Below are 71,787 nucleotides of genomic sequence, written 5' to 3' on the forward strand. Positions count from 1 at the left end.
AGCTTTAAGAAGCAGCATTTAAGCTTGAAACTCTGAAACAGCTGAGAAATGAGAGCCCCACAGCAATCAAAGTGAAACTGGGTTTGCACCGTGATTCATCTGCTGAGGACTGGAGTAATAAACATGCATAAAACAATGGCAATTTACTCTCATATTAACAACTGTGCTGTCAAGGCAGCAAACCTTTTAAACCCATAAAAACCACCTTGCTGTGAGAAAAACAGGGCTACCCAAGGGCATTCCTTTTTCCCGAGGATGTGTGGAGAAATTCCAATTTTGAACTTGCAGATGAGTAAGAGCTTTTGGGATAACTCAGCCTACGTATAGTTTGACTTTTTGTTTTGGTTGGTATGTGCTGGGTTTAGGGCTTTGGGGGGTCTTTTCTTGTGTTCCTGTCAGTTTTCTGAATTTCAGACACCTCTTGCAAAGTTTGGGAATGGGAAGTCTCCACTGACAAGGAGAAAGAACATTCTATTCCTCTCCTAATGATTCCAGCTGAAGCCTCCTGGCCATAGATGGAGCTAAGCTTTGGGACCTTCTCTTTCCAAAAGCACTCTCCTGCTACATCTGAACTCAAATTTCTGATCCATTAGTTGTTCTGTCAGGTTTTAAAGCAACCGTGGATCTGCCAAGGGAGAGGAGAGGGGTTTGAACAGGCAGTGCTCTGTCTCTCAGCAGTGCTGCTGCTGCTTAATTATGGTCACATTTCAGTGAGATTTATGAATCATCTATAGCCCTCAGGGAATTTTTTTTTTTTTCCATCCAGAAAGCAGCAGCTGTGGAGGAAAGAAGAGTAAATATTCAGCACAGGAGCTGGATCGGGCCTTGATCTTTTGTGAAAATCCCAAATGATTTCTTTTAGTGAGATTTTTAGCCATGGTCAGCTGGACTTGCATGGGCTGAGTCCCTCCTTGCCTCAGACTTCTTGAAGGCAAAGGAGAGAGGTGAAGAAAGTCCAGCAATCTCCAAACTCTGTGAAATGTCCTACTTGAGGCTGTATTATAAAAAATCAAATCGGAGATCTGGGCATAATAAATGCCAGGTAATGTTCTCAGAAAATGCATAAAACCTATTTTTGATGCCTCCACCCTTCCCTCAAACCTCAAGACATCTGTTATCCACCAGCATTACACATAGGAAATCTTTGCATTTGGGCAAGTTTGGTTTATTGAACTGAATAGAACTGAACACTTTTGCTATAAACCCTTTTTTAATGGCCTCGTGGGACCTCAGTGTAATTTACAATCTCTGATTTGTCCCTCCTGGCGTCTTGGCAGGACTCTGTGTCCCAGGATGTCACAGTGACTGGGTGGTGTGGTCCATCCTGATCTGACTTTTGGTGATGAGCTCAACCAGAGCAAATATCCTGTGTCCTCTTTTCCCAAGAGAAAAGGAGGGATCAGACTTTCAGTTTATGTCTGTTCTTTGCCCAACATTTACTTCTGCTGCCAGCTCCCAGCCCAGGTCCTTCTGATCCTCAGCCAGTTTTGCACATCAGGTTTTCTGTCCTGTTTCCTGACCTGTGCAGATGTCTTGGACAGCCTGGAATGGCTCAGATGGCATGAAATGCCCATATTCAATCCAGAATTAATTATTTTTTTTCTCTAATGGAATTTAAACATGGCTCTTACACGGACACCTCACTGGAGTGGAAATGTTTTAATCCATGAGCTGAATCCCACAGAAGGTACCAAAAAAACCCAAACCTACTTGTCAGTGACCTTAGTGTCACTCTGTGTGATGTGAGTCTCCAGGGAGGGACCCTTAGGGGTCTGAAAGTGGAAACAAAAATTGAAACTTTTTCACAGGATTGCTGAAGTTTCTTGGGAAACCTCCAGGCAGCTCCCAGTCCCAGCTACAATCCCTGTCCTGTGAAAAGATTGGAAAAGTCAGTTTATTGAGGGGATGGTTTTCAATTTCTGGGTGGTGAAAGAAATTTCCCAGCAGGAACTGGCACACAGGGATGGCAAAATCCTGTGACCTTGATGACTGAATGTGCATTTGGGACTAAACTTAAGTTTTCCATTTTTTTTTTTTTATTTTTCCCTGTGGGCAGGGAAATGCAGGATACAACTGTGGCATGCAGGAAGGGGACACAGAGAAGGCTGGACCTTCCCAGAGCCTGAGTCATTCTAGCTGAGTCCCCTCTCTGACCAGGGAAACTTCAGAGGAATAGAGGGAAAGAAAAAGCCAACAGTGAAATATCCCTTGAAATATCCTCCCAGCTGACAGTAATTGCTGCTTCAGGGGTTTCTCAGCTCAGAGATTATATAAACATTTCCAACAGCCCTTGATGGGTTTATCTGTCACCAAGGCACCTAATTGCTCTCCTAACCCCTACAGACAGACTCAGTATCTCATGGTGATGAGTTCCACTGTTCAAAAATGAGCCGTGTGAAGAATTACCTCGCTCTGTTCATTTTGATAATTGGGTATGATATCACTTAGGTCTTGTACAATGAGAGGCAGTGAACACTCATTCACTACTTGTCTTCTCCCCACCACTCCTGGTTTTACAGACCTGAATTCTCAGTCATCAGAGTGCCCTTTGATTTAAATGTTCTTTGGATGGAAACTATCCTGTAACTTTGGTCCATTCTAAGTCCAGTCTATCCTTCTTGAGCTGATGAATCAGAAAAGCAAACAGCAGTCAAATTCCATGGATGTCACAGATGTATTCAGAGATGCAAAGGTATTTTCAAGGTCATTCTCCATCTCTTCCATTCTCCATTTCTTCCCCCAAATTCCCCAAAGTAATTTTCACCTCTGACTGCTATCAAATATTGATCCAGTGTTTTCATGTTGTATCTCCTTTTGATTTTCTCTTTCGCCTTTCCCTTTCCTGTCTCAGATATGCATCATATATATAAGAATCCCAGAATGGTTTGGGTGGGAAGGAATCTTAAAGATCATTTCATTCCCACCTGTGCCATGGGCAGGGACATCTTCCACTGTCCCAGGCTGCTCCAAGCCCCGTCCAACCTGGCCTTGGACACTTCCAGTGATCCAGGGGCAGCCACAGCTTCTCTGGGCACCCTGTGCCAGGGCCCCACCACCCTCACAGGGAAGGATTTCTACCCAATATCCAATTTAAACCTTCATTCTAGATGTGGCTGGTGCAACACCTTCATCCCTATGTGTCAAGAAACTGAGAGTGTCCTCTCCTGACTTGCATTTATCATCAATTCTTCCATGTGAGAAAGATTATCCTTGTGAAACTGCAAAAAAAAAAAAAAAAAATTGAGAAATAAGCAAGAGTGGATAATTTTCAGGTTTTTCTTCCTTCCTCCTTCATCCCCTAAAACCCTTGTTTAAAAAATCAGACACAGCAACAATTCACAGCAACGTTTTAGACAGGTTTGTGCATGTATTTGGTACAAACAAACAAAAATATGTGCATTCTGTTTCATAGAGCTTACATCAATCTGGCAGAATCCAAAACACAAAACAGAAATACTCTGGCTAATAAATACATCTGGGGCTGAAAAATAAAAATCTATACATAAAAAATTCCAATGTTCTGCTAAAGAAAATGTACACTTATATACACACTGTAAACAATAGTAATGCAACCCAACTGCAGCCCAGCTCAGGCTGATGGGGACTTTCCTTCCCTCGTGGACTTGGGAGAGCCCAGTGACAGAAAAACTCATTTTCCACCCTCAGCTCTTGGTTCCTTGGAGCAGCAAGGTCTGACAATGCAATTGTGACACGGAGCCAGTGCAATGAGGTGGGATCTGACAAATAACCGAGGTGCAGGTGCTTTGGGAAATGGCCTGCCTGGCAAATTTGCAGGAACAGGGCCACTCCCTCCGCTGGTCACACCCTTGTGGATTCAGGGAAGTCTGTGGGATCGGACTGAATTTACGTCCTGAAAGTCTGAGCCTGTTTTTCCAAACTTGGGACAGCTTGGAAATTAAGGCATTCAAGGAGAAATGCTCAATTTCAGATACTCAGGTGATATTTCATACAAGATTTTCCTTCCTCCCTGCCAGCAAAGACAGCCCTGTCTCCTCTAGATGAAGCTCTGCCTGAGCAGCCTCAGAGTCCAGTCCTGGCACTGCTTCTGATGCAAGATGCCAAATGAAATTTTGGGGTGAAAACCAAGTATTTTGCCTGAATGCAGCACAGCAGAGCTCAAGGCTTTCCTACAGCACCTTCCAGGGCATCTTTTGGGGCCAGATCAAATACAGTGAGTAACTGAGCCAGAATTTGGGCATTTTTGTGTGTGTCTTCTGTCTGTGCTTAAACATACTTTGTTTTCTCCCTTTTAGGTCTGTAAAGACTTGGGATGGAGAGGCAGCAAACCTCCAGACTAATCTTTTTTTTCCCCTTCTGGCAATGCTTTCAAGGGGCTGGAGGCTGTAAATGTAAATATTTCAGTATTGGAAAAAAAAAAGGAAAAAAGAAAAAAGTGTATTGAAAAGATCAGGGAGAAGTATAAGCAACAATGCCAACTCGTTTATGGGAATGCACTGCTTGCCAACATTTGCTAAATCTTCATTTATAGAGGGATGTTTGCCCATTTGTAGGAGAATGCCTGGTATTTTGGGAATGGCACATATATATAAACACAGTGACGTGTGCATGTCTGTCTGTCTGTCTGGTCATGGATGCATTCATGGACTGTACTCTCCCTTGTCCCTTCTCTGCCGCATCCCCAGTGCCTCCCACCAGGATCCCAAAAACACCCAGGAAACAGTGGCAGCTGCAGTCCTTACACTACAAAATGACTTTTCATGTTGCCCCACCATCACTGTAAGGTCTCACTTCCCTTCAAAGCCAAAGAAACAGGGGAGAAAAATATATTTCCCCACAGAAGTTCCCACGGGGTGTTGGGAAGTTCCCTGCTTTGGTAGGGCAGAGCTGGCAGCCTCAGGCTGGTTTTGCAGATGCAGGAGAACATGCAGGTAGTTGTGAGTCTGAGTTCAGTGTAAGTGCTGGGATTTGCTGCTGGCAGGAAAATATCTGGACAAAATCTGCTGGTATTTGTGCAATAATTGGTCCAGTTTGGAGTCCTGCATCAAGTAAAGGGTGTTGAGACAGGGCCAACTCCAGTATCCTGTCTCAATATGCACTGCACAAAAGAGTAAAAAATAAAAAAGTCCAACTTCCCTCCTGTTTTGTTTCCCTTTAAAGCAAACCAGAATATCAGAAAGAAAGGTGACATTTTCCCTGCTGTGCCTGGTCGCCTTTCATCTTCCTTTGGCAGCCACCCTTAGTGGGATGAGCTGGATGTGCTGCAGGCACTTTCACGAAAGATTCCTCATGGGTTCGAGGGGCAGTGCTGATGTGGAGCAGGTTCCACCCAGGACACGTTCCGTGCCGTGTTTCCACCCCTCAGGTGTTCACATTCCTGTTCTTTAGTTCCCTGGCTTGAGGCACCTCACTTCAGATCCGTCCTTTGCCTCCATCACCTACGTGTCTCCTGCTAATGGCTGAACCTGATGGTCGCTCCTTGGGGCTCATTATCTGAAATTTGATCAAACCACTCTGAATTTTGAACCAGTGCCTGCAGTCCATGGCCAAGTAGAGTTTGGGTGACCATTTTGTGAGCTGACTGGCCAAGGTGGGCTTGTCATGGCTTCAGCTCCTTGAGTTTCCCAGAGGAAGCCGCAGTGCCCTCCTGAGAGGTGCTCACACTCTGTGAGCAGGGAAAAACCACACCTTTATTGTCATTACTTTTGACCATGTTAGTGGACAAAACCAAGGCAATTGTTGGCAGCCACCAAAGGTTTGATGTATCAGGGATGTGGGAAGCCCCTTGGGAGAAGGGTCATGAGTGTGACCCTTCCTGGGGAGAAGATCCCTCTACTCAAGGGAGCTCCAACTGCACCTCAGCTCCACTTTAGCTTGGACTCTATGGGCAGTAGAAATGCAAATTTCCGAACTCAGCCACCCCACCTTTCCTGAGCCACAGCACAGGCTGGCTGAGGACCTGCATCACAGAATCATTAAGGTTGGAAAAGACCTCTTGGATCATCGAATCCAACCACTAACCCAGCACCACCACATTCACCACTAAACCATGTCCCCAAGTGCCACATCCTCATGTCTTTTGAACATTTTCAGGGATGGTGACTCCACCACTGCCCTGGGAAGCCTGGTCCAGTCCCTGACTGCCCTTTGAGTGAAGAAATTCTTCCTAGTATCCAGCCTAAATGTTCCCTGGCACAACTTGAGGCCATTTCCTCTTGTCCTGAGTGAAGCCCCTGGGATGCATTTTTCTCCTGCGTTTTTTGAGAGAAACAACGAGAGCAAAAAGGGGACAGGAAAGATTGGGGATGATTGACACCTAAAGGAGCTGGTTTCTCTGTGTGTCACAGATGGATGTTCACTAAAGCAAGGTGGATTGCAAGTGTTTCACTGGAAAGTGAACGGGGAAACGGTTCACAGGATGGAATGAGAGGAGAGAGACCTGTACACCCCTTGGCAGCAGTGTACACACCTGGAATACTCCTCTGGCCTAAAACCAGGTGATGTGGAAGGGGCAAAGCTGTGGCCACTGCAGAGATGATGACTGAGAGTTGGGATCCCTCCACCCTGCTTGGGAACACCCGAGTCTGCTCTCCCTCCAAAGCCAAGGACTCGTCTGGAGCTCCTGTTCAGGACCTACAAGCTCCCAACCCACCACATAAAGGATCAGCTGCCAGCTACTGCTGGGCAGTGTCCTTCCTGGATGCTGCCTCTGGATGGAAACATGACCACATGTACTAAGGCAGGGTTGGCAACTTTTGGGATTCAATCTTTCCGTTAGATTTCACGGTGGTGTTTTTAAGGCAAAGGAGACATCCTGGTTTCCCTTAATTGCACAGCTTCTTCCAAAGCCAAAGACCACCATCTATGGGAGGAGATAGCTCTTGCCTTGATGGGTCTTGACAGACCTTCCCCTCCTGCTGTGGCTCGTTAGAATGGGATATGCCATTGGCTCTAATTTGAGGAACCCATAATCCCACAGAAGGGGCTGAGCTCCACGTGGGGGATGCTTGGATAACCTTTGGGCAACTGCATTTAATACCTGATTGCTGCTTCCAGCCTGCCTGACAGACCCACAGGTGGTATCCCTCCATGTTTCTGCTGGATACCTCTAAAGAAACCATCGACAGCTGCCCCAGAGGCTTCAAATATCTGTTTCTCTCAGCCCACAGCAGTCTGTTAAGTCATGGGTTTGGTAGTCGATGGTTTCCGTGAAATCATGAGGGATCCCAATCGAGACAGACTCCACCTCTGTCTTGTAGGTGGCTGTCACCCCCCCTTTGCTGGAGCCACCCCGGATTTTGTTAGAAAGGCTGTTCATCTTCTCCTTCAGCTGGGTGGATGCTGGTTTCTGGAAAGGGGTGAGCATTTTCCAGCCCTTGAAGCTGAGCGTTCGCCTCTTACTGGCTCTCTCCTGGAAGGAGGAGTTAAATATGAAGGAGCTGTTCAGGGTGTTAATCCTGGGCCTTAGGTCTGTCTCTGAGTCCTGCACTGAGCTGTTGATGGAGGCCCCTCTCCAGTGGTGGTCGTAGACCCTCCAGATGGGTCTCCGCCGGTGGCACTGGCACTTGAGCAGCCGGATGAACGCGCGCTTGAACTCCTTGCTCGAGCACGGGTAGATGATGGGGTTCACGCAGCTGTTGAAGTATCCCAGCCAGAAGATGATCTTGAAGACGATTTCGGAGGGCTTCAGGGATGGGAAGAAAGAACCTTGGAAGAGATTAAAAGAAACTCGATTAGAGGAAGGGGAAGGGTGTGGCAGAGTAAGGTGATAAGGGTGGTGGTCAATCCAATCTAGGGGAGGTGAGGTGTGTAGAAAAGTGATTCTGAAGGTGTGGTGGTGGTGAGACCCTGGAACATTTCTCTGGTTTCCCAGAGAAACTGTATCTCCTCACCCCTGGAAGTGTCCAAGGCCAGGCTGGATGGGGCTTGGAGCAACCTGGCCTAGTGGAATGTGACTTTCAGGTAATTTGTCGCCTCCAGACTTACAGACTTCAGCATAAAAGTATGGATACAGCCCTGCCACCTGCACTGAGAAGAACAACACCCCTTCACCTCCTCCTCACACGTATTTTGGGTCATCAGTGTCACACACCCTCCGTTCAGATTTTGTGGTGATGCTAAGGAGAGCTGTTAAAGTGGGCTCACATAATATCCACTGCCCCAAAGCTTGTCCTTGATTCTTTAAAACGCTTTTGTGCACCTGGCCCCTCCTTAGGTTTTTGCAGAGTTTCCCTGGGGTTTTCTTGGTGAAAAGGCTGGAGGTTTGTTTTCGAGCCAGAAGATGTCAGTGTTGCTCCCACATGGCCTCGACACAGCATTCCCCACTTGGATCTGAAATAACTTTCTGACTCAGCCTTAATTTCTTTTAATTTTAGCTCTGGATGACAAATCGTGCCACCATGTGACTGAGCATTAATTTGTATTTTAGTAAATAACATTAACTTCAGATATCATTATTATTTTCCCCTGCACTCCTAAGCCTGATGTCAAAACAGTAAAACAGGTGCCAGGAGCCAGGAATTTGTGACTGACACTGCATAAAAGCTCCCCAGGCTGTTTGCTGGAGGAAAACCATCCTCCAGGAAACTCAGAGAACTGGTTCCAGCAAAGCTTTCATACACCCATCCCTAAAAAGTGGAGAAATTTCAGCCAGACTCAACATTAGGTACGTGGGCAGCTCCATCACGGGGATGTGGGAGAAGGCAGACAGATCCTAGCATTTTATGGTGGTTGGGCAGGGAAAACAGCCTAAATATCTGCTGAAGGCCCACCCAAGGTGAGCTGGAGCTGAGGCTGGCTGTCAGTGTGTGCCGAAGGGGGCATGGAATAAGGAGAGTGAGCAGGACTGACATCTCTGTGCTGGGAAGACTCAGGGCCTTCCTGGAAATGAAAGCATTTGCAGCTTAATGAGCAGCTGCTGGTGGTGCAGTCAGTGGCTTTGGATGGAGCAATGATCATGGAATCATGGAATGGTTTGGGTTGGAAGGGACCTGAAAGACCATCCAGGCCCATCCCCCTGGGCAGGGACATCTTCCACTATCCCAGGTTACTCCAAGCCTTCTTCAACCTGGCCTTGGACACTTCCAGGGAACCAGGGGCAGCCACAGCTTCTCTGGGCACCCTATGCCAGGGCCTCCCCACCCTCACAGGGAAGAATTTCTTCCCAATATCCCATCTAACCCTGCTCTCTGGCAGTTTGAAGCCATTCCCCATTGTCACATCACTCCAGGCCCTCATAAACAGTCTCTCTCCATCTTCCCTGTTGGCTCCCTTAACACAGGGCTCAGTTGCATAGAGGGAATGACCCCACCTTGGCTGTTTTAGATTAAAGGAGTTTCTTCTCTTGGGGACAGTGCTGAGGTTTTACAGGTTGGTTCTGGGCTGCTGGAATCACCAGATTTGATTTCAACCCCATCAGAAACACCTCCCTGAGCGACAGCCAGGAGCTTTGAACACCCCAGTGGTGCTGGGGCCATCCCCCTTTGCCTTCCATGTAGCATCTCCTCCATTCTTCATCCCACCATGGCTTTGACCATGCCCTTTTTCACAGTGCCCTCAACCCACCCCCCTGGACCTACAGGTACCATGGATGCATCCAGGAATGGGACCAAGGCAGGTGAAGGACTTCACAGAACATATAATCCTGTTCATTCCCTTGTCAGGGAGTGGTTTCCTGCCTCAGTTTCCCCACTGGAGAAAGGGTTAATTACCATGAACTCTTCACAGTGCTGCTGTGAACCCTGTTTGCAGTGTGCTCTGGGTTCTCAGAGGAGCTGCAGCTCTATGGAGCATTTTTTAGCTTCAAGAGAGAGGAAACGAAAACAAAAAACTATGGTAACAAAGCAAATAAAAAGAAGGGTCTCTTTTTAAATTCAACTGGTAATTACTGCTTGAGCCAGGCTACTTAAGAGATTGGTGCTTGCCTAAACAGCCTGATGGTTGCTAAAATAATAATTTCTATCTGGTGTTTAGCAGTTCAGTGCACAATGCAGTTTCTGTACTACGTGCTTTGTCTTTTGCATCCAGATAGAAAACACAAATTGAAAAGGAAAAGAAGCTATGAATCCTCTGAATTTCAGCTTTGGCTGGTTTTCACCCAGTGAGAACCTTGTGTACATATGAAGACAAGGGGCCCATTACCATCCTCATTACCATGCAAATAAGCATGGCCCTTGGAAGGGACGTGTCCTGAGTGCATCCACAGTTTCCTCATTTCCTTGCCCTGGGATGAACAGAACTAGGCAGGGAGTCCCCAGAACAGCTGCTCTGCACATGTTGGAGCATCAGAATCTTCTGATGGGCACTGAGAGGCTGCACATAAGAGGATTTGAGGGGTCTTTTTTAGGGAATGTGTAAAAAACTGAAGAAATCAGCTTTTGCTTTCATATACATGAATACACAACAACACTTTGAGGGTTTTGGGCTGGGCTTTGTAACATTTCCTATATAAATAAGTCAAAGTCAGTACTGAGTGATGGACATTTGAAGAGCTCAGGAAACACAGAAGGATGTGTCCAAGGTCCAGAAATAGAGGATGTGAGTAAAAGAACAGGAACAGCAACACAGAGTGATGCACCAGCACTTCAGTCTGTTATGTCGGTGTAAGAGCAATTTTTGGTGATCTGGCCCCAAAAGCATCAAAGCGAGGACAGGCAGCATCAAAGAACAGGAAGAACAATTTCTGTCGGATCTGTGTCACAATCCAGCAGGGAACCGTGGTCTTGTTTAAAGAGGAGTTTTTGCTACGCACTCAAAATCAGCCCTCTGGACACCTCTCCTGGGCATCCAGCTCAACACCTCATGGGATGAGGGAGGAGGAGATGGTGACACCCAATTCGGGGACATCCATCAAAATTTATAATAATAATAATAATAATAATAATAATAATAAGCTCTTAACAGGCCATTTGGGGACTTTATTCCTTCCATCATTTTATAAAAGATCATCCCACGTCTTGCAAAATCTGAATCTGATAGAGCTGGATCAGGGCAAGGGCTGTACGTCCTATTGTAATTCTAAATAATTATCCTCAGGACCATTCAGAAATTAAGAATGCTGCAGGTGAGCTCAGGAAAAGCCTGTTTGAACCTTGCAAAGTGACTGAAGCTACAGACTAAATACGATCTGAAAATTGAACTTCACTTTTTTGGTGGTGCAAAAACTGAGCCAATAAAGTACGTGCTCATACTTGTATTTTTTTATTCCTAGTTAATGTCACCCTGGTCATATTTGGGGAAAACCAGGCAGGTAAAAATCTCTGGAGCCGTGGGGATGCTTCCCAAAACTGTAATGCTCTGTGATGGGTGGCAGTGGATGCAATCTCCTCTTCACATATCCAAACACATATCCCGTTTTTTTTAGCTTGTTCGAGCTAACACAATCTCATGATTTTTCCTTGCCTGCCCTTCCCCACCCTGCCCTCCCCATGACTCACTGGAAGGTGATATCACTTGGATTGTTCGGAGAGTTGCTGGTCCCAGTGTTCACCGCTCAAAAAAATAAAGCAAAACAAGAAAAAAGAAAAATGCACCAATGCAAATGGAGCCAGTCCAATCTAAATTCTGGCCCTGGCTCCCAGTGTACAGGCAGAATCCATGAGCAGGCTTAGCTGGCAAAAGCATCTTTGTTCTAAAAGGTCCCGGCTTTGCAGCATGTCCTGAATAGTCCGTGGCACAGAAACGCTGCAGACACAAGAGCAGGTCGGAAAAACAAAGGGACAAAGTCATGTCCCAGTGCTGTCCCGCCATGAAATTTGAAAGGCAAGGACCAGCAGGACTGTTCAACACCGATAAAGGTTGCTGTTGCTTGGTGTGAGCTTTGTATCAGGAATGGGCTTGCAAAAAAATAGGTTTTGGAGAGCTGGACCTTATAGGTGTCATCACAGGAGAGGGAAGGTGACACCTTCCACAGGAGGTGGCAGGTGAGCAGCTAAGAGGAGGACGTGGTCATCTCACAGCAGGTTGCTCAGCTGTGGATGTCCCTGCAAGCAGCAGGCTATGAATGGTAAAAACTGATTGGCCAAACTCATGGAAAATTAAAAAAACCATTACCAATGTGCAAACTGCTCTGTTTTTGAGTTGGGAAGCTCCAGAAATCCATAGATAGGATTAGGATTGTGGTGGGGACAGGTGTCCCATTGCTTGAGCATCTCCTGAATGTGGCATCAAAAGTTTGGGAGAGGATTGAGGACTCCCTGGGGATGTATCAGAGCAGCAAGTCCAGAGAATTGCAGCTGGTAGAGAAAAAGCCCTGGCACAGGAGGTACCACAGCTGCTCACTGTGGGTCCTCCTGGCCAAAGGAAGTCAGAGAATCATGGAATGGTTTGGGTTGGGAGTGATCATAAAGCTCATTTCATTCCACACCTCCCACTATCCCAGGTTCCTCCAAGTCCCGTCCAACCTGGCCTTGAACACTTCCAGGAATCCAGGGGCAGCCACAGCTTCTCTGGGCACCCTGTGCCAGGGCCTCCCCACCCTCATATTAAAAGCCCTTTTCCTTGTATCCAACCTAAACTGACTCTCACTCTCTTCCTTCTTTTTTTCTGACTCTCACGAAGTAAATGAATTAAATCTGGTCCAAAGTAATCATGAAACGCCCCTTTCTGCTCAATACCCAGCTTGCATGTCTCTTTGCCAGCTCCTTCCCAGGCCCTCATGATGGACAATCTCCGTGATGCAGCTGCCAAGCTATGGGAGAATGGGCTGGATTTCAGCAAGGATTTCTCCCAGTGTGTGGGACTCAGATTCTGACTGTCTTTCCTGACCTTCTCCTCCTCCTCTATTAACCACCTCCACTGGGTATTCGTAGGCATATCAGGGTCCCTAGAGGGTTAACACCTCCTTGGTGTTTTTTGGAGTGATGAGGGAGTTCACTGCCCTCCTAGGATGGATCCAAGAGCTGCTTGGCCTGGGGAGGAGGACAGCATGTTCACAGCCACTCAAGTGTTTTCCCTGGAGGATGATGGCACTGGGATATCGGGTGGAATTCCTCAGGCCTGTCAGCCCTCCAGCTGATCCCATAAACAATGTCACAGATAAGCAGCAGCTTCCCAATGAAAGCCCCAATGAGCTGCCTGCATGTCTCTCTGCTGCCTGTGTGTCCAACTTCTGCATCCTGGTGTGGCCCAAAGAGAAGCAGGGAGAAGCCACCACTCTCCTGACCATTGCAGACCTTCTAGGCAGTGTTGTGTTCCAGGTCATGGTTGGAGAGATGCTCCTGGAGAGCCCCTGACCATGCCAAAGCCCGTGGTGGGGTGTGCAAACCTGGTGTGTGGGGTCCCTGTGGGGAAGGAGGGAAGCTTTGGGTGTGATGGAGATCAGGGAAACTTATGTCTGGCAGTGGTGGGGAGATTGCAAAGGGAGGAGAAACCAGTCAAGAGCTCTGAAAAACACCATCACTTTCAAGAAGGCTCCCAAATTTGAGATTTGAGTGTGGTTTGTGTGTCAGCAAGAGGAGGATAATGCAGCAGAGCCTTGTACTGCTCATTCACTGTCAAATTCATGGCCCCCAAACCTGTCTCTGAACATTTAGGAGTATGGTTCTAGTGATGTCCCCAAAACTTTTCTCTAAGGTGCTGCACATCAGTAGGATTTTGACCAAAATTGCCCTTTATTCCCCTCAAATATTGGAGATTTTCTCAGAGTTGTCCTAGGAATTTGGACCACTGGTGGGAGTAATTGCTGTGAGGATGTTTCTGAGGCATCACACTTCCTGAAAAGCATGGCTCTTGTGTGAAACACCTGAGTTCAGGCATCTGAGCAGGTCCTGGGGCTCCTCTTACGGTCAGTAGCTGAGAGGGCAGATTTTGTGGTGAGAGTGGAGTGATCCATCTCATCCTGAGTGTAAGTGTACCAGGTAGATGGATCACACCAGGTTTCAGATGGCTGGACTCAGACTCCTGGCTCAAGGACAACCACATCACGGGCATCCAAGGTTATGCCTGATTGATTTCACACTGAATATCATGATCACCTGGTGGTCTGATCCTCTCTGAGAAGCTGCCAAAGCTTTCCATACACCAGTTTCTCCCCTGTGGAGGACAGGGCTTTGATCACTGGAAGAATTTCACCAGTGGAAGGTGAAGTGAGGAGCCACACAGGTTCATCTACACTGTTCCCTGACTGAAACCTCACAAGTCATTTCAAAGATTGTGAATAGTGCTAATTTGCTTAGCGTGGCCCAGCCAGACCCCTCCAGATGAATTTGGTCCAGGGAAAAATTCACTCCAGAGCCCATCCTCAAAAGAACATAAAGAGTTGACTTTGCAGCCCCCCAATACTGCCCCAGCAGACTCTGCTCCCTTAACTACCTCCATATGCCCTGGTGCCACATCACAGGGCCTGGAATGCAAAGCTTCTGCTCCACACTGCAGATCCACCCTGGTGGGCTGCCACACAGCACCTCCTGCTCTGCCAGAGGTCCCAATCTTCATAAGACAGGAATTATGTGGTAGGACCACGAGAGCACTGCATGGGGCACAAGACAGGCTTTGGGCAAGATCCTATAAAGTACTTAGTCTACTCTGCTCTGCTCTACAGCTCTTGCTCTGGGGGCTTGAGATCATAAACTGGCTTTCTTTTCCCTCTTTTTTTTTTTCCCCCACATTTTTTTTTTCTTTTTGACAGTATAGCTGCTCTTAGTTAGTTTGATTGTAGTTAAACCTGTAATTTGCTGGATATCATTGGAAATGTGCTTTTGTGATATGATTATAGACAGGTGAGGGGGCCCAAAGAAGGTTTAATCATACAATCAGGGAACGGTTTGTGTTGAAAGAGACATAAGGATCATTTAAATTCCGCACCCTGCCATGGGCAGGGACACCTCCCACTATCCCAGGCTGCTCCAAGCCCCATCCAACCTGGCCTTGGACACTTCCAGGGATGCAGAGGCAGCCACAGCTTCTCTGGGCACCCTTTGCCAGGGCCTCACCACCCTCAAAGGGAAGAATTTTTAAAAATATCTAATCTAAACCTGCTCTTTTTCAATGTTAATCCATCCCCCTTTTCCTGTCATTCCACGATCTTGTAAATAGTCCCTCTCCATCTTTCTCATACACTCCCTTCAGGTACTAGAAGGCCAGAGTTAGGTCATCTCAAAGCACTGACCCTTCATTTGGGGACTCATAGCTGAAAACAGCAGCAGCAAATCTCCAAAAGGTCGTTTCATCCATTGCATCCTCCTTACAAGGACCTGGATGTCCCATGCACAAAACCTTCTTGCTCTGAAAGGAATACACCACACTCCATCTTTCATGAGGGATATCTGAAGAAGAAAGTCATGCTTTAAACAAAGGAATAACTCAGGAATTGTGGCCTGCTGCTGCAAAGGGGTTGATACCAAGGTCTGTGAGGAGAAACTGTACCAGCAGCACACAGTGGGTACCATCAAAAGAATCTCTGAGTGGTGCATCTTGTCTGACTGGATTTCTCCAAGGTTTTCCATATGGTTTTCCACAGTTTCCTGGAGGAACTGGTGCACTCTGGTCTGGACAAGTGGGTGGGGAACTGGCTGACAGGGCACACCCTGGGAGAGGTGGCAAAAAGCTTCTTCCCGAACAGGCAACTTGTCACTAGTGGGATCGATATTGCTCCCAATGCTGTTTAATATCTCTATCAGCAACCTGGATGATGGGATCAGGTGTATCCTGTTGAATTTTCCCGGTGATACCAAACAGAATGAGGAAGTGGACACTTCAGAAGCGAGGGCCACCCTGCAGGAACACCTGCATCAACACAGGCATCACAAGCAGAGATGAAGAAGGAATTGTGCTACTCCACTCACTGTGTTCAGTTTTGATCCCCACCAGGTAAAAGAGATGTGAGCAAGCTGGAGAGTGGTCAGGAAGATGATCCAAGCACTGGGAAGCTGCCATGTGAGGAAAGGCTCAGAGAACCGAGCTTGCTAAGTTCTTGAGAAAAGAAGTCTGGGGGGGAGGTTTTATCACTGTGTAGTTACAAACAATTTGTAACTCTTTTCTTACAAGGAGTCACCTGGAAAAGATGAGTGGTCATGAGTACAAGTCACTCCTGGGGATATTCCCATTGCACATAATTTTTAACCATGACAACTATCAGCCATTGGAACAATTTCCCCAGGGAAGTGGTGGATTCCACTTTTAAGATTCCGCTGGACATGGTGTTGGACCATCTTGTCTAGACTGTGCTTTTCACAAGAAAAGTTGGACCAGATGGTCCTTCAGGTCCCTTCTAACCTGGTATTCTGTGATTCCATGAGTTTTTCCTGCTTCTTGATTTTTAACAGAAGCTCTGTGGACTCTGCTCAGGCAGGATGAGGCAGAGAAAAGGGAGAGAGATTCTGAAACCAGATCTGGGCTTGGATACTGCAAACCAAACTCTGTAATAAATCTTTTAAATGGTTAAAGCAGTGCTTTTGTGAGAGAATCACAGAATGGTTTGGTTTGAAAAGGACCTTGAAGACCATCTAATTCCAAGCCACGCCCTCAAACCAAGCTGCCCATTAACTCACTTCAACACTGCCCTGCCCTGGAATAGTCTTTTTAGCTGTTGGTTCATCCTCCAAGAAGAACGTCTGGGCAGCAGATTCAGGACACAGAGAACGCTCAGTAAAGCATGGTCAACAGGAAGATGGACTTTGAAATTAATCACAGAATTAAAAGGAAGACAAAGATGTAGGCGTTTGACATCTGACTTTTAGTACAGACTCTCTTAAAGGTAATATTTTTGCAGTGTTCCTTATGCTTGGGAAAGATATATATGTGTCCAACTGCCTGTTCTTTGATTCACAAATAATATCCTGACTCCAGCCCCAAAGGGGACTTTAAAACAAATCTTAGAACCATGAGACTCAGCAAAAGGACATAAATAAAATTAGGGGGAAAAAAAGGCCAAGATTGACCAGTCTGGCAAATCCAAAGGGAGATATCAGGAAGGTTCTTATTTACCGGATGCAAATGAATAAAAAAAAAAAAAAGAGTCTCCTGAGAGAAGGAAACCGAGCTTGGGCAACCGAGCTGCATGTCAAGAGCTCTTGTCCTGCTGTCTGAGCAGGAAGGAGACTGGAATCCATGGGCTGATGTTGGAGTGAGCACGGCAGAGATTCGTGTCTGGATGGTTCACCAGAAGAAACATGCTCAGGGCAGCCTTTAAAAGAAAATTTTCATTTGGCTTGGGATCTGAATGAACACAATGGCCTTGTGGGGCTGCTAAGCTCCCTGCAGGGCAGTGCAGAGCTCGCTCAGAGAGGAGCATTCCCGGGGCTCTCCATTCTCCAAACTGGAGCATCCTGAGCTCGTGCTGTGTCTGAGCCCGGGAATCTCTTCAATGCCTGATGGCATCAGAGCACACCTCCAGGAAGCACAGCCAGGATGACCAGCTTGGGGAGGGGAAACATTTACAGACAAGCTGACTTGCTGCCATGTCAACAGGAAAAAGTCATGGGTAGAAGGTCTCATGGGCAAAAAATCCAACTATAGGCATTGATTTTACATGGGCAGTGGTAAGACGAGGGGAAATGTTCTTGAACTGAAAGAAGAGGGATTTAGATGAGTTACCAGGAAGAAATTCTTTGCTCAGAGGGTGAGGAGGCTCTGGAACCACTTGCTCAGAGAAGCTGTGGCTTCTCTCCATCCCCGTCCCTGGAAGTGTCCAAGGCCAGGTTGGACAGGGCTTGGAGCAACCTGGGATAGTGGAATGTGTCCCTGCCCATGGCCAGGACTAGAATGAGACCTTTAAGGTCCCTTCCAACCCAACCCATCCCATGATTCTATGAAAAACTGTTAAACCTCAAATTTTTTGCTGGCTGGCTCCCTTATGGAGCTAGCTTTCCTTGAAACTCGAGTTTTCCATGAACCATTTACCAAGCCTTTGTGGACTGCCAAGATCTGGGGAGCATGGTTGGGGAATTACTGTTCCAGACTACTCCTTGCACTTATTGACAGTGGTGCTTCGTGGTGAGCCCTCCAGCTTCCTTCTGCTGTGCAACTCCTTTTAAAACCTTCCTTAAACTTCCCTTTGCAAGGAACTGTTGTTCCTTGGTGGCTTCTGCAAACACAAGTCTGCCTTCCACTCACCTCCAAGATAAAATGTCCCTTTTCTATCAAGCTGCCTCCTCCACTCTGCTCAGAAACATTGGGAATATGCATTTTTTCCCAAATGAAAAGGTAAGCTTGGGAAATCCAGTAGAAAAGGAATGGAGAGGAATGATTCTCAAGCAAGCCATCCAAGTCTTGGAAAAACCACTGTGTTTGCTGGGTCGGGCCCAAGACTACTCTTTGTTTTTCCAACTCAGAAGTTCTTTTCTCTGCACTTGGTTTTCTAAGAATGTGAACTCACCCGCCCCGTCCTGTTTACGAGCTCGTAAATATGTAGATCAGATTTGGCTGCAGGGCAGGCCTTGGAAGGGCTGAATCCTGCTGGGAATACATGGCATTTTATGTACAGCGAGCCCAGATCCAAGCTGCACAGAGGAAAAAGGCAATTTTTCATTGGGACCAACCCAACTCAGGAAAAAAATTTGTACCCAGAGCAAAACACAAAAGTCCTCACTTCAATTTGAGGGTCAGGGTGAGCAGAACTCACCTGGGGCGGGTGAGTGTTTCCAGGACCTCAACACAGGTGACACCACTGGTCTGGAAATCGGATCCTACAGTGAGAGGGTCGCTGTGGTGGCTGATGGCTGGGAAAGCTGGGCAAAACTCACCAGCACTGGCATGTCAATGTTGGGAAAACACGGAATTGAGGGGAAGTGTGGGAGCTTCCTCAGCGCGGTTCCCCTGTGCCAGCCCCGAGGGCTTTTCTGTTTGTATCAGAACTGGGCAGACAGGATGTCACCGGCCTGAAGCCTGGCACTGCAGCCTGTGTCCCCTCCCAGAACTGCCAGCTCTGATGGATGCTGGACAGCATCCTCCAGAGAGCCACACCGCCAGGCCCGGTGCCATGGCGTCACAGAGGAAAGGGTGGGGGGAAAAAAAGGATGGGGGAGGTGGATATTTTCAGCTCTGATGAAAAATTGTGACTGGTTTCGCAGGCTCAGGAGGGGTTATTCAAGACCAGCCAGCCAGCTTCTTATTTCTTTTCAGGCTTGGAGGGGAAAATCCTCCAACGCCTGCCCTGTTTCCGCACTCGGCTCCAAGGCACAGCCCTTTTGGCTTTAGCTTGCATGGAAAAACCCAGTTTCTCATCGCTCACTTTCTCTTTCTTTATGTTTTTTCCTGCGATAAGAAGGGAAACTTAAAACCCCAAACCATATTTCCGTCTTTTCCTCCAACCTGGAAATATTCAGGGGAGATAGCAAAGAGTTGGTCTGTCTCTCCCCAGCCCTGAAAGACATTTTACAGCTGATATGAAGCTCTAAAAACACTGCACATCAAAAAGAGACGTTTTCCTCTCTCTCTTCGAAAACAATGGCTAAGTGGAACTGAGCTCCAAAGATATATCAGGAGTGGTGAGATAACAACATCCTCATGACTCCCAACAGTTCCTGAAGCCTTTAGCTTGAAGGGATGAATTATCCTTTAAAATGCTACATTGATTGCCTGTGAAGGACCCCTCTTACTCAGTCCTTTCCCTCATCTCCACAGGGAAGGTCATGTTATCTGTCTGATGTGACCACAGAATCGTGGAATGGTTTGGGTTGGAAGGCACCTTAAAGATCATCTCACTCCAACCCCGTGCCATGGGCAGGGATGCCACCACTAGAGCAGGTTGCTCTTATCTGGTTATTCAGCTGTGACACACTTAAGCCATATATTTTGACACAAGAGGCAAAAATTGGGTGCCTGGTTGTCTTATCCATAGAGCTGAGCCTGGGACAAGCACAGAGACCATGATGAGAAGGACCAAGAAATGTGGGAGCAGACCAACCATCCCATCATGGTGGTTTTGTTAAAGCTTTACAGCCACAGGGAGTTTTAAGGAGGTATTTCAGGTGAGGGAATGCAAAAAACATGCTGTGTTTGCCTGGTTTAAATGCCTGAAGAGGGCAGTGGGATCTCTGCTGAGGAGAGATGAGTGTCTCAAAGTGTCTCATTATGGTAATGAGGCTCTCTCTCCACTGACATGCTTCCTGCTCCATCTCAGCCCTATCCCTATTTATTTTTTCATTTCTGAACCTGAAGGGAAGGGATGAAGATTTGCATTCCATTTTCGTGGCACTTTGAGTACCTCCCATGAGATTCTGTCTGCCTCTCTTCCACCTTTTTGTTGGATAAAGAGGTCTCTTTGCTTCCCTTGCTCTTCACTCACTGCTCAGAAATATCAGACATGGCTCATAGGGTACTCCCCCTGCCTTGATATGGCCTTTGGCTCCTGGATATGCTAATTTTGCATATTTACTTCTCATTCCAGGCAAGTGACTCTAGGTAGGCTTTCAACCCCTCCTTGAGAAAGTGCTGCTTTTGTGGACAACCCTTATCAAGAAAGGAACCATCCCAGGAAATTATTATCCTCTCTTTTTTTCCATCCTCACCAACTAGCTCCTGACTTGCCACCTCCCTCTTAAGAGACTTTGATGGGTTTTTATTTCAAGTGAAAAAAATAACATCACGTGTAAATGGCTTGCTTGTGCATTTCCACCAGCAGCACTGTCTAAAAGCTGGGGGGATTCTGGGGGACACAGGGGAGTCTGTGGGGATCCCAGTGGATCCCCAGGGTGTCTTGGTCAGAAGATCTTTCATCAGAGTTGTTCAGTCCTGTCTTTGTGCGATGAATTTAAAGCTGGGTAAGGAGACTCTACTCTTGTTTCCTTCAATGCAGCTCCCCTAAAATTTGCCTCCAGATATCCAAAGCACTGAAAAGAGCAAATCCCTTGGCAACTGAAGCCATCTGTCTCAGACAACACCAGTGACCTGCTTCTTCAATATTACCAACCTGTTTGTAATTAAATATCTTGTGGTACTGTGTGAAGCTGATCCCTAACATAAAGGTTATGGCACAGATTTTAAAGGCAGTTACACGCTGAACTGTCTCTCATTAAACTCATGGGCATTAAGCATGGAAATACCTTCTGAACATGAAGGTTCCCAGCATCAACCCCAGTACTGCATATATCAGCAATAATGTCAGTTCTGGGTCAGTATTTGTGCTCACCCTCAGCAGTAGCACGTGGGAATATTTTGGTTAAATGATTCGTTGGAGGAATGTTTTTCCTTCCAGGAACAAGTTGATGACTTGCTCTTACAGTCACCTCCCCCACAGAATGGCTGTCAAGGCTGTTGGCAAAAAGACAGGTGTGATCCACCTAGGAGCAAGATGTCATAGGGAATTAATCATAATATCTCATGCTCAGATCATAAAAAAGCCAAGAACGGGAGCAGATGAACCAGATCAAGAAAGACTGAAAAACAGAGGTTACTCATATGGAAAATCACGTCCCTTTTCTGTGCCCACAGAGCAGAAAAGAAGCCAAGAAGACAGAAGATGCTCTGAGGAGCTCTACGAGGCAACACAAAGGTCTGGAAAACTTGGCTTAGACCAAGAGATTAAAGAGTCTTCATGTATTTGCATTATCCAGGAGAAATTGAAGTGATTTGCTCACACTTTGTGGTGAAATGCAGGAGAAGTTGTTTCTGACAGCAAACATATCTTTAACCTAGCCAAGAATGGTGGAAAAATTTAATGCCTTGAAGTTCTAGCTAGATAAATTTACTCTGGGAAGAAAGCAGTCATTTGTAATAGCAAGGATATAAAACAACTAGGAAAAGTGTAATGGAGGCAGGGATTCTCCATTATTTGCAGTCCTGAGTTAATGCTGAGTGTCTCTCCAGGGAGAAAACTTTTCTTTGTGTTATGGAGGGGTTGAAAAAAATATTGAATGAGCTGCTTAGGGCTGCAGGTGTCCGTGAATCACTGCAGACAGTCGGAGCAGTCCCTTCAAACCTTGCAAACTCCATCTCAAAACGTGGTAGGTCTTGAATATAAAAGAGTTGTAAAAAGTATCCTGACACAGAGAACTTCAGACATGATAAGGGCAAGAACTATTTAAGAAACTGCTTGTCTGCTCCAGAAACTGCTGTAATTAGGAATAGCAGTGACCTTTATTCCCTGCTGTAAGATCTTTCCCTGTGTTCCACACGTGTGCTGTGATGTCTGCATTCTATGCATTTGATTGCACTTGGAGGCGCTGACAGTGAGTCAAGCATCTGTGTCAGGGGGTTTAATTTGAGTATAATGAAGGTTTTGCTTGTTGGGGATCATGTCAGCATTTAATTAATTACAATGAACTACACTGTTGATATTTGAGAGCGGCCAGTCTCTCCGCGCTCTCATGTCCAGAGCTAATATCCTTTGGTGTGCCAGTAATTACCCAGAGCAAACAAAGCTGGGAAGAAACAAGAACTGCAGAGGCCTTTCTGGGCCCTGCCTCTCAAAGAAAGCTGCTGCAGCTTGCTGACACAGATGTCAAGGTCTGCAAGGACCTTGTGAATGCCATGAGCAGAGCCCCGAGCCAGCTGGGAGCAGTCATTCAGGTCCCAGCAACATTAAAGCTCCATTTTTTTTGTGCTGCTGAGGAAATCAATGTGTGACGTTGAGGGTAGATTGGATATTGGGAAGAAATTCGTCCCTGTGAGGGTGGGGAGGCCCTGGCACAGGGTGCCCAGAGAAGCTGTGGCTGCCCGTGGATTCCTGGAAGTGTCCAAGGCCAGGTTGGACAGGGCTTGGAGCAACCTGTGATAGTGGGAGGTGTCCCTGCCCATGGCAGGGGGGTGGAACAAGATGATGTATGAGGTCTCTTCCAACCCAAAGTATTCTGTGATGATCTTATGAGATGCTAAAACTGCTCTGCAGCTCTGGGAACAGCTGTGGGGAGCAGCCTGGGGTGTCCTTGTGCTGTTGGATATCTGACTGCTGATGCAGCCTTGTAACCTTGGAGTGGTTGTAAGGACGCCACCAAGGAGCTGGAAAATCAGATGTATTGATGGAAAACCTCATGAAAAAGAGCTTTTCTAATAACACACCTTTCCTGATTTTCCACCTCTCAGTCCAGCAGAGAATATGTACAACCAAGATTAAGAGAAGTAAAAGCCCTCAAACAACCAAAAAGGCTTATTATAAATAAACATCTCCCTTCTTATTACACCTAATGCTTAATCTGGGGACACTGTTTGAAGATCCCCATCAAAATATTCCCTGTTCCCTGGAGGGGCAAGCAAACAGCATCTGCCAGTGACCCTCTCCTGTGCTTTCCTCCCTGTGGTGACATCTCACTCTCATGGGGACAGGTGCCAAAAGACACACACTCATCCCTGGCCATACCCCAAAGAGGAAAATCATACCCAGGGCAGTCCTGCCTGCAAGCAGTTGGCAAACTCTGCCAGTGGCATTGGAGTCCTGCAAGTACGAGCCCTGGGAGCTGGGAGGTTTTCCATCCCAGTGCTCCCATCACCAGCATTGCTTCTCCTGCTGGTGGGTAGGGGATGTCTTGGGGTGACTTTATGATGTGTATCCCATATCGCTGCCCTATGCCCAGAAAATAATTTTTGTGCCTTTCTATGCCTTTAAACTGAGCCTGAGAGGGGGAAGGAAAACCTGAGCAAAACTTTTTCAAAGCAGTTTTCAGCTTGTTCAAGGTCACACAGAGATAGAGACTTTTTTTTCAGCTGTGGCAGGAGAGCAGGAGGGAAGGGAAGCACCTGGCTTGCTTTTCTTTCCAGTCAGCCTTCAGCAGCTTTTTTTTCCTCAGCTCCTTTTCCTTCGGAGAGTTGAACTTTTGTCTTCCTGGGACTTGGTTTTTTCTTTTCCTTTTTTTCTCTGCTGGGCAGTTTCAACATCAGAATACATTGGGAGGAATTTCCACCGAGGCCTTGGCCCTGGAGGTGGGCCCAGCACCCCGTCCCAGCTCCAAGGAGGGGGAGAGAGATCTATGGAAGGACTCTGAAATTTTCCCAGGTTTCTCTCAGCAGAGCGTGAGGTTTTATTATTTAGCATCATTATCCTTTTCCTGTGTGTTTGTTAAATAAATAGTTTTTATCTCTTTCACTTTCCTTCGAGGAAAATTTATTTATTTTTTTTTCCCAAACCTGGTGAGGGAGGGCTGGTTGTGACCTGCTTTCTCTCAGAGGATATATTTCTAAATTTGCCCAAACCGGAACAGGGGATCACTTTGTTTCTCCATTCCCTCCACAGGATCCCTCCCCCTGAGGTGTTCTCCTCTGTGACTTGGTTGGGGTGAATGTCCCCTGGACCTCTCGCTGCAAGGTGCTGAGGGAAATCCTTGAGGGATGGTCCTTGCAAAACCTGGCTGCTCTCCTCAGTCAGACTGGAGAGCTGGAGCTGCTCCACTTTCCAAAATAAAACTAATATTCAGAAAACAATAAAATAAAAATACATCTCCGATGAATTGGCCAGGATGCCAATTATGGGATAGAGAAGAGATGGGCTGAAAGCCTGAATGAGAAGGTGGAAAAGCAGTGCCTGGGACCTGAGACTGACGTCCATGAGAAGGATGTCAGCACAAGGCTAGGAGAGAAAGAGACATCTCGTTTTCAGGAAATATCTTCACAAGCACTGCAGGCCAGCAAACACACATTCATCAGTGCCAGCTCTGCAGCTGGAGCTGCAGTGCCAGGCTCATCCTGGATGGCTGGAAAGGGGATACATGAGGTTGTGAGAAACCACACACAGACTGCGGAGCTGAGGAGCCAGCTGCAGCTCTGAGGGGCTTTGCAAAGCCTGGCCTGGCCATGTGTCCATGCTGTCCCCAAGCCACCACTGCTGGGGAGTGCCTTAATAAATGCAGTTTATTCCCAGTGTACCTGGGTGTTGGGCTAAGCCTGATGACACACACAGTGACCTTCTGCCATCTGACTCTTGAGGAGAGCACATAAGTCCCCTGATCCCAGCTCTTCCCCTTGTACATGCCTGTGGATGCTACTCCCAATTATTTATCAGGCCACACAGCATCAGTGAGATGCTGTGGTCTGAATTCCAGAGTGCATGACCCAAGGTAGCTGGGAACAGGGCAGTGATTGCTACATGCAGCCACACAACTCTTCTGCTATTTAAAAAATATTGCTTTTCTAACTGAACCAATCTCCTAAAACCTGGATGTGCCTCTGTGCGTGTCAGGGTGAAGAAAAAAGGTGTCTGGGCTCCTGTTCCTGCATATGGGCAGCAAATCAGAGAGTATTTGAGGCTTGGCACTTCTGCCTTTAACCTTGGATATCTGGAGGTGATGCTTTCCCTTGCACCCCTGAGTGTTTTTGGATCCTCCTGTTACACTTGGAAGGCCCAAATCACTCCACTCCACCGATGGATTTTCCATGAACGTGAGGCTTATTTAGTTCCAAAATGCACATAGCTGTGTGGTTGCCCAATGACAAATTTCTAGGGATGAGTTTTTCTAGTTGGATCTTTTTCTACTGTCCTCCCCACTTGAAGGCTCAGATTAGCTGGGTTGTGCTTGGCCATGTCTGATAACATGTTTAATACCTCTTGAAAGTAGCTACAAAATATCAATACCCTGCCTAATACCTTTAAGTCCATGTCCGAGCAGGAAAGGAGGAGCTCCTTGCCAGGCATGAAATAGAGCCTGGAGTGATCCTGGATCCAAATAAAATCTGGAAAGCAAAGCTGCAAGCTGTTGAACAGACATGGCCTTATCCATGTGTAGGGAAAAACATGGACTAAGGAAAAGACTGGCATGTCAATCCTGGTCTGGTAAAGAAATGGGAATGTCAGCTCAGAGTCCTTCCTTGATAGTGGCACATCCATTTAAAACAGGGATAGGCTCCAGGGACCCCAGTTACATTCGTAGACAGTTGGAAGGGTGAGGATGTGTGTGTTGTGTGTATGGGAGTCTGGGATGAAGAAAGTCACTTACGAGAGACTGGGGCTATGGGGCTGTTGGGAAAGAGGCAGCAAAGGCTGAAGTATTAATCAGGAATTGGATGTTGGGTGAATTTATGTCAGCACTCTATACTTGCACTGCTCTAGGGTGGAAGAGCTTTTCCCTCAGTGATAACCCATTAAGAAGTGACTTGTAGTGGTGCAGATTCTGCCTGGATTATATGAAGTAGCAAAAGCAGCTTTGCACACTGGAACCAGTTTCATAACACCAGGACAGCCAGAAAATCCCATATAACAGAAGTACTCCACCACATGCTCACTTTATACATCTATTTTCTCTGACCTGAGGTGAAGGGAGGGACAAGATCATCTTTTAAGACATTTCCCATCCCAAATCATTTACAATTTCACAAAGCCAGTGGCCCAAATCGCCGTGATTTTAATCTGACAAGATGGGATTATTAAGACTTCTCTTGCAGAACATGTCAATCCATGCTCAGGAACGGAGCTACCTGGAAATTCAGATGCATGGTTTGTGGGAAATTTCAGTGCTTGATATTTGTTTTCTTTCAAAAAACTCCCAACAACAATAAAAAAATTAATGAACATTTCTAAGGAACTATGAATTAAAAAAAAATATTCATAAAACCTCCAGTGCACATCGTTGTCTAAAAGGGATTCCTAGGAACCCAACAACTAGAGCTGACATCAAAACTCTTGTTAAAGCATGGAGACAACCATGGCACCTGTCAATCACCACTAGATGGATCTGCATTGTGGGACAGCCTCCTCTCTCCTCTTCCCCTTTCCTCCTTTTTCCACAGCCACGGGTACAGAAAGTGCAAAGTCCTTGGCTAAGTACATTCCCTGGGCTTTCCCTGGCCTGAGCCACACAGGAGTTCAGGCAATGGAAATGCTGCAATCCTTGGAATTTAAGAATCTGGGTATCTGGAGTGTCTTAAAGTCCTCCAAATTAACATACTTGTAGCAGGAAAGCCTTGGAGCACAAGAAAATCCTTTCTGGAGCCAGGATGCTCAGGGCTTCCAGGTTACTGGCGTTGGATCCAGGAGTCAATCCTGGGTTAGCCCAGAGCTGCCAAGGTTTCACTCTGATGGCTGCATGGTAAGAAAGCCATGGAAACTTGGCAAGGAAGGGCTGCCCTGGAGCTATGAGGAGTGATTGAAGTGGAGGCTGTTAAACGTGGGACATTTCCGCTTGGTTTTCCAACTGGCGTTTCCCAATGAAATCCTCCTTCGTTGGCCAGCATCCAGACCAGCTACTTGGGAATCTCGTAAATTCTGCATAAATGTTTCACTTACTTTGGGCCATTGCACCCAGGAGATTGGCAAGTGCTTTGCAGATGTGCAAGAGGCTGAGTCCATGCCCCATTTGCCCCAAATATTACAACAAGAAGATCAAACATGACCGGTTTGCATTTATTGCTGACTCTGGATTGACACTGGGGAGCACTGGACCTTCTGGAATAACTCATCAATGAAGGAGAAAGGGAGAGGTTGCACAGATGGATCTGTTCTCCATTCTCACTTTAACCTCTGCCTAATGGTCTTTTCTTTTTTCTAACTCCTTCCTCACATATATAACGCATCATTTCCCAGCAACTTAATGCAAGAGATGCAATCAATCACCTGCAGGCAGCTAAACTGCCAATTTTGGATCTGGAATAGCCATTTTCAGGGTTTGAAAATGCAAATAGAGGCAGGTTAGTGCTTTGCAGCAGTGTGGAGGCCACCAGACATTTCAGCCCTGCACTCCCGGCTGCTGGAAAAGCCAACACTTCCCTCCCCAGTCGTGCTGGATGGGGGACCAAGCTGGCTGCTGATTTGGAAGAACAGAAATGCTGCAAGCAATGGCAAATTGAGTTTTTTATTCTTTTGGTCTCTGATGAGAACGGAGGATAAAATGCTTCTACTCAGACAATTTCACCTTCTATTGGAAGAAAGTTCTTCCAGTTAGTGGAGAAGGTCAAATCATGCCTTGACAAATGGACACTTCCAGGGATGGGGCAGCCACAGCTTCTCTTGGCCACCTGTGCCAGGGCTTCACCACCCTCACTGTAAAAGAATTTGTCCTCAAATCCAATCTCAGTCTACTCTCTTTTAGTTTAAAACTGTTGCCCCTTGTCCTGTCATTACAGGCTCTGGTAAAAAGCCTCTCTCCATACTTTTTAAAAGCTCTTTTTAGGCCCTGGAAGGGGCTCTGAGGTCCCCCTGAAGCCTTCCCTTCTCCAGGTGAACACCCCCAGCTCTCTGACCTGGCTCCAGAGCAGAGGGGCTCCAGCCCTCAGAGCATCTCCATGGCCTTCTCCAGATTCTCTCTAGCAGTTCCACATCCCTCTGATGTTGGACCCCAGGACTGGGGCAGCTCTGCAGGTGGAGTCCCACCAGAGCAGGGCAGAGAGGCAGAATCCCCCCTCCCCTGCTGCCCACTCAGCCCAGGATGCTGTTGGCTTTCCCAGCTGTGGACACACATTGCTGGGTCGTGTCCAGTTGTTCATCCACCAGTACCCCAAGGGCTGCTGTCCCTTCATCCCCCAGCCTGTACTGACATCCTGCCCTGCCCTTGCACTGGGCTGCATGAATGAGATGAAGAAGTTGGGTGACATAAAATATTCCCCTGGGTGACAAATCAAAGTTCACTGCTGGACTCTGCCCTCAGGGAAGGGAGAGGGGTTGGACCAGCTGGGAGATTTCTCCCTGGAGTTGACCCAGGGGTGAAGGTAGTCTCTGCCCTCCTCACACCCTGGAACATCCATGATCCTTTGTTCATTCCTTTTGACCTCCCTTGGCTTCCCTCAGAGACCTCCTTGTGGAATAAAGAGGCCTGCTATCAATTAGGCCTGTGAGACAGCTGGTTATAATCTCCTCTTTGATGTCCTGGCACTGAGAAATCCCTGGATGCTCCCACTGAGAGACAGGAAACCACCCAAGTTACAGGCTGGCCCTGCAGACTGTCCTCAGCCTGGGAATCTCCCAGGTCATGAACCTGCCCTTGTTCCTGCTCTCTTGGGGCATGGCTGTCCCAGCTCTGGCCAACTTGAGCAGGTTTGGGTGGTACTTTCCATGCTCAGAGCACCAGAGAGGGATTTGGCAGTAACACTGGGAGGGATTTTTCCATGTGGCTGATCCTGACCCGGTGCCATAAATGTATTGGTTGCCTCTTTCATTCACAGATTGGAGGAGACAGAAACAAATTTTCATATGGAGAGAACTCAACAAATTATTTTTGCCAAAGCAGATGAGAGAGAAGAAAGAATTTAGAAAACAAAGGCAAAGTTTCAATTTCAAAACTTTTCTAAGCAAAACTTCTCTTTTGGGGTAGGGAGGAGCACACACGTCAAAGTACTTCAAATTAAAGTTTGCTTGCATTTAAGTTTACAAATCAAACCAAACCTAATCAAAACTCAAGAGGAAATAGGACATTATGGGTAATTTTGAAAAAGAGAGTTTAATTTTCTTTTGGCCCAACTCTTCCCTCATTAGATTCTAAAACTGTTGATGAAGGAGCATTATCAGCCTTCTGGATCTCCCCTGGGTGCTTCCACAACCTCATTATCCAACTTTTCATTGAAAGCATTCACATTTTAATGCTTGATATCCTTCTGTGCATCTGCTGTGGACCACTTGCGGTAGCCCCACAACCCAATGGTGCCCAGAGGTCAGTGATTTGCACAGTTAAACTCACAAAAACAAGGCAGTGAAGTCTTTGGAGTGAGGAATCACCCTTTTACAATAGAAATTCCAGCTCCTACACTCGTGTTCCTGGATGCAACTGCAGTCCAAATAGATTTTATTAGTAGGAATAACAAATAACAAATTGTTCCCAAATGATCACATTCTTGCATTCTCTGTTGTTTTGCTGTTTGTTTGGGTTGGATTTTTTTTTTTTCTTCTGTTTGTTAATAGCAATAAACAGCCCAGTTTGCTTTTCATTTGTAGGCCTTTTCCGAGTGGTTTTGCAGACATTCCCAAATTTAATGGAAACATCTGTCTAGTGGGATGGGTTTTACTCCACGCCAGTATTTGGGGGAATCAGGATAACCGGGGAGAGGATGAAAACAAGGGAAAACTTGCTAGTGCTGAAACTTTTCTGAGTGACCAGCCTAGCACCAGCAGAATTGATACAAAAAAAAGAGACATTCAGAATGGGGTGGAGACCAACAGCCACTCAAGGAGGAAGGATTTAACCTTGAGAAGGAAGAAAATAATCTCTAGGTACAAAGATCTCTACAGGTACCAGGGTGACAACAGTGGGAACCCTAATGCAGACACCTAAATTCAGTGTCTTGCTATGCAAAGCCCTTAAAAGTGCCCACAGCATTGCCTGGGTGCCTGCCAGATCCCTGAAGAGGGTTTCCTCAGCTATGGCTGGCTCAGTCCCTCTGTCTCTTCAGAAGCAAAGTGCTTTCTCATGGACTCTGACACCTCTTTCAAACACGTGTGGTAGAACTGCCTCCCTGACGATGAAGTTTGGAATAAAATAAAGGTTCCTTGGTGCCCTGTGAACCTGAAACACAGTCAGTCCTGGGCTGGAGAAGGAGAAGAGTGAGAGGAAGGTGTTTGGAAGTGTCAAGAAATAAATAGGGAGATGAAAAAATGGACATTCCCAGACCATTTTCCTGAGGTGGTTGACCCAGTCCCCATGGTGACCATCAGGTGGTGTTGGAGAGGGAGGATGACTCACATCTGGCAGGGGAGCAGCATTTCTTCATCCACATTTCAGCACTGCCAGATGGTGACCTCAGGGCTTTGAGGTGTGACCCCTCCAGTGACCTGGGAAGATGTTTCCAGCTGAGTTTGGAAGGAGGGTCCTTTGGAAAGTCCCTTATGGAACAAAAGAGCAGTGAAAAAGATGGGCTTATGAAATGAGCCCTGTGGTACAACCCCAAGCATCAGCTTGGGCATGGCAGCGAGCAACCATCTATTGCTTAGACACTTCTCCTTGGAGATCTCTGTGGCATGACCCAGAATTATCCAAATCCAGTGCCAGCTTCACAGGCAGAGCATCAAAACTGCATAGGCTGGACAGAGGCAATCACAGGGCACATCCACCAACACAGTCCAGGTGGTTCTCTTCTCCATCTCTTCTCCAGGTGGGAAGTGTGATCTGTCAGGACCATTGCTAACAGGGACATCAGAGTAATTACCACACAGAACTTCTTGCCCAGACACCCATTTGCCTGGTGTATCCTCAAGAGCTTAAGTACTAGGCTGGTCTCCCAAAGCACCCAAACCATCCATGATGTAAAGGGGAGCAAATCCAGACGGATCAGTGGGGGAATATGGATGGTAAAAGAAGGAGCAATTCATTAGGTGGGATGGATTTTAGCTTGTGCAATGCAACAAAAAGAGGCTATAGGGGGAGAAGACCTCTAAGAAGTTGTTTGCTGGAAGGGTGAAATCCAAGGAAAGAATCTAATTTCTTAAGGAGGATGACATGGACACAAAACTAATGAATTTGCAGGGAGATACGGATATGTTCCCAGTGCAAACAATAAAATTTCCAATAACCAGATGCAATAAGATCCAGAACGGCCTCTCCAAAGGCAGCAGAAGTTCAGGGACTGGGACACACATCCCAAGTGATTTTGAGCAGGATCACAGCTGATCTGTGAGGGTCTGCAGTGGCAGTCAGTCCTTTCTCCAAATGTGACAGCTGCCCGTGGTATTTGCCACCAGAGCCACAGAGGGGTACAGACAGGAGGAGAAACAGGAAAAGGGAGAAGAAGATGAAGAGCTACAAACGAAGAAGGCACCTGAGGGATTGCCACTGCACTTGGTAGGATGGCAGATGTGATCATATTTCTGCAGTGTTGCTCTCCAATGGCTGATCTGAATTCTGCTGTGAGTCACCCTGCTCTGCTTGGAGCAGTAAATGCTTGGTTTTGGAGCAAATTATTTTTGTTCCATACATTAGGCTGTTAATTAAATCACCTGTGGTTTCTCTGAGTGCATGCTGAGGGGTGTGGAGCGAGAGTACACAGGGAAGGAACAGACCTTTTCCAGCTGAATGTGTGGAATTCATCCTGACAGGCTGATGGCCCCATTTAATGTAAACACTCTCCACTCAGCCCCCTTCCCTCCCTGCCTTTGACTCGAGCAGCCACAGACACTGGGAAAGTTCTGTTTCGAATGTAAATACGTTCCCTTGCCCTGTCCTTGCAGCAGGAAAATGAAACCACCCACGTCCTCATTCCCCTGACCTTTGGGGGAAGTTCATGGATACTTCCTGTAGGACAGCAGCAGCCATGCTTCCCACTGGGGTCATTAAGGGATGCTAATGAATCCCAGGAAGAGTCTGAGCATTATGTGTACTATAAAATCATGGAATTGCAGAATGGTTTGTGTTGGAGGGACCTTAAGACCACCCAGCTCCAACCCCCTGCCATGGACAGGAACACCTTTCAGGTTTCTCTGAGCCCCATCCAACCTGGCCTTGTGTGTTTCTGGTTCTCACATCTCATCATTAGCAGGCAGGCAGACTTCAAGCTGTGATGGGACAAGCTTTGTGTGCACCACCACCGTGTCCAACACCTTACTGTCACTACCTGTCCTAAACGGAGAGGCCAAACTGGCAGACAAATCCATGTTTTCCATCTATTGAGAAAGTCGGTGGGGTTCTTCTTTCCTGCAGCACAGGCCAAGTGATGGAGACTACAGAAGAAACAGTCAGGTCAGATCAGTAAAGTCCCTCACATGACTTTTCTTCTCTATCTCTGCCCATCAGCAAAACTGAAGCCCTTCCTTCAGAGATTCTCATATATATTTCCTGCTATGCCTGCACTGAAGCAAAGGTGTGCCCTTCAATGCTTGGCAGAGATGTGAAGGAAGCCAGGCTGGCTCCTCTCAGGCCATCTGAGCAGGCAGCAGTGACCCCTTTATTTTAATTTTCAGGACACAGCTTCAGGATCTGCACCTGAGGGAAAGGTGTTGTTGACATGCCAAGATGCCAAGATGCAGGGCACATCTTAGACTCCAGTTTATGGGATAGAGAATGAAATGTTAGTGTGGCAGGTTACTGGATGTATTTCACATGAGGGTGTCTAGTTTTCATTTTAATTTCTTGTGAAAACAACCCAGGGTGCAATCCAGGTCATCTGAAAGCAGACACTGAGGTTGCCTACATGTCCTGTACCACTGGAGATAAATGCCCTGGGATGTCCCTCCTGGACTCTGGATGTCCTTCTAGAAGATCATGGAGCTTCTCTAGGTCCTGTTTTGCAACCAAAACCCCATGTGGTTTCCTCATCTACCTTAGAGATGGCACTGGGGCATATTTTAGAGAAGTAAATTGCAATCCAAACCTGGCGAGCAATCAAGACTCTGTAGGCATGGACGATAATGGGAGATGAGACATCCACCTGCTCATAGGCAACTCTCCACAGAAATCTTCACCTGTGAGTCTGGTCCCAATTTCTTTGTCTACCTGCACACCAGAAATAACTACATTCCTTGTCTGTCAAAGCCATTAAAGAAGGGAAGCACTGATTAAGCAGGTATTCAGGGAAGGAGGGTGGTGGCAAGGGAGGTGATCAGATGCAATGGGAATTGTTCCTTTCTCCTGGGTGCCTTTCCCAGGAGAGCGGAAGTTGTCTGCCAGTATCTGCACCACTATTCCCTACTGCTTTGCCTAAATTCTGGCAGAACTGCAGTCTGCCTGCATGCAGATACTACAGGGTGCTCTCCTGCCTCCCACATCCATCTGGATCCACTACTTTGAGCTGCTCCAGTCTAGAAATAACACTACTGTTTGTACAGCCCCTGACACAGCAGAGGCTGAAGCATGTGAGCAATGGGCTTGTGCACCATGAAGGATCTCAGACAGACCAGTCTGCAAAGAGCCCAGGAGTGCTGCAACTGTGTGGTGTCACTGGAAGTGAAGCACAGCATGATTTAATCCCAAATAATCCATCTTTTGCAAGGCAGAAGAAAGGGAGAAATGCAATATTTGGAAAATCCTGTGCTTTGCTCCTTCTTTCTCATTCTCATTACTGAGAAGTGGTGAGGCCCTGCACAGGTTGCCCAGAGAAGCCGTGGCTTCCCCATCCCTGGAAGTGTTTAAGGACAGATTGGATGGGGCTTGGAGCAACCTGGGACAATGGAAGGTGTTCCTGCCCATGGCAAGGGGTTGGAACTGGATGGTATTTAGGGTCCAACCCAAACCATTCTGTGAGTCTATGATAATCTCTTAGTGAGGAATACCCAGAAAACCAATCCTGTGAAGTAAAGTCACTCTGCTTTGCTCCCCCAAATCCCCCCAAGCCCGTGGCTGGCTGCCAGCTGGACTTCACACCCCATCCTCACAGCTTTCCAGATAATTCCTATGGAAGGGACCCTGGGAACAGAAAGAGCCCATGGTTCAAAAACTTTTCTGGTGCAGTTTGGCAAGTGTCTCCGAGAGAACTTGGCTTCAAGGGCTGAGATTCAAGAGCTGGAAGCTGCTCTGAACCCAAGTCCTCTGCTCTCTGCACTCAAACAAGGACAAGAGGCAGCTGATGGGGCCACCACTGCTGTGTTTTGTGTGTGCCCCAAACCCTTCCAAAATGCGTTTCTGAGAACACAACCAGGGGGGAATACAGGTATCGGGTCCTCTGCCGGGCACTCAGGTGAGAGGGCAAGAAATAACACCATTGCCAACTTCATCTGGTGACCTAGGGCCTCAAAACTGAGTCCCTGGACTTTAGGGTCAGTGCCCTCCATGATCCCTGTCATTACTCATGAGCTGTTTCTCTGTGATTTGTGGAGCTGGTCTGAGGAAACTTGAGCTGGAAAACAGCCAGGGATGAGATATGACACAAGCCCACTGTGCGGGTGACGTCCTTCCCTCAGCAATGCCTGGCTCCACATCATCCTCGTGCTGCAGGGGAGATTCCTGCCCCATTCCTGCCCCTGCTCTCCTAACCCTCTTTGCCTCATTGCCACAAAGATACCCCCATTCCTCACTGTCTCTATGCTACAAACCATCAGTTTTAGGGTTAGGATATGATTTTTCCTAATTCCAAACAAGTTTCTTTTTTATCTTTTCCCCACCCAAATGCTTTCACTAAGGTCTTGCCCTTGTCTCCTGGACTGAGCACTGGCATAGCCCTTCCAGCAAAGTCTGGGGCTGGATTCTTATGCACTGGGGGCTGTTCTCTGCTCAGTGTTTGCATAATTGATCCCTTAATTGGACATCTCTTGCAGGGCTTCTGTATGGCTATTTTTTTTTCCCCCATAATGGATATTTTTTGGAAGGTTTGCAGCTTCGTACTTGTAGCCTTGCATTGCAACACCCTTGCAGGGGAATACAGCCAGAAGCTCTTTAATTCAGGAGATAAGGCAGGGAAACCCCTGTGATTTACTCCAGCCTCTGACTCACTGGGGGAAATACAGATCCCATTAACCATGACAAATAAACAAACTCCTGGACACAAGAGGAGCAGGTTTGGTTCTGGGTCCTGAAACCAAGTGGCACCACCAATCCCATGTTTCTACAGCTCCAGACACAATTCTTGAGCAGATTTGTGTTGGAGAGAGCTGTCTGGGGCCAGCCCTGTATTCCCTATATCCTGCTGATCTTCCTTAACTGAATGCCATCAATGTGCTCACTGTGAACAATGGGAAAGGCAGCTTGGACTTGTCTGGTGCAGGGATTTCTCTCAGCAGGAATCCCTTGTAAATGTTTCTTTTTAATTTTTTTTTTTCCCAGCTACTGGAGGGGGTAAAGTTGCATTTCAGTGGCCTTAATGACTGAGCTGTGAATTGCCTCGGGTTGGAAACTGCCCAGGAGGAGGAAATGCCCTCTCTTGATCAAGCTGGCAGTTGGTTTTCTGCCACCAAATCTGGTGGCTCTTGGGCTTGGCTCCAAATGCATCAGCTACAAGCCCTCTTGGAGAAAGCCTATTCATTAGGAGCAGCGAAAAAACCATATCCTGTTCCAGCCACTCCAGTTAATCCATCCCTGGGCTGATCTCACCCATAAATTATGGTGCAGGGAGAAGTGCAGCCTTCTGTTTCCATGTGACAGTTTCACAGAGCACCAAATCAGAGAACACAGAGCAGGCAGAAGTAGAATCATGGAATCACAGACCCATTAATGTTGGAAAAGCCCTCTAAGAGCACAAAGTCCAACCACTCCAAGCACCACACCCACATGGCTCTTAAATTCCTCCAGGAACACCTTTGCCAGTGTTTGACAACCTTTTCCATGAAGAAATTCTTCCTAAACATCATCCTAATCAGTGAATAAAGCTGATTCACTAGAATCATACAATCAATACAGCAAGGGTCGAGTTATCCCATAAAGAATGATGGAAACATCATGGCTGTTGTCCCTCTCATGTTGACTCACATTTGGCAGAACAAAATCAGCTCGTTATAGAGACACAGAATGGAAAACTTTACCCAATAGATAATGTTTGACACCAGAAGGGTCCCATAATGTAAAAGGTGCTATCAGCCCTACCTAGAATACAGCACAGTAATTGCAGCAGGTAAAACTCCTGTTGATCAATCAGAAGATAATTCAGGTTGCTTTCCCAAGGAAATAACACTTGTTTTGTTAAATATAATAAAGCCATCAGACCTAGCTTAACATAGGTGACTTTAATGTTGTGTGGTGTAGTCTGGTATTGGTTCCAAAACTCCTGTTGAGAGATTTTGTAACATTTTGCTCACTGAATCACAGTAGTTTCAAGTTTTTCAAGGTGTATCTTTTCCCTGCTTGTGGTACATCCCTTATAGCAACTGCCTCAAGATGTGTGAGGGCTCTGCCATATAAAAATAGACATTTGGTCTCAAATAGTTTTATTTAGTGGCGTGGTGGATGGACTGGAAGCAGAATAATCCCATACACAAGTCATGGAATATCTGTGTCCTATTCCAAATCCCTGCATTGCTTTGGCCAGGCAGAAGCAGAGCAGATGTTCAAATTTGGGTGCCCAAATCATTAACTGAGGCCCAGAATGAGGCCTCTATTATAACATCAAAAACTGCACTGAGCCCCTCTGTCCACCTCTGGCTTCACACACAGGTAATGGGTAGGAAACACTTATTTGGGCTCCAAATAATTTGTTTCGGCTGATTATTTCCAAACATAGGGTGTTTCTCTGTTTTTCCTCACCCTGGTGTCTTCTGCACTTGGGCACATGGAGGGAATCACCACTGTCTAACGCTTTGGCTGCATAGTTTACTCACAGGCTGGTTATCCTTGTGCCTGCTTGTAACTCTCTCCTGTGCCCTCCTCCAGGATGGGAATGTGTTTTCCCTGGAGGGAAACCCAGCTCCCAGGTTGTTTTCCCACAGAGTTTCTCTAGACAGACACAATCACTGCAGGTGAATCCACTGTTCCCTCACTGCTATCCCAGTGGGCTGCACACCCCCACATGTCCCTGTGCCGTTCCCACTGCACACATCCCTGCTGTCATGCCCTAGGAATGACACTCTGCCAGGCTGCAACACAGCCCTGATGCTATTGCAGACACTCTGAGTGGGAAAAAGAGAAGTAGAAATCACATTTGAGGGCTGCTGAAGCAAAAGCAAAATTTGTCAGGGAAAGAAATGGATTTCCCCTCACTTTAATGCTTTAAGAATAGTCTTGAAATGGTTCAGGAATGGTTTGAGGCCAAGTGTTCTTTTCTTGAGAAAGGGAGATGGGCTGGAAGATCCATCCATCCATCCATCCATCCATCCATCCATCCATCCATCCATCCATCCATCCCCTATAATTTCATGAATTTATGGTAATTTGGCATGAGCCCATTTGATGGAAACATCCCGTGGTGCCTCTTGCCTGGATGAAGTTCAATAAATCCAACCAGAGCTTGGTACCAGCAGCTTTTGAGGCCCCATGTCTTTGATGGCATTTTGAATCAGAGTATGGTTCCTGTGAACCAGGACCAAAGGAGGACATGTAGCAGATGGAATAGTTCATCCCAATTGCTCTTGTTCCAGTTTGATCTGATGCTCTGGGCCATAGATAATTATTCCAAAGCAATTTGCATTCCTTTTTCCATGTCAGTTCTGCCACTTCCACCATAACTCAGAAAATTCCAGGAGATACCAGGAACGGCCCTGACAATCAAAGCAATTAAATGTTCTATCTTTTCTCCTCCTACGTTCAAATCACTTTTATTTATCAAGTATCCTGTGCACAACAAGAATAAAGAAGTTTGGGTTTTTTCTGGGATTGTGTCATGTAGTGGATTTTTAGTATTTTTTGATGTCTACCAAGGGGCTGAGCTCACTCTGAACCTTCCTTCTGTGAGGGAGAGTACTAAAGTTTTCAGTCTTTCACCCATCTGTCCATTTTTATAGGAACTTGGGATATTAGAGTGCTTTTAGCAGTTTTTCCAATGCAATTGGGATTGATGATGGGCTGCATCCAAAGCAGTGTGACCAGGGCAGGAGAGGGGATGGGGCTTAGAGCCACCTGCTCTAGTGGAAGGTGTCCCTGCCCATGGCAGGGGGTGGAATGAGGTGAAATTCAGGTTCCTCCCAATCCAAACCATTCTGGGATTCTATAATGAAAAAGTTCATCAGGTGGTGAGTTCATCACAGGCACAGAGTGATAACATAAGCTCTTCTTCTATTAGGAAACCATGCTAAATGCTCTTTTATCAGAGTAGAATTAGATTCTCCATTTCTACCAGAACAGATTTGGTCTCACATGAAATCTGCTTTCACAGTGTTTTCCCCATCATTTATTTTACAAGTGGCACTTCCTGAAGTTGAGCACAGCTACGGCTCTGCAAAATACTTTGTGAAAGGTCTCCTGCCCTATGTCAAACAGCATCTACAAATACATTTATGTTTTGGCTTGAAGGAGGCTTTTCAGAGCCTGGCTGGTGTAACAGCTGCCTTTCCTTTGGGGTGCAGGTGGAAAAGCCAGGTCACTGTTCTTCTGAATCATACCTGGAAATGAGCAGCAGCTTCCGCTGCAAACACAACAAGTCCCCAGCCCAAGACAAATATTGCACTGTCACAGCCTGGAGGGCTTTGTCCATACTCAGGGATCTCTTCAGTCATTCCTGGTCTGGGTAACCTGCTGCTTGTGGATGGACACAGCAAAGGGAGCCTCGGGTTGTGGCCTTCACCCTTGTGTGGCACTAACTATGGTGTTTTCCCATTTCTCACTATGTGTCTTTCTTTCTCCCAGCAGTCCTGATTTCTGACCAAATCCAAAGAATAACAAACATGGGAGCCCAGACCAGACCATGCTTAAAAAACACAGTCCACTGAGGTACATGAATCACCATCCTGGGTACCAGCTAGTCCATCCTTGATCCCAAGGGATGGTTGTTTCCTCCTAGATGCGTCTGAGGTGCTGATGGAGAAGGTCTTGACCTCCACTCTGGGTACAGTCCTATCTGAGGACTCACACTGACTTCACGTGCTCCCCAGCTGCAGAGTGATGGGACTCAGGCCTCCTTTCCTCCTCCTATTCTTATTTGCTTCCTTTTGGCTCAGCTTTGAGAAAGCAGTGACTATCTGCCTATAGGGGGTTCTGGTTCTGTGACCACCTGGCATCGGTGTCTGCTGCAAGGACAAACCCAGCACCTAACTTTTAATGTGATTTTCCATCAGCAGAAGAGCCAGTGAAGCCTCTATGGGGTCACAGAATTGTTAAAGTTGAAAAAACCCTCCGAGGTCACCCAGTGAAAAATCCAGACTAGGATATATCCCACTCTTTTGCAAATACCTGCAGTGCAGACACCACCAGCTCATCATTATGTTGTGCCTGGATGTTTTTGTAGTCATAGAATCATGGTTTGGGTTGGAAGGGACCTTAAAGCCCATCCAGCTCCAACACCAGCCATGGGCAGGGACACCTTCCACTAGCCCAGCTTGCTCCAAGCCCCATCCAGCCTGGCCTGGAACACTTCCAGGGATCCAGGGGCAGCCACAGCTTCTGTGCCAGGGACTCATCACCCTCTGAGTAAAGTATTTCTTCCTGAGATCTACTCTAACCCTGCCCTCTATCAATTTAAAACACTGCCCCTTGTCTATCATTTTCTGCCCATATAAGAAGTCGTTCTGCCTCCTTTTTATAAGCCTCATTTAGGCACTGGAAGGGGCTCTAACAGCTCCCTGGAGCCTTCTCCTCTCCAGGTGAATGCCCCCAGCTCTCCCAGCCTGGCTCCAGAGCAGAGAGACTCCAGCCCTTGGAGCATCTCCGTGACCTGAGACAACCAAAGGCAGATGAACCCTATGCTACAAATCAGCCTTAAACTTCTGGTCCTACATCTCTGAAAAGTCTCCAGTTAAATTCTCTTGACTGGTGTTTGCTCAGGGAAGAGGAACCTTGCCACAAACCCCAGAACCACCTCCCAGCATCTCCAGACAGCAGCCTGGGAGAGCTCCACTGCTCTCCACACTCAGCAAAGACATGACCTAAACATAAGCTACAAACTAGGATTTCATCTTGGGTTGAACAACCCGCTGCTTAAAGATCCTCATTAGCCACAGAAGCTGATAATTGTTAATTGTAAACTCCTGGTGACAGCATCCCGTGCTCAGGGCCTGTGATCACACATCCAAGAGGGAGTTAAATTACTCAGCTGATGAATAGGCTGTGGCGGTATCGGGCAGTTTGAGCTGATTTAAAGAAAAATCACTGTAGATTATTCGAGCATGGAGAAACGGCTGACAGCATTTAGCACATACATAGCTCGTGTTATTTAAAATTTTGGGTTATTTCAGCTCTTCAGCCCCGATGTGATGAATATTACTCCTGTGTAACTAATGTGGGATCTATTCTGCAGAGAGCTGCAAGGATATGTGCAGACTCAGAGACACCGAGGACGGTGCGAGTATGGAAGTTTCCAAGTGCTGAGGGACTTCTAAGTGGAGCTGAGAGTCTTTTGTCACTTGAAAAATTTACTTTTACTAAAAATTTTAATCAGACATCAGTGAACAGTGTGACTCAACGATGTCTTCTTGCAAATTCATGTCAAAGAGAGGAAAAAAAGTCAAAACATTTGGATATTTTCAGAAGAAAACAGATCACTCATTCATGTCACTTCGATGCCATTTGAAGGCTCAATTTGAAATGTCTCCGAATGCTCATTTTTAAAATAAATTCCCATTTATTCATAAGTTGAAACAATTTCTCTTCAATTGAAAGTTATTTTCTTTTTCATGGAAGTTCCACTTTCATTTAAAATGTGTATCAATATCATTTTCAGTTGGTCCCAAATTCTTTCACCTAATTTTTTCTAATGAAATAAATAAAACGCATTCGACTTTACCACTTACAACATTTTTCAGCAGAGTTGGCCCCAGCATGTTTCAGTTTGTGGATTTACAGTAAAATTTACTGATTTCTGTGAGTTTCAGACCTGTCCCCTGAGCAGTAAAATCCAAGATTAGAAGTTTCTGTTCCCCTCCTTGACAGCAATGAATGATTCTCAGATTTGAATAGGAAATTGCAATTAATAAAAGGGGGGGAAATCAGAGGCAGAATATTTGGTAGTCATAAAATAAATGAACTTTTGCTGTGTTTATATTATACATATAATACGGCAGGAAATAAAGATCAAAGCCATGTTTATAAAGGACTTGGCCAGTTGTGTGCTCGGAGGAAGCAAATGGGTTCATGGGAGGTACCTAAAGAATGAGGTTTGGATTTTTAGCTGGTGGAAATCAGTGTGCCTCCTTTGACTTCTCTGATTTACATCAGCAGAGAAGCTGGCTCAAGGGTTTCAAGGCAGAACAGATATAGTAAAACAAAACAATTTTTTTTTTCCTACTGAAAAGTATTTGCCTGAGGTTCCTTCTCTATTTTGAAGTACTAGGAGTAACTCAGAGGAACATGCATTAGCTGGAAGGTTGTCAGGTGGTTGGAACTGGATGATCTTTAAGGTCCCTTCCATCCCAAACCATTCTATGATTTTGTGATTTTAAGGTGTAAAGGTGCAAATGAGGTTTGGAGCTGGTTCCTGCCCTGGCTGGCCAAGGACAGGAGTTTCAGAATGGGGCAGCCCAGAGAGCTCAGCCTTCAGGTACTGGCATCTCCCCGAGCCCCACAATTCCCAAACTGTTTATTTGCAGGTTACATCACCTCCCCCTCACCCCTAAAACACCTGATCACTGAAAGGGAAACTGAGGCATGGTCAAACAGGACAATTCATCTCAGGTCTTTCAGGGAGAGGAGCTGAGTGCAGCCTTACTGCTCCCTGCCTGAGTTATACCATCAACTGCAATGCTCCCAGAGGGCGAAGATTCCTCACAGCAGTGATTTCAGCCCCGTGGAGAGCTGAACCAAACCCCCCAAATACCACCCTCACCTACAGGGAGACGCTGGAGCAAGGAGGCATCAGACAGCAGCACGGTGAGAGCAGACACACACAGCCCTGATTCACCACTCCAGGGACACCTCAGCTCCGGAGGCACCATCGATCCGAGTGAATTATCCCACTGGAGGGTGGCTGACAGCCCTGGGCTCCAGCTGTCCCGGGGGACACAGCCCAGGGAAACAGCCCCAGTGCTGGAGGGAGCTCAAAACCTCAGCAGGTCAAAATCTGCCCTGTAGTCACGATGCTGTTCCCACTGACTTGAGAGGCAGCCCCGAGCAAGAGGATTTGAAAAACCCTGAGAAAAAGAGCAGCCCCAGCTGAAATGAATGTTCCCCTGGCCGCAGGGTTGGTGGGACACAAGTCCCCCGTGGGCTGTGGGACACATGGGTCCCAGCTGGCAGATGGAGAGACAGACCTCTCTGCTTTGCTGAGCTCTGTGCAGAGGCTGCTGCTGATACTCAGGAGTTATTTTAATCTCTTTCTTCCCCGCTCCAGGTTTAGCTACAGCATTCCAGAGGGTTAATCAGGTCCCCTGAGCTGGGTGCCTGCTGTCAGGATTAGGAGCACCGGCTTCCCTGCACATCCTGAGCCACTGGTGCTGGAAGGGGATGTTGCTTTGGACATCGCACGTCCCTGGTGGGCTCTGTGCCTGCTCAGCCTCCCCTGCACGCAGCAGGGAGCATCCTTTTCACAACCAACTTGCCAAAACTTCAGAGCACAACTCGTGAGACAACCCTAAATGAGCACACGGTCACTACAGCAGGGCCACGACTCCTGGGGGAGGGGGATCAGTCCTGGAAAATCACATGGAATCTTTACCCATCACCCTTATGGACAACACCTGGTCCTGCTCCAGGTCCCTGCACGACAACAGCATCCCAGGAAGTCAAGATTTGTGCTTCAGGCTCTGACACACTCCTTGGAGGGATAAAACCTCACTCATCTCCAATAGAGGTGGGAGCCCTGGACCCACAGATGCATATCCAGGTGCAGTTCCCAAACTGGGAGAAAGAGCAAAACTCTTTGGAGACCACTGTGCCATAAAAACAGCCTGTTCGAAACAGAGCTGCTTCCTCCTTAGCCTGAACTTCGTTAGTTAAAATGCTGAATGCCGAATGAATTAATTAAAGAAATTATTATGCTGCTATTTTATTCATTTGCTATCTACTTTGATTGATTATATGACTTTGGTTAATAAATATTGAATAAGTGTTAATTAATTAAATTAATTCATCGCTGGTTTATTCACCTATCAGTCACCTATCCCTCATTTCCATGCATGAGTTGTGTCCTGAAAAGTTTGTCCCAAGGAGCAGGTCCCCAGGGGTTCAGCCCCGGGCAGCAGGGCTGGGATGGGGTCACTTACCAAAAGGCAGGATGAAGAAGAAGGGGAACCAGCAGAGGATGAAGACACCCACGACGATGGCGAGAGTCTTGGCTGCTTTTTTCTCCCGGGAGAACTTGAGGAGCCGCACGGAGAGGGAGCTCCTGAAGTTGTGCCCCTTGCTCCGGGTGCTGGAGAGCGGCTCCTCCAGCACGCTGCGGCAGTGGATGCGCAGCACCACCTCCATGGACTTGTTCCTCTCCTTCTTGACCCCTGCCTCCAGGCTTCGGGTGGTCCGCCTGGCCACCACGTAAATCCTGAAGTACATCACCAGGATGACCATAAGGGGCAGGTAGAAGGAGAAGAGGGAAGAGAACAGGGCATAGCCCGGCTCCTCCGTGATGCTGCAGATGCTCTCATCTGGCGGCGGCGGCTCCTTCCAGCCCAGCAGTGGCCCGATGGAGATGACCATGGAGGAGAGCCAGACAACCACGAGAATGACCCCTGCCTTCCTCTCTGTCATGATGGTGGGGTACTTGAGGGAGTACTTGACGCCGATGTACCTGTCCACGGATATGATGCACAGGCTCATGATGGAGGCAGAGCAGCACAGCACGTCCACAGCTGCCCAGATGTTGCAGAAGATGCGCCCGAACACCCAGAAGCCCAACACCTCCAGGGTGGCCGAGAAGGGCAGCACTGTGGTGCTGAGCAGCAGGTCGGCGATGGCCAGGTTGACGATGAAGTAGTTGGTGACCGTCTGCAGGTGCCGGTTGCAAGCCACCGAGAGGATGACCAGGATGTTCCCCACGATGGCCGAGAGGATGAAGACGGCCAGGAAGACCCCGACGCCCACCGCCTGCACATCCAAGGCGAAAGTCAGCGTGGTGCCGTTGCCTTCGGGGGTCTCCTCCCCTTGCAGCCCCCAGGACCGGTTGGCAGCGCTCTGGCTGTCTTGTCCCGTCCGGTTCCCACTCAAGCTGCCATTGCTCAGCTCGGGGAAAGTCATTGTAGGAAAAGTCCGGGCTCCATGGAGGGCGAGGAGAAAGCGGTGCCGAGGCGCAGCTCCCCCGGCATGATCCCCGCCTGGCAGCCCCCGCCAAGACGCGCTCCGCACCTCGCTCCCCCGGCCGGGTTGGAGGGATGGAGAGAGGGAGGGATGGATGGAGGGAAAGAGAGATGGAGAGAGGGAGGCAGGGCGGGACGCGCTGCCCGTCGCCCCCCGCCCGCTTCACGCCGTCCGTCCGCGCTGCCCCCCGTCCCCGCTGTCCCCGCTGTCCCCGCCGCTCAGCCCCGCCGCCGGCCCGCCCGGGGGGGCAGCGCGGTCCGAGCCCCCTCGCCGCCCTCGCATGCTCCGGGGGCTGAGCTGGGCACGGCCGGCAGCGCCCGGCGGCTCCGCAGCTTCGCGCTCGGACCGGGAGCGGCGGGAGGGGCCGGACGGGCCGGGGGCGGGCGGGAGCCCCGCGCGTCAGGTGCCGCCGGGGGAGGAGGAGGAGGAGGAGGAGGCGGCAGCAGCGGCAGCGCTGCTTTGCAGGACGAGGCGAGCCCGGGGCAGACAGAAACCGGCAGCAGAGCAGGCGGGGAGAAGAGAGATGATGGAGGGGGTCCAGGCGAGATGATGGAGGGGGTCCAGGCACGCCGTGGGAGAGGCAGCCCCCGGGAGGGTCTCGCAGCAGTGGGGTGCAGCCGCAGGAGCGGTCAGGCAGCAGTGGAGTGCAGCCCCAGGAGGATCACTCAGCAGTGGGGTGCAGCCCCTTGTGGAGGGGGTCTCTCAGCACTGGGGTGCAGCCCCCAGGAGGATCACTCAGCAGTGGGGTGCAGCTCCTGGGCGGGTTACACAGAGGTGGGGTGCAGCCCCAGGAGAGGTCTCGCAGCAATAGGGTGCAGCCCCCAGGAGGATCACTCAGCAGTGGGGTGCAGCCCCAGAAGGATCACTCAGCAATAGGGTGCAGCCCCCGGGGGGATCAGGCAGCAGTGGGGTGCAGCCCCTTGCGGAGGGGGTCTCGCAGCTCTGGGGTGCAGCCCCCGGGGGGATCAGGCAGCAGTGGGGTGCAGCCCCTTGCGGAGGGGGTCTCGCAGCTCTGGGGTGCAGCCCCGGGGGGATCAGGCAGCAGTGGGGTGCAGCCCCTTGCGGAGGGGGTCTCGCAGCTCTGGGGTGCAGCCCCGGGGGGATCAGGCAGCAGTGGGGTGCAGCCCCTTGCGGAGGGGGTCTCGCAGCTCTGGGGTGCAGCCCCGGGGGCGCAGCGCTCCCGCCCGTCACCGCCGGAGGGCAGCAGAGCGCAGGGTTTGTCCGGCGGGGCCGTGTCCCAGCCCCGGCGCGGGGTCCGGGAGCTGCGGGGTCAGGGCGGGGTCCCAACGCAGACCCCCCGTGCCGCGACCCCCGGTACAGGGGGTCCCCAGCAGCAGAATGCCCTGCCCGTCTGACATGTCCTCCTCCAGCCTTGACATCCCACCAGGAGGATGCCCTGCCAGGCTGGCAGGTTTCCTTTTTTGTCCCACGTCCAGGGCTTCCATCAAGCATCCTTCCCATGGCAAACCCTGGTTCTCCCATCCTCACCCCCCAGCTCAGGCATCCTGCTCGGGCTGCAGGCATCCCCTCATGAGCTCCTTCCCGAAGCAGAAGGGACAGTCAGGATCTTGTGTTCAGGGACAGCTCCAGGACCGTGACTGAACACTGCAACGAGGCTTGGACACAGCAGCTTGTGACTATAACATACAGGCACATATTTCTGGCTAATTTAAACAGGGCTGTGTTTTTTTCCCACTGATAAAAGCAGATCCTGTTTACACTGGTTTCCTCCCAGTGACCTGCCTCCATACATTGTGATGGGGACTGACCCCAGTAGTGAACAGGGACTCTCCCTCAACTTCTTTCTACTGTACACAGGAAATATTTCCTTGGAGTGTGTTTATCCATGATTTTTCAACTTTTCTTTCTTAAAAAAAAAAAATTATTTTAAAGGGCAGTCCAAGTGGACAGTGGGGTGATTTAACTATGCTGTCAGAGAATGGGAGATCTGTAGATTCACTGGATATGAGAGTGGACAAAAAAATATTACAGCTTATTTATTCCTTTATTTCCCTTGATGATCATTGCAGGAAATGACACATTTTTGATTTTACTTATTTCTTTCATGCGCTTTTTTCTTCCTTAAGATTTGACCCAACTTCCTTGAGCTGGGTTTTTGGCCCTGCTGAGAACAAGAAAACTGGAAAATACAAGAAAATAGGAACAAATACTGCACAAGGAAAATGTTCATAAGGATGGTTTTGCTTAAAATAACCCATCCAACAAACCCTTAACAGCTTTTTAAATGTGAATTTAAAAACAAAAAGAAAGCCCTAACACCCAACACTTGAGGTAAAATCATTCATTTTCCTTATGTTTTGATGAAAACACCTTAGCCACCAAAACGAAGGATAATTTCTTACTGGAATGCTAAACCCAGCATGGGAAGATCTCATCCCATGGAATTTTGTAGCCCTCTCCTTGCAGCAACACAGATTGCTGTGGAGATAAATATATCTCATCTAATCTATCCAGTGACACCCAGAGATAAAGAAAACATGTGCCTCTCGCCAAAGTGACGGCTGCGCTGAAGCTTCTCATGTTCAGCGGGATCTTAACCACGTAGGAAGAAAACGGACGTTCATTAGGATGAAGATTTTGCATCTGCCCTGGTCCTGCCCTCCCTGGGTGAGCTCTCCTCCTCTCCTGATATCTCCAAAGACAACTTGTCCCTGTTGCTCAGAGGATTGAGCTGGTATGGACTGCAGGGTTTGAATGGGACGCAAGGATGGGATGGGAGAGCTGAAGGGCCAATTTTTATGGGGGGGTAAGAACCTTGGGGCTGCCACGTCTGCAGAAAACCACACAGAAAACCCTTGAGGTGGCACTGATGGTTTTTCCTCCCCACCAGGGCAGGGAGAGATCTCGTCCTGTGCTGTCACTGCAGCTCAACTAAAGAACATCAGCAGCCCACTGCCATCCCGTCACCTCCTTGCTTTTCATCTGTCTCCTTGTTTCTCTCCAAATCAGGGCCATTATGGTTAATTTAAACTAATGAGGAACTGGTTTATACTGATGCACTTAAACCCAAAATTGCTGGGGTAGCTCTGTGTGGAGGAACTTGAAGCAAACGCACACAGAGATCTGTGAGTGCCTGGAATCGTGCCTGTCAGGAGGTACAGCTCTTCCCTCTTGATGCCTTACATCCCTTTCCTTCCTCCTTTTTACTCTTTTGGGGCAGAGGTTATCCTGGGGTTTAGGTAGTGCCATTTGGTGATGCGAACAGGGCTCTTTAGACAGATAAAAAGACACACACACTCCTGGTGAACAGTGTTTGTCACACTGTAATTACATGTTCTGCCCGAGTCGTGGAAAAGAAAGGCCATTTTTTGGTTCAAAACACCAGAGCTTAAAGGATTTTGGTCAACATTTGCACACACTCCAGGGTTTGTAACAAGGAGAGTGGTGCCCTGGGTAGAAGGTGTCCCTGCCCATGGCAGGGGGTTGGAACTCAATGATCTTTAAGGTCGTTTCCAACCCAAACCATTCCATGATTCTGTGATTCTACCCTTGCTCTGCAAAGGAAGATTATCCATGGTGCATCTGCCTGCAGCCTCTCCTGGATCCAGAGCTGGGACAAATGGATCCTGCTCAGAGCCAGTGCAGAAGAGTGGCAAATTCATAATATTTAAGTGTTTGTAAAGGTGGGTTTGCCTTGCCTTGGGCGGGACATCCAAAAATCCCCTGGGAAGCCAGGATCAGTCTTCACTGCTTGTCCCTCTGAGCTCATGTCCAGCTCTGCTGGCTCCTGTGCTGATCCCAGGCCTTCAAGCATATTAAAAGTGGGCTGAAAGTGATTGCAAGGGATGGTTCAAACCTGTTCTGCTGCACCTTTTGTTTCCAAACATGGAGGCTCTGGAGAAACTGGAGATCAGGACAGTAACTGGGAGAGGTAATGGGCAAAACCTGGACTGGGCAATTGCTGCAGAGCATTAGAACTGTGGGGAATTTTGATTTTAATTATGAATGAGGGGTGGAGTGGGTGTAAATTGCCCACCTTTGTTGGTGTTGTGATGTTATTCTTTTTCAACCTAAATGATTCAATGATGTTATTTTGACTTTGTTGTGGTGAATTCTTTTTGTCGATGTAAGTGAAGTTTTTGTGATGAATACATGTTTTGTTGGTATTTTTGTATTGCAATTTTATTTAAGTCTAGGAAAAATCAGGCTACTCTTTGAGTGTTTATGGCTTAATTAATGAGGTGGGAAGGAGAAGGAAATAGCTTTTGTTAACTGAATTATAAAGGTGAGGGAAAAGAAACTTTGAGCATCCTCTTATGATATCTACCTAAAACTGCTCAAACATGAATTTCAATTCCATTGCCCTTTGCCTTCCTGCTCCCACAAACCATTCCAGCCACTATCACACCAATGCCATTGCTACATTTATTATTTTTTCCTGGTTTTCTCCTTTGCATCTGGATGTGGCTGCTCTGGGTATGGTTTGGTTTTTAACTGTTTGCTCTCCTGCTGCAGTGCTGTGATCCCAAAGCACACATGGGGAGGACAATGGAGAACTGGTCCAAGCCCCTTTCTGAAGATGGATTTGTCTGTTCCAAAACCTCCCTTCATGGTGGCTTGCTCCTCCTTCAGTGGACTCTCTGTCCTCTTGGTTGGAAGGTTTCTGGTCTAGTCTAAACTTTCTTTGCTTCTTGCCAGCTGATGCAGAGAGCAATTTATTACCTTCCTCTCACAGGTTTTTAATTTAATTTTGGAGCAACTGAATAGAAAAAAAATGGAAAAAGAATTAAAGAATGTTTTGAGTTGGAAGGGACATCAAAGACCATCTTTTCCCAACCCCCTGCCATGAGCAGGGACACCTCCCACTAGACCAGGTTGCTCCAAGCCCCATCCAACCTGGCCTTGGACACTTCCAGGGATCCAGGGGCAGCCACAGCTTCTCTGGGCAACCTGTGCCAGGGCCTCCCCACCCTCACAGGGAAGAATTTCTTCCCAATATCCCATCTAACTCTGTCCTCTGTCAGTGTGAAGCCATTCCCTTTGTCCTGTCACTCCAGGCCCTTGTCCAAAGTCCCTCTCCACCTCTCTTGGAACCCCTTGAGGTACTGGAAGGGGCTCTAAGCCTCTCCAGACTGAATAAAACCAAATCTCTCAGGCTGTTTCCATAACTGGGGTAGTCCAGTCCTTGGAGAACCTCCATGGCTTCCTTTGGACCCTCTCCAACAAGTCCATGTCTTTCCTGTGCAGAGGAACCCAAAGCTGGACACAGCAATGCAGGTGGAGTCTCAGTGCCCTCCTTCGGGAAAAGAATTACCAAACTCATTAACTCCTTTCTGACCATGCTCTTCGTGCAGGGAAGGTGTGTTGGCAGGTCCTGGCTCTGATTTACAGCGAACTCTCTGAGAACCAGAAATTATTTTGGCTTCCTGGATGCAAGAGCTGACACGGCAAGTGGAGGAGCGAGGCTGAGGCAAATTGGAGCCCCTCCAAACTCCAGACAAAAAGGGGGATAAAATGAAGCAGCAAAGCACCTTCCAGGGCATAAAGTGAGGTGGTAAAGCATCTTCCAGGCCATCAGCCATCAGTGCCTATGGACACACAAGGAATGTGGGCATTTAGGAGGTGCAGGCCTCCACCCCATGTCTCAGTCCCAGTGGGCAGGAGCCAAGGAGAGAGGCTGGATTTTTTGTGTGGAAGGGGAAGAGCTCTGAGTGCCCTGCTGCTATCTGAGAGGCTGAGGCAGGTGGGATGGGGAGATAGAACAAGCAGAAAGTGTTGTTTATAGGGCTGGTGGGACATATTTGTTATTTCAGTGGGAATGTTGATATATTCAAAATGAAGCATTCCTCAGGGATGTTCTTTTTCTTGCCTTTTGCTCTGGTAAAAGCCATATAATAAAACACTCCAATACCAAGCAGAACATTTTAGATCCGTATTTCAAAACACTTTTTTTTTAGGAAAGAATGAGCAAAACATAAGGCCAATTACTTCAGAATTACTGAAAGAATTAGTAATTAGCAGAACAGTTTCTAATGACGATGTAAAAAGAGCAGTCACTGATGCATAGAATGAAATAAATAACATAAAATAAAAGATAAATCTCAGCAGAACCAAATATATAAATAAAAATGCTACAAAAAGGTCAAAATTGCAACAAAGAATTGCTCTGTTATCACAGAAAAATATTTCTGTTGGCAGTTTTTTTTTTTGCGACATTTCGCTTCACAGAAATGTCAGTGTTTATTTGCCATTACTGTATGTTTCCTACCAGTTAGAAATCCAGACCATCAGCTACCTCAGATGGCAGATATAGAATGAGCCCTGAACCAAAGTCCCTCTGATTTGTCATGGTCTGCCTCTCATGGTTGATTCTTTGGCTCGTAAATAAAAGCCTGAGAAGCAGTTTTGGAAGAGGACACCAAATTAGGCCTTCACAGAATCATGGAACACGCTGAGCTGGAAGGGACACACCAGGATCATCCAGTCCAGCTCCTGGCCCTGCACACACACCCCAACAACCCCACTCTGTCCCTGAGAGCGTTGTCCAAACACTCCTGGAGCTCTGGCAGCCTCAGGGCTGTGCCCATTCCCTGGGGAGCCTGGGCAGTGCCCAGCACCCTCTGGGGGAAGAACCTTTCCCTGATATCCAAGCTAGACCTCCCCTGGGACAGCTCCAGCCATTCCCTTGGGTCCTGTCACTGTCACAGAGAGCAGAGATCAGTGCTTGACCCTCCATTTTCCCTCAGGAGGAGGTTAAAACCCTGATGAGATCTGACCTCAGTCTCCTCTTCTCCAGCTGGACAAGCCAAGGGACCTCAGCCACTCTTTGTATGGCCCCTCCAGACCCTTCACCATCTTCATGCCTCTCCTTTGGACTTTCTCTAAGAGCTTTATATCCTTCTTGCATGACCCACAAAGAAGTTGTCATGACATCGTTCCATCCTGTCAATCACAAGATAACCAGAAAACTCGAAAAACTCATTGTCCCAACAGCTGATCTTTCAATGGACAGGGAGATGGGGAGAGAAATGGAGACGTTGGGAGGAGAAAAGGATTTGCAAAGAGGAGCCTGAGTGTTTGGCTTGAGGGCTTGCCTTTAGCAATCAGGAGCAGGGAACAGTTGCAGCCCAGGAGGGTGACCCTGGGTGGCAGAGGTGGGGCAAAAAGGTCAGTTGGCCACGTGTTTATCTAGGCCAGGAGGGTGCTTTAGAAGCAAGGTAATGATCTTGACTCTGATAAAGCCCAATAGACTCATGCCTTTTTGTAATTCTCTTTTCATGATGCATAAATATAAAGATAAATAAATAGGTACTATTTCTATAAGTTCGAGTTACATAGTAATTGTTCCCAGGAGCTTGTTTGCTTTCTTACAGGAACACAGGGACCTTGCAGGCTTCCACACTTCAGTTTCACTCAAGTAAGTACAAGCAAATATTAAAACATGGCACAAAAATGAATAGCACAGGCTCAGACTAAAATTAGACTCTGCAAACTGGGTGGTGTTCCTCAACTTTGCCTTCAATAAGAATTAACCAGAGTTACTTTAGGAGCTACCTTGTGACTGACTAAAAAGATCTGGGTTCAATGTGTGTGAGGCTTTGGTTTTTTTTAATAAGCCACTTAAAATAATAAAGGATGACAAATAAATGCCAGACTCACTTATTTCTGTGGCATCAAGGATGTTCACCCCCTGACTGGGCTCCTCACCTCATGTCCACCTTGGGATAGGAGTCAGTAAAATGTGTGCTTGAAGCTGACGACCTGTGGCAAGGACATGTGGTGGAGGTGCAGCCATGACACGAGGGTGGCTCTCTGTGAAAACTTCACCTGGAAGACAATTTCTCTTGCACTGATGTCTTCAGTCACCCGTTTTTTGTGGTGGTTTCTCTGTTTTCTTTTCAAAGCAAAGGTAGGACTGAGCTCAGCCATCTCTCTGCATCAGAATCTTCAGGACCTCCTTGACTCTACAGAATGGGCAATTAGGGGCTGAGAGAGTTACATCTCTTCTGTAATGCCTGCCTTTTTTTGTTCAGATCAAATGTAATCCATCACAAAGTGGAATCCTATGGCAGCACTGACAGCAGGAGGAGAACATCTCCTTATCCCCATTTCAGCACCTTGTTGATCAGCTCAGCCTCCCCTGACATTCCCATGAAAGCCAGAAATGCATTTTTGGGTCTTTTTACTTGAACCCTCATGTTCTGCAAATCTCCCTATTAATCCAACAAGAAATGTCCCCTTGAGTGAGGTTAATGTTGCTTGGTCTGGGAATTTTATTTCCAATGAAGAGATTGCACCTGAGTAAATACCCAGATTTGAGATGTATTTGAATAATGTCTCTAGCTGCTGGTCTGAATATTGAATCTGCTTCAACCCACAGAGCTAAAAGGGTAATGAATTTAGCAACAGGAGTAGCAATGGCCATGTGAAGGCATTAGCCAGATGTTTGGTTTTAGCAGGGCACAATATGGGATTGCCTTGTTCTCTTCCCCCGGCTCTTGAGTGACTGCAAAGGCTGCATTTCTGATTTAGAAGTCAGAAGGGAACAACAGATTTGTCCTGGCCAGCAAAAACAAAACCACATTACTGAGAGCTCTCCAGTCTGGAGGTGAATGTGTCAAAGAAGGCCCATTAAGAGATGTTTTGCTAAAGGAATGACCTTATTGCAATGGCTCTTGTATTTGAATGGCAGCATCAGTTTCTTATGAGCTGTTCCCAAGTGATCCTGGGCTGCTCTGTCATTGCAGCCAGTGAACTTGGCCTTCTAGGGCAGGAATTTCTGCTGGCAAGAGAAGAATGGGCAGTGGATAGAGAAAAACATGCCTGGGGCTCCAGAGCTTGGAAGAGCAGCTGCTTTGGGAGCCAGGGGCCATATGCAGATGTATTTTCCAGGTGAGCGCCCATGCAAGGATGCAGCAAGGATGCCCTTGCAAAGCTTAAATGAGATGCCTTGAGTCAGACTTAACATTGGAAGGATGGCTCTTCAGGTGGGAAATGTTACCGAGCTGCGGCTTCCAAATTTCTTCACTGGTGGTTTTGCGTTTTGGTACAAGTCCTGTTTCTGCAAATGAACTTTGATGGGGTTTGGGAATCTTCCATGTGGTTCCCAAATCCCGTGGAAGTTCAGTAGCCTTACCAATGGCTGCTGAGAAGGGGAGATGTCACCTCCATCTCCTCTGTGCTGCTCCAAGGGACCTTGGGCAGCCCTGTTGGGTGAACTTTTAAACACAAAGCTGAAACTTTTCAAGCAACCACCCAGTGATTGTAGCATGCACCTTTTTTGTGACCTGCCAGGGAGGAGGGTGGCGGATCCAAACCCCAAAAGTGGAATCAGATCTCCCACTGGTGAGGAGGTTGCCTCATTTTACGAGTATGCCTTTCAAATTATACATTCCACATGGAATGAAGGGATTGGAAAGAAGTTTCAGAAATATTTTGCATATTATCCCACAGTTAAAGACAAAGAAACAAAGGTATTAACCAAGATCCTTCAGGGAACGGAGCCAAATTTTCTGTCTCTACATTTAGATTTCCTGGGTCACCATGGCCCCTGGTGAACCAGGCTCAGTTGCCCCTCAAGGATGCAAGTTGAGAAGTCTGAGAGAGTTTAATTTTGATCTGAGGATATTTTGACAACACCAACGTGCAAAGAGCTATCATTTAACAGAAACCATCTTTGCCTGGGGGTATCCCATGTACATCCCTTCTTTTTCCTTTTCAAGCATTTTCTTGGAAGTCATAAAGTCATAGAATCGTAGTTTGGGTTAGAAGGGACCTTAAAAATCGTCTCAGGGCATTTGGTAGGGTCCTGATTTCTTCTGGCAATCCATGGGGTCAGTCTGTGTTAGTACTTTCCAAGAGAAATCCAGGTTTGACATATAAATCAGGAGCAAACTCCCAGAAGGACCTATCCAAATGAATCTTTCTGATCTTGGTGATCAGGAATCTTGAGATCTAATGAGTCAATCAGACAAAAGATGTGACTCCCAAAGACTCATGGAAAATGCTTTGGAGAAGACAATGAATAATCTGCTTGCATCAGATGCATAAAGAGCTGAATCAGGCCAAAGAATCAGTCATCATTAAAACTATCATCATTATTTTTAGTAGGGACTGGAACAAAAATATATAGAGAGGAAAAGAATTAAAATACATTTCTGGAAAAGTGTGTGTTATCAGCAGCTTGACAGCCAGTGGGAGAAAATGGTGCAGATTAGAGGCAGAAGTCTGGGAAGTGTGGCAGAGAGAAATGACAATAGTCATTAGTGACAATACGTCGAAAAGCAGTAGGAACCCAACATATTTTTTCCAGCTTCTGGGTTGGAGCAGCAGCTGATTGCAGGCCACGGTGCAGGAGCGAACAGGGAAGTGCAGTAATCTGATACAGATGTTCCAGCAGCGAGTGAATCCTTGGTTTTGACAGCAGTTCTCTGGAATTCAGGAAATTACTGTGGTCAGATGCTAATGCTTTCTCCTGCTTTGCTTTGCTTCCAGGATGAGGGAAAATAAAACATGAAAAATGAACACAGAAGTTATGGACAGCTGAGAGGCTGGTCATGGAGTTTGTTTTTCCCTCCTGATGTTTGAAGCTGTGTTTGCTGGAGAAAGTGTGAGGAGCAAATGTTTGCCTTAGGTTGTATTTGTTTATGGAGAATATCACAGCCAATTCCTAGAACCAGCACAGACCACAACTCAGGTCCTCACCATCCAGGAATGCTTCCTCATTCCAAATAATTCCATGTATTGGGGTTACCTTAGCAGAGTGCTGAGCGGTCAGGAGAGAGGGTGAACGTGAGCAAAATCATCATGAATATTGATAACTTGTTGAATCCTAGGAAAATAATTTGTTTAGGAGAGTTCTTAGCACCCAGTTGTGTATTTTCAGCACAGCAATATATGAAAATCTCTTTGTTAAACAGTGGCTCACCTCTGTTCACTTCTTATTTTATGGAGCAGTTGGGTGCAGTACTGTACTAGTGAGAAATTCTGGATTTTCCTGCTCAGTGGATACATCTTGACAGTGATGGCTGTGGCACAGCTGCCAAATCATGATTATCTGAGGTTGGATATTCTTTTGGCTGCAGATTAGCTGTAAAAGCAAAATTCAGCCAAAATTGCCAAGAAATGCATTAAAGGACAGAAAAAGGGCTGGTGAGTTTACCAAAGACAGAGACAAATAACAGGAGAAGTTGTGGGTGATCCATCCTTGGAAGTGTTCTGGGCCAGGTTGGGCTTTGGAGCAAACTGGTCTAGTGGAAGGTTCCCCTGCCCATGGCATGAGATGCCCATGTGGAATGAGATGCTCTTTAAGGATCCTTCCAAACCAAACTGTTCTATGATTCTACGATTTGACGATTCTATGATATCAACTCTGCCTCCAGCTGCAGGAGGAGAATGCACCTGTACACTCTGGTGAGAATACAGGTGGTGAGTACTCAGCAGAGAATACAGGTGTGTGGCCACCTGCCTGCTCTGCTCTTAGGCTCTTTCCTAGGCTGTTGCTACTGCCAGAGAAAATTCTCTAGACTTTTTTCTCATCCCAGCAAGGCCATTCTTCCTGTTCATACTGGGGAAAGAGGAAGAGTGAGACCATTGCATGAGATGATTCACTAATCTCTTCCCCACAGAATTTCCTGTGAAAATGGAATCATGAAATTGTTGGAGGAAAACCAGAGATACAACAGCTTGCTACAGGCCAAGTGGCAGGACTCTGCTAACATGTAGAGGACATTTAGGGTCTCCTGAGTTTCCACCAGGCTTCAGAGAATCCTAAGGATTGGAAGAAATCCCCATAATTGAGTCCAACCTTTGACCAAACTCCACCTTGCCAACAAGACAAGAGCACTGGGTGCCTCTGCTCATTTCTTGAACACTTCCAGGGATGCTGAAAGCAGCCACCACCTCCCTGGGCAACCTGTTCCAATGCTTAACCACCCTTTCTGGGAAGAAATTCTTCCTGAATTTATCTTCTTCTCACAGTATTGTTGCAATGAATCTTAAAAACCTATGGAACTGACGAAGAAGGGACCCGATGGCAAAATTTAGTATAAAAATCCCCTTCATGTTCATAGTCCATGAAACTGTTTTTGAATAGTTCCATGGGTGTTGTCTAAATCTTTATAAGTAATGAGCTGGATTAATGAAGGAAAAAAATAATTTGGGTTTTTTTTATGGCAGCTTGAAGAGCTGAAGCTGAATGTGGTGAGAACAGTGTGATACATCCAGCTGGAGTGATGCCTTCAGGTATGTCAGTTCAGGGACTGAAGGAATTATCTCCTTTCACACAAGCTACCTCAAAATGCCACGAGCTCTTAGCTCTATAATAGGTAATTCCATGAATACCTTGTATTTCTATAAACCAGCCCAGAGCTCAATAGGGTAAAACAACAAGCACCACGAAAGTTAGCAGTGGAAAAGAAAACACAGACCATTGTCGCACTCCATAAATCAGGAAATTCTGAGTCGAAAGCAATGGTAGAATGAGGGAATGGGCTGGAGGATATGTCATATTTTCATGCCATGTTCTGGCTCTCGGTGACTCCGTACAAGGCAGACAATTTTAAAGTCAGGTCCAGGAACATCACCAGTGGAGAGCCCTTCTCAACAAAATGCGCATCTTTGATGCCTCTCTGCCACGTGGGTGAACCACACTGTCACCTCAGCAGTGCCCTGTTAGGGCTGATGTGTGTCACTAACTTGTGCTGCCCCTTCCATCCCCTGATCTACTCCAAGCAGTAGTCTAGGACAAGAGCGATGGGCTCAGTGGATGCCGGGACTGGCAGGAAGGGAGGTGGCCCTGCCATCATCGTGGTAGCAACTCCTGACCCCGTGGCAGGCTCAGTGGGTGCTCAGCTCTATAAACCAGGCTGAAGGAATCTGGGACAGTCTTTTGGGAAGCAGACTGACAGATCTGTCCCAAGACTAAGATGAAGGGTCTAATGCTCTTATCTGAAGTCTGCCTTGGTCCTCTTTGCTTTTCTGGCCGTAAGCATTGTATTTTCCCACAATGACTGGTTCAGGATCACCAGACTGGTTAATGACCTGGAATAATTTCATAAGAGATGAACCCGGACTGGGATTCAGCCAAGGCACATAAACGGTTCAATTACCTGATTAGGCGATGCTCTTAAGCCAATTTGCAAGTCAAAACAAGGTCTGTGGGATTTAAGTCAGTTCTTATCGTGGTCATCATCTCTGGACATGATATGTAAGAGGGATGAATCTCCCTGTGGCTGGCAAAGATTAGAAAATGTGTTGTTTCCTTCTCATATGACATGCTTAATTCCTAAGTATCTGCTGGACAGTTTGGGTAGATTCCTGCAGTGCTGACTTTCCCAAAGCAAGGCTATATCCTTCCAAACAATGTGCTCAAAGCAGCGTGTTCCTGTCAGGAAAGACTACACAGCTGAGAGATTTGCTTGATTGAAGCTTCTCTCCAGAAAATGGGTTGGCTCCGCAGTGGCAAATCCCGGTGATGGTCATGGAATTGAGATGTGTAGTCAAAGCAGGACATGCCAGGGTGTGATACATACTCAGATTACTGGGATGTTCATCCAAATGGTCTTACACAAGCTGACCAGTGCTGGCTTATTAATTTTGTACATTTTTATTGTATTCTTGCCTGTAAGTCTTGGCAATCACAGTGAATCACTGTGGACACTCCGTTCAAAGTACTTTTTTTGGCGGGATGTGTTCAAATGAAGGAGAAGAGAAGAGCATGGATCACCTAAAAAACTCAGAAAGCTGCAGGATTTTATCAAAATTCCCAGGCAGTGACTCTTTGCTTAACAAAAGCTGGTGGTGAGGCCACAGATTGCCCAGAGAAGCTGTGGCTGCCCCACCCCTGGAAGTGTCCAAGGCCAGGTTGGATGGGGTTTGGAGCAACCTGGGCTACTGGAAGGTGTCCCTGCCCATGGCAGAGAGTGGGAACTGGGATTTAAGTCCCTCCAACCCAAACCTTTCTGTGTTTCTATGACATCTTCATCAAGTGCCAAAACCATCTTCCAACTCTCAGTGTGAAATACAGCAATTCCTGGGAAATTAGCTGAATTAATCACAGTAGTACCTATTTGTAGCAACTGGGGGATGCATGAAAGGAATTCTTTGATGTGTCTGGAAAGGAGAGCACAGCAGGGTGTAAAAAGAACCTGGAAAACTGGACACTAATAAGCCCCAGTTTTTGATGGGCAGCTAAAAAAAAAAATAAGCCCAACCAACCAAATCTAAGCAAAGAAAAAAGAGATAATATGACTTTTAATAGAATAGCTAGAAACAGACTGAGAACATGATGAAAGAGGAGAGTCTGGATGAGACTAAATCAGCATTGAATGAGCCTTAGGTAAAAAGGGTAAGATATTGATGATGGTCTTCAGAAAAATGCATTTACTCAAATGGAAGAAGTTAAGACCCAGAAGGGAACTTTTTAAGCTGAAAAATTGTGGAGAACTGGCAATGCCTTAGGAAATTTCTGTTAAAGGAAGAGGTACAGACTGTTGCAACATGGAAAATGGCTCAAGGAAGTTGTAAGAAACTTACTTTCAGAATTAACATTACTGAAAAGAAACAGTAAGACTAAAATGGGAAGAAAAAAAATATTTGTAAAAGGAAGGTGTCAAAGGCTGGACTTGACAACAAACACCTGTGTGCATTATGGGAGGTAACTGGAATAACCCACAGAGTTATGGTAATAACCTTTGGGAACATGGGGTGGGGCTGAGGTGGGAAAAGATGGTGCCAATCTTTGGAAAGAAGAATAGAGTGAGTCAGCATCATTCCAGTTTTCAGAATAATCTTGAAATAAATCCTCAGTCTGTAAGCATGAAGAAGACAACAGAGGGATGAATAACAGCCAAAACTTTAACATTTTTTTTAAGGACAACCTATGCTGAAGAATTTTAATTTCATTTTTTTGACAAAACAGTAGGCCTGGAGGATTGAAAAAAACCCCCATAGATATTAGATATGACTTAAGGTCTTGACATTATTTACTAAATAGTGTCCTAAGCAATTTTGAGAATTAAAGATTAGATAGTGCTGCTGTTTATTGTACTGGAATTTGGCTGAAAAATAGCAAAATATGAATAACTGTTCTCTGAGAAGTATCAGACCACAATGATATATTAAGAAACAAAAGCATAAATCTCCATAGGGCAGGTACCAGTCAACAATTTTTATTAATGAATTTGAAATTCTACACACTGATCACATTTGCAATCCATGTGCACATGCAGAAGGACAAGACTAAAATGCTAAGTTGTCTGGATTGGGAAAATCATCTGGAGAAAAATAAAGCCGAATTCAATAAGGTCAAATGTAAGATTCTAGCCCCAGAAGGAATAATCAGCTGGGTGATACAGGAGAATGGGTGAATGACAGCAGCACATGAGGAACATTTGTCAGGAATTCCCACTGCTGTGAAGGAGTAAAGTGCCCTGCAGAGATGGGAATACACCAGGCTGTAAATAAAAATCAATCACGTTTATAACAACTATTTTTCTCTCTTAAACCATTTTAATATGACATAACACTCTTAAAATATGTGCAATCATATTGCTGTGAATCTACTGGAAATTAATTTAATAAATCCACATTCTATGACTTTTCAGGGTTTGGTGTATTCTTATTACGTCTTATTACACTTTTAATTTGGATAGTGACCAAAAAAGGAGCCAAGAGAGACAATGGGAAGGTTTTCTAATGAGATGGTTGATTTTGGCACAGAAATCCTGGTGACTTTGGTCTAGAGAAAATTTCTGGTTTGTGATGAGCTCTGCTGTTAATTCAGAAAGGAGATGACAGAGAACTGTTGATGGTAATGGGTAACACACGAGCAATTTTTGGCTGGTCAGCTGCTCCCCCAAATTCTGGGGGGTGCCACCTTTCTATGAAGGGATCCACAGACAGCTCAAGGCGAACAAGGATTTAAAATTTAGGCACTGTGCCACATTCATCTGACCACATTTCTTAGGTCCCAGTCACTCCACTGGGAATGAGGATGTCTGGCCAACACGCTGGTATTGGCTATGAGGGGAAATGTGGTTCAACTGGAATTTCATAGCACCATAACTTCAAGTTTGAGGTTGGAAGGGGCCTCCAGAGACCCAGTCCAACACCCTGCTCAGAGCAGGTTTCACAAGACCAGGTTACTCAGGGCCATGCTGAGATGACTCTGGAATACCTCCATGGAGAGATTATTGCTTTTACCACCTCTGGTTTTTTCAATGGTGCTTGGAGGGGCTGAAGGAGTGAATACTGAGGTCGTTTCAATCCTGTGATAACCCCCAAAGCCAAAAAATCAAATGACACAAGGCAAAGATGCTGAAAAGAATGAATTGCAAGTGCAGAATTATTAAAGAAAAATTTTAAAAAAGGATGGGAAGGAAGAGGGAAAGAGTTAATTCCCCTTTTGTATGGATTGCAATATGTACAGACAAAGAGATAACAGGGTGCTAATGTCCCAAGTCCTTGACTATTTTGATTGGCATGAACAGCAGAACTGAGGCAGCTATAGTTAGATCTTGTTCCTACATGTCCAGACAGCTCTGTAAAAATGCAGGAATTTAAGGAGGGGTGAATCCTGCCAGCGCTTACCCAGACATGTGAAACTGCTGAGTCCAGCACCACTACCTCAGTGAGGAAAAGTTTTCAAGACACTGTGCCAGGCATGTCCCTTAAACAGATTTGTCTGTGATCCTTGCTCAGAAGCCTTTCCAAAGCGTATCTGATTCCCAGGCCCTTTGGAAACCTCACCTGGCATTGAATCCATTTGTATTTACAAATGCTGTAAATTATAGGTGTCACATGAACTGATAGCTGCAGAAAGGGCTGTTATTTTTCATACTCTATGGTCAGAAATAACGAGTCTGCTCATGGGCCAGAAAGCATGATTTCCCATTTGGAAGAATTTAAAGAATGAATTGTTTGGCAGAACAAATGTACTTGTAAAATTAAGCGTCAGAACACATTTTGCCCTTTGATTCCCTCTAAAATTTGCAGATAAACCAACTTAACCCAGATACACAAATCACACACATCAGCTGTCTAGCAGGGGAAAAAGGAAGGCTATGCCTAAAGGAATAAATACTCTGGATTTTAAAAGAGATGAAGCAACCTGAGTAGTCTGAAATATTTTTTGGTCCACAAACAATTCAAAAAACATTTAAAACAATTTTTTTTGTTGTTATTTTTTAACAGGTTTCTCCATGATTATTGAAAATTTTTTGCCTGGGATTCAGAGGGAGTCAGTAAAGAACAACATACACACTACATACATACATACATACATACATACATACATACATACATACATACATTTCTAATCCAGGAAGCCAGAAAACATCACAAAAACTTGGCAGAACCTGAATTCAGTAAGAATCATTCCTGCTCTCCACCACTATGCTGAAAATCCCAGCAAAGCATATAAGGAGGATTTATGTCCATACCTATGTATATCTATGTATGCATTGAAAAGACAGAAAAATTGGTTTGGGTTGATTGATTTATGATAGATTGCTTCAAGCAAAATATTTTTTTGAGAAACTGAACCAAAAAGGCAGAAGAGGAACTGGAGTTCACTGAGATTGAGAACTCTGGCAGCTGCATCACATTTAGGGAACACTAAATATTCCCAAGACAAAGAGCAGCTTCTTTCTGGGATGTGTCACCCAGTTTACAGTTGCAGCAGATATCTCTATATATATATTCAGAGAGGGACTTTTTACAAGATCATGGAGTGACAGGACAAAAGGGAATGGATTCACACTGAAAGAGAGTAGGTTTAGATGCAATATTGGGAAGAAATTCTTCCCTGTGAGGGTGGTGAGGCCCTGGCACAGGGTGCCCAGAGAAGCTGTGGCTGCCCCAGGATCCCTGGAAGTGTCCAAGGCCAGGTTGGATGGGGCTCGGAGCAATCTGGTCTAGTGGAAGGTGTCCCTGCTCATGGCAGGGGCTGGAATGAGATGATCTTTAAGGTCCTTTCCACCCTAAACCATTCCATAATTCCTTGATTCTATGATATCTAATAGTAGAGACAGTTTCCAAACGTGGCAGTGATAAAAAAACCTCTCCCAGGCTGTTTATTTGCTGGTGTGTCTCTAACCTGGCTAATGGTGCAGGAGGTGACATGCTTCCTTCTGCTTTTACTTAGGAAATAATTGCTTGATCTTTGTAGCTCCAATATGGAACCACCAAAATGATGACTGTATTTAGGTACAGATCAGAGGGTTTTCTCACAGCTCACACTAATCAGAGTGGTTAATAAGGTAGTGATGGATGAATCAGGTGCTAATAGCACTTGCGCTGTGATTGCAATTTGGTAATTTGGGATTTTATTTGCGTAATCACCCAGTGCCAACCCCACTGCACTGATGCTGATAGAACTTGCAGCAGCACCAGGAGAAAGCTGGTGGAGTTACTGCGGGAAAACATCTGTATTGGGTAAAATGCCTTCCAGACATGGGGCATGCTGAAAACTTCACAGCACTGAGTCAGGATACACAAAAAAGTGAAGCACATTCCTTTGAGAGCTTTCTGCTTTACCCCAGAGTTGGTCATGGGGGGCATTTTTAGCGCTGATGGAGAGGTGTTTGTAGCCTGCTGAAAGCAAAGTGGGGGGTGGTGGAGAAAGTGATGTCAAGGAAAAATAAAAGGGGATGGTCTGGGTTTCTGTAGTGGCAATGAGGCTTTTAAGAAAATGAGGAGCTAAAAAACCACTCTGAAAGCATCCTGAAATCTCAGCAGCTCTTAGCTCCTAGAGCTGGATAGAGAGAGACAGGGAAAGGCACAGGGTATGGAAAACAAACACAAAACAATTCTGTGCTTGCAGTGGTGTAGCTGAAGACATGGGAGGAGGGAGAAGATGACACCAACTTCTTGTTTGGCTGGTGAAGAACAGGGTGAGAACAGTCTCTCTTACACTTGACCTCCCATTTTTGCACAATTTAGGATGTTTTCTGTGAGGGGAAGGAGAAGAAGTCTTTGTACATGTAAAAGGAATTATAGTGGAGTTTTTTACAAAGAAGCTACAAGGCTCACTCAGAAAATACAATTGTGGGCAGTTAACAGTCTGGAAAATTCAAAAGGCCTGCAAAACCATATTTGATTGTGCAGCAAACAAAAGGACGGAGAACAAAAAGTGAGAACAAGCTGCTTCTTTTAGTGCAGTCTGCCTCGCATTGTTGGGTCCCTTATAAGCTATAAATAAACTGCACATCTTTGTGGAGATCATTATGTGTAACTGAAAACCAAGAGAGATGGTAAAAATACACATAATTGGAATTACAGCAACAGGAATTGGACCTGTGATGGTCAGGGCACAGATGGTCTGGAGCACTGGGGCTGTGATTTATGAACCTGACCAGCAGAAACTCCAAGGCTGTGCATGGCAGAAGTGCCTCTGAAGTGCCGACACACTGGATTATGTTCACAAATTCCTCTCAGTTCCTAAACTTCATCCACCAGAGTCGAAACCGAGGCACAGGATGCTGCAAAGGCTTTTTCTGAGAATCAAATCATAGAATCACAGACTCATAAAATCATTAAGGTTGTAAAAACCTGAAGTCCAACCTTCAACCCAGCACCACCACCTTGTTCACCACTAAGCCATATCCTCAAGTGGCATATCTACATTTTTCCAACAATTCCAGGGATGGTGACTCCATCAAATCTGTGACTATTTCTTATATTGCCACAACACCTTGTTGCCAATTCCTCTGGCAAATAGAACAGGAATATTATTAATAAAAATTAAATGCTAAAAAAGAAAAGTTAAATTTATTTAGCTTGGGGTTTTTTTTTAGAAGATCGACACTGCAGAGGACATCTGGTTCTACCAGAGCTGGTGAAGTTTCACCCAACGTCTGGCACCCTGAGAGCACTTCTGGCACCCTACAGCTTCTAGAGAGGGATTAATTACTGTGCTGATGTTGTGGCTTTGGCATGGACCAACAGGAGGGATGTCAACACCACTTACCTATTAAACCTCACCAGAACTCCATGATCTGGAGGCAAACGGACTGCAGCAGGTAGAAGTAAGTCACCAAGATTTCTTACATCCCTCCTGCTTGCAAAGAACTTCTGTGGAGCTGTTATTCCTCCACAGGTGCATCATTTAATCTGGCAAACTGTAATCACACCAATATTAATTATACATAACAATTCAGTCAGGCAAAGTAAAGCCTGGTCACTGGGGAGATATTAGAGGTGATGTACTTATTTTTGATGTGCATATTAATCTGCTAACTTTAAATCTAAGGAACATTGTTTGACTGGAAAAACACTCATTACTAAAATTAGGCTGAAAGTTATAAGCCAGAAGAGATGCTGAATGATCTCATGTGGCAACAGTGATTTACAAACATTCATTATTAAAAGCAGAGAGAGGCTGTGTTTCAAGACTTTAATTATTCTGCGAGCAGTATCTGATTCAGTTGTATTAATCTTCTGTTTGTTTGCTTTCTTGACCTGTGTGAATGGCACAGGAATTTATTAGCATTTGTCATTTATACCCATTTATCAAAGATGTTAAGGTGATAGAGCAACTGAGGTAACAGTGCTGGGAGGGGAAGAGAGAATAATCAGTGTCTACTTTAGCAGAGTCTACTTAAGCAAGTGACAGAACCAAAGCATTCCAAAGTTTTTCAATTATGTTAAACTTGTCCAAAACTGCAGCATTTCTCAGGCTTCAGTGTGACATCAAGCCAATGACTCTCCTAGTACTGAAAACAGGTTTAAGTTAAAGAGAAATTAAGCAAAATAAACCATGTATTTGCTGACTTCAAGTTATGCAAAGTTCCCTTAAAGACAAGTAAGATAAGGGTGTAATCCTAAGTATTTTAGGAATCCTGTGGCAGTGTGCTTGGCTTAGTCCAAAGGGATATAACCATGCTCCTTATCTGAGCATCCTTTCCTGGGCAGATTTGAGATAACCCTCGTGGCTCTGCTCTCCAAGGAGAGAGCTGTGTCAAATCCACTGTAAAATCTGCGCCTTTTGCTAATAATCTAACAGGCTGAGCCAGTTCTGGAACTTGGAGTGCCATTAACGTTCAACCATGGATTTATGGCTATTAACAGAAGATGAAATAGTACCATGTCACAGAGGCCATGGAGTCAGAGGGCAGAGAGTGCCACAGTCCAGCAGAGAACAACTGAGGTCTTATCTGAGCACTTCAATGTCACCCAATCACTATCAAATAGCCAAATCCATGGGAACAATTTGCAGGAAAAAAACGTGCCTTGTATATAATGATAGCCTCAAGATGAGGCTGAAAATGCAAAAAGTGTTGGGTCACAGATCATTTAGAGAGCCCAATGTCAAGACTGAAATGCCTTCAAAAAAGCATAGTTTATTTATCAGACTGACAGATAAAAACTGTAGGAAAAAGGGTGCATGGGCAATGCAGAGCAACAGGATTCCAGCCAGAATAATAGTTACAGCATTTTAATAAAACTTTTGCTCAAAAACTTGAAAGACTATGAAAGTTAAAAAGATCTAAAGGGCTTCTGGCAAAAGCCACATGCCTGGGAGGTAGGTTCCTGACTTTTAACTCCCTCTGTGTCAGCCAGTTCTTCAAGCAGCTCTTTAAAGGGCACAGCAGAAGGAATTCAGTGGAGCGTGCAGTGACCTGTTTATAGAATCACAGAATGACAGAATGGTTTGGGTTGGATGGGAACCTAAATATCATCTCATTCCGACCTCCTGCCATGAGCAGGGTGTCGTGGGTTTGATGCTGGCTAAGCGCCAGGCACTCACGAATAAAGCCATCTACTTATTTTCCTCTGCTATAGCTGAGCAGAGGAAGGGGAATTGAAAACTTCATGTTCATGAGTTGAGATAAGGTTTATTGAAAAAAAATCACTTCAAGGCAAAACAGGTTCAAAACTTAAACCAGTATAAAGAAGATTTATTATTAACAGAATTAAAAGTTAAAAGGGTAATGAGAACCAAAGCAAACTTTCAGAACACCTTTCTTTCCCAGTCCCTCTCTCTTTCCACTGACCATGCAAGGAAACAAAACATAAGGTTTTGGTCAGTATTTCACTTCTTAAAAATCTTTCTTCAGTATGCTTAGGGAAAAGAGTTTCTTCTGCTGTGCTGTGGGATCGTTCCCACAGGAGATAGTTCTCTGCAAATTTTCTAGCGTGGTTTTAACTTCCACAGGCAGCAGTCCCACCCAAACCTGCTGCAATGTGAAATCCCTCTCAGAGGACAAGCAGTCTTCCCACAACTGCCTAGTGTGGGTCATTTTAGTTCATGGGGTTTAGCCTTTTAAGGATGAGCTGTTCTAGTTTGGAAGCGAAGGCTCTCTTCCTCTATGTCTAAAAGCAAGGCTCATCTCTCTCCGAGTTCCTCACTACATTACAGCTTTGCAGTATCTGCGCGCTCCAGCGTGAGTACTCTTCTTCACGGGCTGTGCATGGATCTCTGCACCCACCCTGCCATGCACCTCATGAATTACAGGGAAACAGTTTGTTGTATTAGAGTCCTCACCACGGCTTGCAGGAGAATCTCAGCTCCGGCGCTTGGAGCACCTCCTCCTTCTCCTTTCTTTTCACTGGCCTCGGTGCCGCCATGTTGGTTTTCCTCATGTGTCCTCACTTTTCCTTTTTCTCTGACTTGGAAGAAAGTCGGTGTCTGTAAGTTGCAGTTGAGAGGTTGATCTCGTCTGGGCTCCGAATCAGGGATTTGCTTGCCATGTCTCTCGCTGCTGGCCACGTGGTCCCTGCCAGCACCGCACAGTTGGCCTCAGCCGCGTGGTCCTCCCTGGCACCACACGGGTGGCTCTGGCCTCTGGAGGGCCCTGGCCGCATGGTGCCTGCCCTGGGAGGGCCCCGGCCACACGACCCCAACCTTGGGAAGGCCCCGGCCGCGCAGCCTCTGGCGGCCTCCGCTGGGAGGGGCCCTGGCAGCCGCCTCACCACCCCTTGGGAGAAGAAAAAAGAGAACTTCCCGCAGTTTTTCCTTTCTTAAATATGTCATCACAGAGGCGTTACCAACTTGTCTAATTGGGCTAGTAACCTGCCCATCATCAGAGCCTTCAGCGATTGGCTGTGTGCCAGACATAGAGGTTTCGAGCAGCTTTTCTCCTGCCTCCATTAAAAACCAGGCTGTGTTAAACCAACACACAGGGACACTCTCCACTATCCCAGGTTACTCCAAGTCCTGTCCAGCCTGGCCTTGGACACTTTCAGGGATGTGGCAGCTATAGCATCTCTGGGCAACCTCCTTACCCTCACAGAGAACAATTTCTTCCTGCTATCTTATCTAAACCCACTCTCTTTCAGTGTGAAGCCATTTAAAACACAGGTTGGAGTTGCATTTTCTCTCATGAGCTCTTTTAGTAAGGCTCTTTAGTAAAGACAGACCTAATTTAAAAGTGAGGATTCTCCTACCCATTGTGGAGTGGAAGGAGAAGTCAGGGCTCTCGCTGGGCTTCCAGCTGGGAAGACACAGAGAAGTCTCATATTCCCCATAAGTTGGGACCCGTGGAAAAAATACCATGAGTCAGGCTTGCTGTGCTCGGTTTTCAAGTTATCCTCTTGATGCTGATGAGCCTGGCAACAATTTTCATTATCAGCCGTGCAGATGAGCTTTGAATAAATCAGGTTCACTTCCCTGAGGAGCTCCAGAGTAAATATTGGAACCAATATCATGGAGCAGCTGAGCACCAGGACATGTTAGTCACACTGGAATCAGTTTTGGAGAAGTTTGCCCATGTAGCACTTCCAGAAGAGTTCAGAGCAGTGAGATTTGATCCAACTGTCTGGGCTGCAACAGCCCTGAGCAGACCCCCATCAGGTCAATGACTGGTGACATTAAAAAGCTGGGAAGATGGCAATGCGCCACAAAACACTGAGCTGTACTTAGCAGCTCTTTTCCTCTGGAAAATGAGGGTGATTATTCAGATACACTGATAATCAATACCCCTGGATACCCCAAAATAGTTTCAGTCAACCAATCTTGTGAAAGCTTTGACATGGATCCAAAGCTTTTGTCCCCTCCATCAGCCACCCAAGGCAGTCATCACAACTGTCCCTCCAGCAGTTTAAAGTTCTACAATGAAATGGGGAAATGGCCAGGCGACAAAAATGCTCCCAAAACAGTCCCTGAGCTACACATGAACTTTGAAAGTTGTTCCGTTAAATTTGATATAAGCAAAATCATAACAGTCTTTTAGTGTGCATTTGGGAAAATTCTGAAAGGGATAAATAAAGGGTAAAACCTGCAGGGAAACAATTTGAAATCTGTGTTTCATCATTCCAGAGAAAGCAGGTAGTAGATTAATGCAAGTCCATGCTGGGATTCTTACATACAACGGAATTGACACTTTCAGGGGTAGTGCTTGCACCCAAGTTCAATTCCAGCCTTTCCTGCTGGACAAGAACCTCCTAACTCCTAAAGGAGAAAAATAAGGAGGAAAAACCCAAACAGGTCAAGGAACTTAATTTCTTCTGGTCTTCAATATTTCTGTTTTGCAGGAAGGTGGCATTTTGAGATGTGTGTTATCTCACCTAGGCTAAGGCGGCTGAGGATGACGCTGAGCTGACTGCATTGACAGGGTCTAGAAGATGTGGTAGGACTTCAGACTCCATGACCCCAGAGGTCCCTTCCTTCCTGGAGTTCCTGAGAGACCGTCCTGACCTCCCTCTCCCTCTTCTCCCCCATCACCTTCCACCTCCATCACTGTCTGCACAGGCAGAATTGCCCAAAATTCAGCCCATCCCAGGTCTGCTGTCACCTGAACATGCAGAAACGAGATCCACCAAGGTTCTTGTGAGGCTGTGCTTCACCTTCTGCCTCCAGCACCTCTCTCCTTCAGTACAAAAGTGGAGAGAGATCATTTTTCTCTTATTTTTTTGTTCGATTCTCTGCAAAAGTCTTGTGTTTGCTTTTCCAAAAATCGAAATCATTCCCAACCTTAATTTTAGATAAATATATCTGATCATGGGCAGAGTCACATTTCGGAGTTTTCTCTGGGAAAAGTAGAAATTTAGGGAAGGACTGAGTAAGAAAAGCAGGACAAAAGATAGAAATTGTATTTATGTGTTGTTTAAGGTCATCACTGACTCTTTTGCTCTTTCTTGCTGCCTCTGAGTAACATTTGTCTGCAGAATGCTTTAAAACAGCTTGCTTTAGTAATGCTGGGTTTTATTTTTTGATGTTGATCTGTTGTATTTTTTTTTAAATCAGTGGATCTCAAAACATTTTTTTAGGTAAATAAGGCAAGATTCCTTACCTCATTTAACAGCTGGTAAAGTGAATTGCCCCACTCATGTATTTTATGCCATTGTCAGAGCTGGAAATAGAACTGAGTCTCTTGTGCAATGCTCTGCCTGCTCTGCTCCACTGTCTGAGAAAGGAAAGAATATGTTTTAATCCTCCAGAATATTTTATGAATAAATTCTCCATAACACATTGGCATAAAAATGATTATTTTCCATGCCAGATAAGTCCTTCTGGCACTTGATGATTAACAATGCCATAGTCCCATGAAAAAAACCTTTGCCCCATGCAACAAACTCCACATCCTGCCATGTTCTGCCATGGCAGGGACTCATCCAGCAGAGCTGCAGCCCTGGAAGTGGCAGCAGAAACTGGGCAGGGCAGCTTGAAAATGAGCTTATTCTTGTACAGCTGCACAGAGCCTGCCAGAGACGGCTGCTTGCCCAAAGTGGTCACCGGGAACGTTTCATGGACCATAAAGATTGTGAGGGATCATTGCACATCTCTCCCATGGGTTCCTCTGCAGCACAGGCTGAGGAACAGTTTTTGGCATTGGGATGTAAGCTGCACTTTGGCTGTGTGGCACAGCAGTCCAGTGGCTCAGTTTATTGTACTTTCTCCCTGCTGCTGACAGATGTCTGAGGGGGACTTTTCTGCTGATTTCACACTTGATAATGCTTGACCAACTTAACTGGCCATGCAGGAAGCAGCGAAGAAAATCAATCTGAAATTTGGCATAAAGGGTGGCTTTGCTTCACTTCAGGGAAGGGCTCAGGGGCGGTTAAAGGAGAGCATGGGGCACAGCCCATCCCCATCCTAAAGACACTTGGGTTTGCTTTAAAACTCCAGTTACCTCCCATTTAATCTGCTTCCAACTCCAGCACTGTCAGTGGTTATAAATAGCTCGAACAAAATGACACTTTCAATGCTTCCAGTTATCTGTCAACAGCCTCTTCCAAACGCAACAGGATTTTCTCCCGGCAGAGCCATTGGGTTTATTGGTGTTTGCATTATTCCTCCTCTCTTGGACACGATGAGAAAATAAAGACAATATGTGGTTTTGCTTTGCCTTTTTTTACCTCTCTTGCTTCAGTGGTCTCCAGAGGTAGAAATGAGATGTGTAAAATCCCCAGGACAAGTTCTACTCCCTGCCAGCCTCTCCTCAATGCTAAATGGCAAATCCTGCCTTTGTGATTCGGGGCTGACCATGTTTGTACAACAGAGGTTTTGGGGAGAAAGCTGGAGTTAATTAATAAAAAATCTCCTCCTTGGGGGGTCCATCACCAGCACAGGCTGCAGGCAGCCAGGGATTTTTCCAGCCCCCAGGACACAGCTCATCCCTGTTCGTGCATCTCCAAACTGGTTCAGGAGTTCCATCCTGCAGAATGATTCCTATCTGATGTCCCCAAACAGCCCCAGGAAGAGCCTCCAGCCCAGGCTCACCATCCTGTACACCCTGGGTGTGATTTCACCCTGTGCTGGTGCTTTCCTAGATAGCACAGTTTCGGGGGATGTCATCTGCTAAGGATCATTCCCAAAAGGCAGGACAACAGAAAAGGCAATCCTGTTTGGGGAGAAAAACACAATGTGTGAACACAATGTGTGCCTTGGAGCTAGAAAACAGGCTCTGAGTCTTTTTATTCTTCACTGTAAATGTCAAAAAGGAGAGAATTAATGTGTGAAATCTGTGTTTGTTCCTTCTTTACTACTGAGGCAGCGATTGGCACCTGTGGGCAAGTGGGTGCTCAGCACTGGCTGATCACATTTTCACTGGAGGTTTATTGGATTTCATGGCTCTCAGCTCATCCTATGGCATCTCCAAGCTGGGATGTGCAGAACAGAGCACAGAAAAGACAGAAAGCCTCACAATTCAGTTCTGGACAAGGGCAGACCCTCCAGTGGGGCAGTTACAGCTGCACTTACTATTTTAAGACTATTGGCTTATTCTGCAATAAATTCACAGGCTGCTTCTGCACTCTGTTCACCCAGAAGCAAAACAGAGCTGATCCCAGGGTGCAAGGACTGTGCATGTTGACCAGAATTGTTCTGCTTTGGGACTTCTCCAAAATGGTATCATTGATTTTCTGCATCATGTGGCAAATGTTTAGCACAGCTCTTGAATGTTTGAAGTCCTTTCATGCTTGGAAGAAAGCGTGACTGCAGGAGTCCCATCCACAG

The 71,787-nt window shown here is 46.5% G+C and overlaps 1 protein-coding gene across 1 annotated transcript; it reads right to left on the reverse strand.

The window, feature by feature from the left end:
- Nucleotides 1–3,335: 3,335 nt before the first annotated feature.
- Nucleotides 3,336–44,608, reverse strand: ADRA1D (adrenoceptor alpha 1D). The gene is made up of 2 exons (XM_048304717.1): nucleotides 43,403–44,608; nucleotides 3,336–7,686 (listed from the first exon to the last, which is right to left on the reverse strand). Exons 1-2 carry the CDS (start codon nucleotides 44,367–44,369, stop codon nucleotides 7,121–7,123), a joined length of 1,533 nt encoding a protein of 510 aa, XP_048160674.1. The 5' UTR covers nucleotides 44,370–44,608; the 3' UTR covers nucleotides 3,336–7,120.
- Between the last annotated feature and the right edge of the window lie 27,179 nt (nucleotides 44,609–71,787).

Source organism: Corvus hawaiiensis, chromosome 5, assembly GCF_020740725.1.
Source record: "Corvus hawaiiensis isolate bCorHaw1 chromosome 5, bCorHaw1.pri.cur, whole genome shotgun sequence".
Taxonomy (NCBI): domain Eukaryota; kingdom Metazoa; phylum Chordata; class Aves; order Passeriformes; family Corvidae; genus Corvus; species Corvus hawaiiensis.

Excerpts from the sequence above, each read along its gene's own strand:
- ADRA1D (XM_048304717.1), bottom strand. The coding sequence starts at position 44,369 with ATGACTTTCCCCGAGCTGAGCAATGGCAGCTTGAGTGGGAACCGGACG. Across the intron at positions 7,687-43,402 it reads CTTCTTCATCCTGCCTTTTG|GTTCTTTCTTCCCATCCCTG; the intron begins GTAAGTGACCCC and ends ATCTCTTCCAAG.